The sequence below is a fragment of the Xiphias gladius genome, chromosome 24 (assembly GCF_016859285.1).
Source record: "Xiphias gladius isolate SHS-SW01 ecotype Sanya breed wild chromosome 24, ASM1685928v1, whole genome shotgun sequence".
Lineage (NCBI taxonomy): Eukaryota > Metazoa > Chordata > Actinopteri > Istiophoriformes > Xiphiidae > Xiphias > Xiphias gladius.
In genome coordinates, this window is record NC_053423.1 from 3479102 (window position 1) to 3540049 (window position 60948).

General features: G+C 40.2%; 5 protein-coding genes across 21 annotated transcripts in view; 2 read left to right on the forward strand and 3 right to left on the reverse strand.

Annotated features, from left to right (window-relative positions):
- Nucleotides 1–1730, forward strand: part of thrb (thyroid hormone receptor beta) — a 123048-nt gene extending 121318 nt beyond the window's left edge. For all 9 annotated transcript variants that reach the window (XM_040121271.1, XM_040121270.1, XM_040121276.1 and 6 more), the window contains one exon: nucleotides 1–1730. This exon is cut by the window's left edge and continues 5233 nt beyond it. The gene's annotated coding sequence lies outside the window, so the exon portion shown is untranslated.
- Nucleotides 1731–7263: 5533 nt separating this feature from the next.
- nr1d2b (nuclear receptor subfamily 1, group D, member 2b) lies at nucleotides 7264–18179 on the reverse strand. 2 transcript variants are annotated; one of them, XM_040121268.1, is made up of 8 exons: nucleotides 17688–18179; nucleotides 14971–15201; nucleotides 13625–13713; nucleotides 12910–13054; nucleotides 11296–11999; nucleotides 9951–10136; nucleotides 9626–9836; nucleotides 7264–8323 (listed from the first exon to the last, which is right to left on the reverse strand). In XM_040121268.1, the coding sequence occupies exons 1-8, from the start codon at nucleotides 17704–17706 to the stop codon at nucleotides 8127–8129; spliced, it is 1782 nt and encodes a 593-aa protein (XP_039977202.1). In that variant the 5' UTR covers nucleotides 17707–18179; the 3' UTR covers nucleotides 7264–8126. The 2 variants fall into 2 exon arrangements, with proteins under 2 accessions (XP_039977202.1, XP_039977203.1); XM_040121269.1 differs by lacking the exon at nucleotides 13625–13713.
- A 15275-nt stretch (nucleotides 18180–33454) lies between these two features.
- On the reverse strand, nucleotides 33455–37322 carry rpl15 (ribosomal protein L15). Of its 4 annotated transcripts, none has more exons than XM_040122590.1 (4): nucleotides 37242–37322; nucleotides 36096–36277; nucleotides 35855–35991; nucleotides 33455–33827 (listed from the first exon to the last, which is right to left on the reverse strand). In XM_040122590.1, the coding sequence occupies exons 2-4, from the start codon at nucleotides 36265–36267 to the stop codon at nucleotides 33522–33524; spliced, it is 615 nt and encodes a 204-aa protein (XP_039978524.1). In that variant the 5' UTR covers nucleotides 36268–36277; nucleotides 37242–37322; the 3' UTR covers nucleotides 33455–33521. The 4 variants fall into 4 exon arrangements, with proteins under 4 accessions (XP_039978524.1, XP_039978522.1, XP_039978521.1 ...); XM_040122588.1 differs by having other exon boundaries at nucleotides 37204–37279; XM_040122587.1 differs by lacking the exon at nucleotides 37242–37322 and adding an exon at nucleotides 37097–37202.
- Nucleotides 37323–37829: 507 nt separating this feature from the next.
- On the forward strand, nucleotides 37830–41942 carry nkiras1 (NFKB inhibitor interacting Ras-like 1). Of its 4 annotated transcripts, XM_040122593.1 has the most exons (4): nucleotides 37839–38024; nucleotides 38247–38347; nucleotides 38688–38929; nucleotides 39214–41942. In XM_040122593.1, exons 2-4 carry the CDS (start codon nucleotides 38254–38256, stop codon nucleotides 39454–39456), a joined length of 579 nt encoding a protein of 192 aa, XP_039978527.1. In that variant the 5' UTR covers nucleotides 37839–38024; nucleotides 38247–38253; the 3' UTR covers nucleotides 39457–41942. The 4 variants fall into 4 exon arrangements, with proteins under 4 accessions (XP_039978529.1, XP_039978527.1, XP_039978526.1 ...); XM_040122595.1 differs by having other exon boundaries at nucleotides 37830–38347; nucleotides 38688–38881; XM_040122592.1 differs by having other exon boundaries at nucleotides 37839–38347.
- On the reverse strand, nucleotides 41938–59733 carry ube2e1 (ubiquitin-conjugating enzyme E2E 1). 2 transcript variants are annotated; one of them, XM_040122585.1, is made up of 6 exons: nucleotides 59633–59733; nucleotides 58148–58351; nucleotides 57445–57495; nucleotides 45278–45410; nucleotides 44540–44687; nucleotides 41938–42599 (listed from the first exon to the last, which is right to left on the reverse strand). In XM_040122585.1, the coding sequence occupies exons 1-6, from the start codon at nucleotides 59722–59724 to the stop codon at nucleotides 42502–42504; spliced, it is 726 nt and encodes a 241-aa protein (XP_039978519.1). In that variant the 5' UTR covers nucleotides 59725–59733; the 3' UTR covers nucleotides 41938–42501. The 2 variants fall into 2 exon arrangements, with proteins under 2 accessions (XP_039978519.1, XP_039978520.1); XM_040122586.1 differs by lacking the exon at nucleotides 59633–59733 and adding an exon at nucleotides 59321–59451.
- Nucleotides 59734–60948: the final 1215 nt, after the last annotated feature.

Genomic DNA, 60948 nt, shown 5'->3' on the forward strand with positions numbered 1-60948 from the left:
TCAGTTTTAGTGTGCCGTTCAGTGGTAGAACTCCACAACAACCTGAAAATCATGCGTTTTAACAAATTATGTACTTATAAACTTGACACGGCTACAGGTTAGCAAACTATTTCGACTTATACACCTAACAGATGTGGAGCTACTTCACCACTAATTTATGGAGTTGTGATTCTGGTGACCTGATGAATGTAAGTCTAATATTCAATCTCCCTCAGTCACTGTTTTGATCTTCGACGACCTCTGAGAGAAATATCTGGCTCATTTAGCTGCCACTGTAAGTTACCAGCTTGTCGCTACCTTTTACCTGTCTGCCATGTGGTGCTGAGCGAGTAGTGTACAGATGATTTAGCTGCGCTTTCTTCTGACAACAACTGCCTGTTTGAGTTGATGAGAGCGCTTCGAGAGATCCAAAGCAGTACAGATGTGGGCCACAAAACCAAAACAGTGAGCTGAGAGATGGTAAAATTCTCCACAGAGTTGATGGGAACTGAGTCAGATGATAATCCTTTGTGCGTTCATCACAGTAAATGATACCCTTTACGTTACAGGTAGTCATTTGGCTCATTTTTCATATGAAAATAATAATTAGTGCAGCTATAACTCAAATCAAAATAGAAATTTGAGTAAACATTACAAACCATAACTTTCTGTAGTCTACATGTATGATGCAAATGTTTGTGTTTTTGTACAACGCGTACAAATTGGACTGAATGGCCCGAGGAAAATGTTTGAAATGTACATGTCACACAACCATAATTACTTGAATGATCATATTTAGAGAGCTGTTGGTGCATGTAAACATAGTCAATGCTGACTGCTGGTTCAGAAAGTGTTTACTGTTCCTGAAGAGGTGCCAGTATGCTGTTATCTCTCCCACGAATTGTTACTTAATGTTACTCAGTTATAAACCCATAACAAGAGTTGCACCATAGAAAAGCTATTTTACAGTACAAAGGAAAAAGGATGTATATTTTCAAACTGCAGATTTTTTTTTTTACGGATGTTGTTAGCATAATATGAACATACTGTTTTGCATAGCATAAAAAAAAAATGGTATCTTGCTCTTAAATACATTTCCACGTCTCCACAAAAGAACTATGAGCACGATGTTATGAATCATTAAAAAAAAACACTTTAATTAGTGCAGCATTAATTATACGATTTAAAAAAATAAAAAATAAAAAAAAAATAGATTACTGTAGCTGGACTTCACTGTCAGTACAAAGCAGCACAGCTACATATGAACACAGTTAAGGACAACTTCTTGGTCAACGTGTATCCAGCATCAAAAAAAAGTCATCCACCGTCAACACAGATTTCTCTCCTTGTGTGTTTGAGTGTCTTCTTGTTCAACTCATCTGTTCATCATGTACTGGAAAAACCCGTCACGGAGAGAAAGGGCGTGAGATTAAGTGTGTGGTTAAGGTGTAGGAGTGAATCTGTGGCAGCAAACCAGAAGATGCAGAAAGTTCTTTTCCAAATATGCTGTCTTGCACTCTGCATTTGACTGGATATATTGTCCAGTGATCCACTGTCCAGCTCCGGACAGTGACAGTGCTTGGACATGAGCGTGGAGGAAATTATTTGCTCATGATTAACAAAGATTGCAGCTAATGTGAATTGGCTCTTGAGAATAAAGATGGTTTTGAGAGACTTGGGTTTTGGTGCTTTTGCTTCTGTTGTCATTTAATATGAAGTGAATTTTCTTACACAGCATTTTAATTGTTGCTTGTGAGTGTCATTAAACATTTTTGTATATTTTTTTAACCAGAATTTTTTTTTTTTTTCTTTTTTTCTTTCGGACCCAGTTGTCTTCTCCACCACAATGTTAATCATCAGCATGACTTCGCTTTTGGCTCAGGATGATAATAACCCCCTGTTTCTCCCCCTCACTGTGTCCATTTTGGTCCCAGGTGTGCTGTGTGGTAACTCCATTCAACACAAGTTAGTTTAGGACTATGAAACATGTAAGACTACACAAGCAAGCAAGCAAGCTCAAGCACACCATTCATAAAGCTAGGAGAAGGAACAGTCGCAGAGAGGGGCGAGGATAAATATGCACACAAGGGAGACAAAGAGACAAGAGGCTGAATCTCCTGGAGGATGAAGATCCAGATCCAGAACATGGGGAATCAGGTACCAACAGCCAGGGGAGAAAAGAGGTCCACGGACGGCCGATGGTCGAACACATAGAAGACTGAGACGGAGAAGCCTCAAAACAAAACATTACAGTAATCAAGTCTGGATGAAACAAAAGTGAGACTTTTAGCTATGTTACGTAGGTGAAAAGAGGTGGTTTTGGTGTTGGCTTTAATGTGCTGATCGAAAGGTAGGATCAAATGTAACTGATAAGGCACTTACAACTGTGTTTTATCAGCGTAGCAGTGGAAATAAATCCCATCGCTGTGTATAATTTGGCCAAGAGAAGTGTAGAGTTTTAGCTTTAATTATAGTGGTTTAACAAAAATGTCACATTGACCGTTCAGGAATTACAGCCATTTTTATGCATAGTCCCTCATTTTCAGAGGCCCAAAAGTAATTGGACAAACCCCTCATAATTTTGAATATCAGGCTTTTTTTTAAGTTTGGATGAAGGTCCTTTGTAGTCAATGATTGCCTGGAGTCTGGAACCCATGGACATCACCAAATGCTGAGTTGAGATGCTTTGCCAGACCTTTACTGCAGCTGCCTTCAGTTGCTGCTTGTTTGTCTTTCTGCCCTCAGTTTTGTCTTCAGTAAGGGAAAAAAAATGCTCAGTTAGGTTGAGGCCAGGTGACTGACTTGACCATTGAAGAATATTCCATTTCTTTGCCTTCAGAAGCTCTTGTGTTGCTTTCACAGTATGTTTTGGGTCATTATCCATCTGTACTGCGAAACACTGTCAGTTTTGCAGCATTTGGCTGAATCTGAGCAGATAGTATAGAAATATACACTGCAGAATTCATCCTGCTTCTTCTATCAGCAGTCACAGCACTTGGCGGCAGCGGCAGGGAAAAACTCCCTTTTAACAGGTAGAAACCTGGAACAGAACCTGGCTCATGGTGGGTGGCCGTCTGCCCCGACCGGCTGGGTTGAGAGAGAAAGAGAGAGAGAAAAGAAAAGAGAGGGGGGGGGCATAGCACAGTAAAGGTATAACATAAAGATGTGTAACAATGATGAGAATAATAATAAAACTAATAATTATAGTAATAGGGTGAATAATAATACTAATGAAACTAAATATAATAATAGTTGATAATCCTAATATTTGAAGCAGTAGGTGGGGGCAGTAGGTGGTTTTCAGTCACAGATCCAGACTCTGCAGCTACAGGGGCAGAAATACCTGCAGTAAGCGACAGGAAGAGAGAGGAGAGAGACGCGAGAGCACAAAACTATGGGAGAGAGAAGTCAAATTAGTAATGAGCATTGATGCCATATGAATGCGTGCAGATGGAGAGGCAGAGGAGGAGAGAGGAGCTCGGTGCATCATGAGAAGTCACCTGGCAGACTAGGCCTATAGTAGCATAACTAGGGGATGGTTCAAGACAAGCCTGAGCCAGCCCTGACTGTAAGCTTTATCAAAAAGGAAGGTTTTAAGCCTAGTCTTAAACGTGGAGAGGGTGTCTGCCTCCCGGACCAAAACTGGAAGATGGTTCTACAGTAGAGGAGCCTGATAACTGAAGTCTCTGCCTCTTATACTGCATCTGGAGACTCTAGGAACCACAAGCAAGCCTGCATTCTGGGCGCCCAGCGTTCTACTGGGGTAATAGGGTACTATGACCTCTTTCAGATATGATGGATTCTGACCATTAAGGACTTTGTAAATGAGGAGGAGGATTTTAAATTCTATTCTGAATTTTACAGGGAGAAAAATCCAGAGAATTTAACACAGGAGAAAGGTGATCTCTTTTCCTAGTTCCTGTCAGTACTCGTGCTGCAGCATTCTGGATCAGCTGGAGAGTATTTTCACTTTCTTGCAACCAAATTTGGATTATCTGTAGTATTAATATAGTTCTATCACATCTAGAAGTTATATGGTCCTGCATAAAAAAAGAACGAGTTCTCGGCCAGAGTCTGGCCCATATACTCCCACATCTAGGCCGATTCCGGCTGTTATCCTCCAGTGTTGGTTGACAGAGAGGAAGATTTGCTGTGTGTGTGCCAAAATTGGTCCAGATGGGGAAGTAGCATCTGACAGTCATGCTGTATGTTGGCCGGACTTGGCCTGAGGAACCAGGCATATATTGAACCAGAAGAAACATATATGTGGCCCAGGTATTCACCAGAATAATTTTGCTATCTGGAACAGGTCTCGCTAATCATAGCTTTGGAGCTGAAAACCCAACTTTTTCAGATATTTTGACTGTATGTTTTCCAAGAAAGATTATTTCAATTTCCTTGAAACTTTTTTAAGGGAAAGTGCTAATATTCATTGAAGATATATAAGAAATTCAAAGATGTAATATTACTCCTTCCTCATTTAATATTTTTTTTAAAATAGCTAATTTTTTTCATTCATTTCACTGGCTGCAACATTACATTCAGTGATTTTATTTTATAGATAGATGTGTACATTTGTACTATGTTGACTTCAAGATTTTCTATCTCCGCCTGATACCTATTGAGCCGTTTTTTTTCTTTGGGTCAGGAAACAAAGATTAACTAATGAACTAAGATGAATATTTTGTCCAGAGTGTATGCAACAAACCGAGCCATTACAAGCTGTAACTCGCAAATTTCCTGACCCCATGAAAAAAAAGTTCAATAGGTATCAGAGAGACAGAAAACCTTAAAGTCAACTTGGTACAAATATATCTCCCTATGAAATAAAATCACTGAATGTAATATTATAGCCAGTGAAAATTACGAAAAAATAGCTATTTTCAAAATATATTAAAAGATGGAGTAATTCTACATCTTTGAATTTTTTATATATTTTTTATATATTTTTTTTATATTTATATCTGCAATAATTTTTAAAATGTTCCCATGGAGCAGTTTCAAGGAAACTGAAATAATCATTTTTGGGAAAATATACAGTCAAAACATCTTGAAAAGTGGGGTTTTCAGCTATAATTAGCTAGACCTTTAGCACTCAATTTTGTATGCGGGACCGAATAACTTCTAGATGTGATAGAACAATGTTAATACCACACAGAATGAAACTTTGGTCGCAAGCAAGTGAAAACTAGTGGAGAAATGAATTTTCTTAAAAATTAAAGATTCTTTTTTTGACCGTAAAACATTCAGTAACAACTATTTATATGAATTCAGGTTGCAAATTATGCTTAGAGTTATTTGGATTAGAGCTATGGGATTTTGGAAGTTCACATGAATTTTATAGGAGTTTTCAGATGAATTTTTTTCAATGGGGGGAGAGCGAGAGAGAGAACTATAATTGATTTAATTTGTTCAATATACGATCTTGATATAAGTGTGCTATTGTAGCATTTTCATCTATGTTCAGTACTATAGGGCCAATATTAATCTTGGCTTGAAGGCCATAGCTACACTTGAAAAAAGTAAAATATTAATGTTAGATTGATTGATTAGTATTTATTGCTTACAAAGAACTGAAATTCTGAATCGCTCTCCAGAGCTAATATAAGCAGGCTGCAGATGGTGTTTGAGTCCCGGGCTGCAGGGAGTGGCAGTGAGTGGAGAGACAGAGAGGGAGCCGCATTGTTGCCATCTGCTGATAAACAGTGACGCTACTGCAGTCACACCGCTGACTCCTTTAAAGCTGGAGATGGACCGAATGTTGTGCACGTCAAATTTAGCGCCACCATCAGGCTTGGATGGATTTCTATAGACTGTCTTATGGTGAGTGTATTGATTTGTTTCCTTTTACTCCAAAATGGTTTGTTGATTTGTTATATACTAACATCACAAACTGAATTTTACATAGATTTGTATGTAGATAGTACGTACATATTGTGCATCCATGTAATTAGTGTGTAGTATTGAACTGGGAGACAGGTAAAAGTGTAGGTAAACAGCTATATGGTGGCGCTATTGCTCTCTTGCCCGCACCGAAAACCACTCATTTGTTTCCTTGGCCCATGGCCTACATTTCCGCCAAGTAAAACTGAAATCTGTTGGATGGCACAGACAATTTCCTGGCAGAGGTAAAGACCCAGTTCCCCTGCAGTTTCAGGACTTACACTGATTAACTGCATCTTTATGAAAGACAGATGAAAACAAACCCCAAATGGATAATGAGCACAATGAGGAGTGAAGCTTTAGGGCAGCTGTAAATGTAAAGCTCCGTTATTATGGCAAATGTAATGAAATATTTTTCGATAGTTTAGCAACAACTGAAGTTTTTGTGCCATTTTTTTTCCTCTGTCTTCTTTTTTTAAGCTTCAGTTCACATCTCTGATCTTTGTGGTGCCAACAAACTCAATTCAACAGACAAATAGCTTGATTTAAGAACAGGGTCAACACGGATCACTTTCAAATAAAACTTGATTTACAACTTAAGAATTTTAAGTCAAGTGTGTAACATAAGAGCACCCACATTTTCTACTTAACCTCAATCTCTTGGTTTTTGTATCTTTGAAGACTTTTAAAATTCTAAGTATTTAAAATGAACACTTTTCTTACAAGTATTTAGACCTAAATGAGAGGTAATTCAATTTAACAATATATGATTCATTGATTCTGCTTAATTCAAAGACAACCAGTCATATTAGATAAGCACTGCACAGCACAAACTGCATTTATAAAATTTATTTATATAGATATATTCATCTATACAGTTATGTATGTATGATAGTATGTATATATTTTTTATAGAAATCTATGCATACTGCAGTCCTTTCACAGAGTAAAACAGAACCACATTTTAGCAATGTTAACACAATGACAGAAGCTCTGGATATTGAAGGCTAAACATCCTGAATTCGACATTGGAACAAAAAGATGGCATCGCAAAAATATCTGAACACCAGCAACTCAGCTTATTTCTTTAAACTACAATCACTTCAGTGACATTACAGTCATATTTTATGTGGAATAGTCCTACCTATTCAGTTTAACTACACTCAGCTAAAGTCTGTACAGTTTTGTAAAACAGAAATAGTTGCTGGTGACAGCGAGACAGTTCTCTCTGCCGTCCAGTGTCCGACAGCAACATCAAGTGTCTGACTGGGAAAGTCGACATGACCCAGGACAAGAGGGACAGCAGACACTGGAATCTCAGAAATAATAACTTTAAGGGAAAAAAAAAAAAAATATATATATATATATATATATATATATATATATATATATATATATAAAAAAAAAGAGAAAAGAAAGTCCAGAATTTGATTTCATTTGCTCAGTGTTTCTCCATTTCCACGGATCCATGTGTAGAAATCTTCAAAGCAATAGAGTGACACTGACACATCTGATTTGTCACAATGCCCAAATAATTTAGAAAAATAACCTGCTATTAACAGAAACACAGCATAGTACATAGACAACTGCATGGAAATTTTGTCTGGTGAACAAACTGGAAAGCTGGGACTTTAGGCCGCTTTACGTCCACATTCCTCTCATTGTCGTCTGCTTCTGTTTTTTTTTTTAAGAGGATTCCACCTCGTCAGTCATTCAGTGTCCGGGGTTTTTTTTTTCAGGTTTACAACTTCCCCCTTATCACATGAGCACAGCACCTATTCAAATTCATGTGTGCCACTGAAAACATGTACACAAGTTTTTTGACTCCTCACTATAAAGCTCAAATCAAAAAGCAGTCACATATTGCACTATGAATGCAAAAATACCAGTCTACGCTATACAGAAAAGTGCTTCTAACGTTTGTACAGTTCCAAACGTACAGTATGCTATACACAAACACAGGATACGTGTACACCAATCATTGTGTCTGTATGTATGCATTACCATCACACAGGCAGTTACGCCCTACAGTACAGTACAATAACATTTTATGGTCTTCCTCCCCCTTTAAATGTCAGGTTTGAGCTTTAGTTCGATTTATAGACAGAAACAACAGAACCCAAAGCCTCAAGGGAGAAGTAAGGAGGTGCAGGTGTGCTTGGGTGGGAGGTGTGGTGGAGCTGGTGGTCTCCAGCTAGTGGCCCCAAGGTTTGGTCACAGGCCATTGTAGTTTGTGTCAGGGGGGTCAAGTACTAGAGGAAGCTTCAGGAATGGACCTTGAAGGCCAGCAGCTGCTCAGAGTGCATATTGTTGAGGGAGCGCAGGTCGGGCAGTTTGAGCAGCAGCTTGGTGAAGATGGCCGACTCGTTGGGGTGGTTCTTGGTGATGAGGCTGCGCAAGGCGCGGATCAGTGTTTCCTGCAGGGCCTCCACTGAGTTCACGTTCTCGATGCCAGAACGGTCTAGAGGAAAGGATAGCAAAGGTTAGCGTTGGGATGATGAACGTAATACAGTTTGGAGGATAGGAATGAAAAAGCACAAGAAATATGCCAGAATTGGGAGTTAAACTGATGTACTAGTTAACTAACTCTGCCGTTGCCAACATGAGGGTCAGGACTCTAACGGTCACAACAACACAAGTCTGGGAGTCAACTGGAGTCAAGATAGGAAGGCCAAACACCCTATTCCTACTAGACAAACTCAAGTTTATTTTTTGAGGCTTCTGGCCAAACTTGGTGTTTTTCTTGTGGATTATTTTACCATTTCTTTCCTCTATTCAAATAAAGCAACCTGAGAAAGAATGATCAACCTTTGAACTGAATTGGTAACAATCTGTAGAAGGTGTCACAGGTAGACACAGCTTCATTTTAACCATTTGAACACTTGTCTTGTTTGCATGGTTGTCACACTTTATTTAAATAAAGTCACATATTGATATTTTCAGGATAAGTTAGGCTACTCAGAAATGCTGTAATTTGGCACATCACATCAGTACTATACGTGTTCTAGGAATCCCCCCCCCCCCACACTATTTCTTGCCTTTATGTTCACAGGTTTTCAACACACCCTATACACTTTATCTGTATTTAAATGGTCAATGTTCCAGGAGTGTAAGAACCATGTTGATTGAACATTCTGGGCCTTATTACTGTCAAAAAAATGTCTGGAGGACTAAAAGAAAACAAAATCTTCATGGTTTTTGTAACTGCTTTCATATTCTTTTCTTCATTTGGGATAAACATGTTCCGAGTTTTGGCTCTACGATTACCATCATGCTTTGGCTTTGGGAGATCTAGACAGGTAGCACACAGTAGCATTGCTATGGAATCAGTGAGTTTATATCTTTATAAATCAAACAAAAGTAGTTTGGTTTTATAGAAAACACATATCAACCAGTCAGTATTTTTTATTTCGACAGTTATTTTGTCTCTATTTTTGTCATAAAAAATGTCAAATATCAGATTCACGACTGCCACAGTAATCTCAGTAATCTAATTTTTTTCCACAAATGAACAAGCAGAATCATCACAGTTTTACAGATAGTTCAAGTGTGCTGGTGTTAGCCTTCAAAATTTTGTATTGTAGAATTACTGTAAAATTGTAGTATTTCATTGTATTCTAGAATACACTGAATAATGTACAGTAAACCCATGTTCATAAAAGCTGTGTGTGTTGTAATGTACAAGCTGTGATACCAGTGGAGTACTTTAACCAAATGGAAGAAGAAATGAGCCTGAGAAACTAGAAACTTGATAAAAACCCACCTGCGGAGACCAGAACCACAGCGGTGAAGAGGCTCATCTCCTCCTCACTGAGGCCCAGGTTGATGAGCTTCTCACTGAAGTCAAACATGGAATTGAGGAGGTCGTTGGCCCCCATGGCCCTCAGCGTGTCCACACTGTACTTCTTCCCACCCAGAAAGGTGACGGTGCGATCCTTCACATCAAAGAGTGAAGCAAAACGAACCACCAGCACCTGCAGAACACACACCGCTTTGTCAGTCTGGGTACAACAACTGTTATCGGATTCTGGGCTCTCTTTAAAAACTGAGAATGATCCACAGAACATGGCCTCAAAAATGTAGTCTACCTCAAAGGTGCCAGCCTTCAGCAGGCTGACCTGGTCGTGCTGAGACAGATCTCTGAAGCCTGGGATCTTCTTGGCAAACTCCACCACCTCCCTGACAGCAGGGGTGAAGCTGTGGGAGAACTCCTCCCACACCTCGTGGCCAGATTTCTGAGGGTCCACGTGAGGAGACGTGTTCATCGGACAAACCTGAGGACAGGACAGAGGAATATAATGCTTTCTCTGGCTGGAGCAAGCTTATATCCTACCATCAATGAGGGTGAAACCGACGCAGTATATCTGTTTGTTCTCAGGCTTTTACTTATAATCATACTGTGTTTGGACATTGACACATTTCCACTGAATAATGTAAAAAATGTGAGGAAATTTAAGCTGCACTCTAAATGTTTTTTGTTTTTTTTACATTGACAATGGATCAAATGACTATGTGTAATGTGATGGGGTCGCTGGTAGTGACAAACCCACACAGAACTGTCACCCGCTCATGGACTCCCCCTCAGCTTTAGGGAGCCTTTTATTCTATCATAGCTCATTGTTTTGGTTTTTCTGACCCACAGTTCTCATCAACCCTTTTTTCAGCCATGGAGGGCAGCTTTTTTTAGGCAACAAAGCTCTGATAATTCCACTGTACACTGCCTGCTCAGCACCGAGCAGCAGACAGATAGAGATAGAGACTAGCTGGTAAAAGCTGTGGAGTGTTTAGCGGCTAAAGAGCCAGACATTTTTCTCAGAAGTCGGTAGAGAACACGGTGGCCAGAAACACAACCCCAAATACATCCTAATGTTGCCTCTTATCTGCTGAATGTGTAAATAGGCAACTGTTTGCAGACACTTTTGCCATATCATATCATTTTAGGCTATGTCAGATGTTATGTTTTCAGGCTTGTTTGCTGCCCCCAAGTGGCGAAACAAAAATCAGTAACTGCAGATTGAAGTATTTATGACCCGAGACCTAGAAAAATATTTATCTTCAAGAGGCTGCACTGCTGTAATGATGCTTTAACACGTCTCTCCAAAAAAAACCATGAGACAGCTGCAGCTGATTCACTTCACAGTTTCAAAAGCACAAAAATGTTAGCGTTATGAACTCACCAAACTATGTTGTTTTCATCGAGTCTGGCGCAATTCATTTCTGCACTCAACTTGCACTATAACTTTGGCTTCAAGCGCTATTATCTATTATTCTATTTTGTCTATTAATATTAATTAATCTGACTGCATTTAATTCATTTTATTGTTCCTTCTCGCTGACTTTTATTTCATTACATTTAATCCCTCAGCATGTTGAACTGGCTTTGTGTTTAAAAAGGTGCTAGAGGTAACCTCCCCTCGCTTCTTTTTATCTCACCAGATGCATCCTTTTGCCTTCTCTCCACTGGTGCCCGTTGTACGCTCTGTTGGCGGGGTCCTCTGTAGCTGGAGCTCTGAGACCTGCATGTGTGTAGGCTGGACAGTGGCCGGCAGCGCTCCTGGACAGTCTGAAAGGGCAGTGGTTGGGGGTGTTGTCCTCTGGACCCTGAGGGTTCTGGCTGGAGGAGGCGTCCTGTGCTGCCACGGTGACCATGTTGTTGTTGTGGTGGTGGTTCCAGGCTTCCTGCTGCTCTTCTTTCCAACAGTTAGCAGCGTTTTGATCTTGGCCACTGTTCAGGTGGCCCATGGCAGTTGGGGCATCAGCTGTCAGGCTGCTCTGCTCCTGGTTGTACATAAAGGTCTCCTGGTGGGCCCTGGTCACTGAGCCGATCACCTCCTCCTCGCCGCTGTCAGACGCACTTGGCGAAGCCGAGCTGGCGCTGGTGTCCATTGCCACAGTGGGCTCGGGGTCCGAGCTGGAGTCTGATTGGCTGGAGCACGGTGAGGAGGATGGAGAGCAGGAGGGGGCAGAGCCGGCGTCCTGCGAGGTAGGTTCTGTGGCGCTGGCTGGCAGCGGTTTGGCGATAGGTAGCGTCTGGCTGCTGTGCAGCTGGGCGTTGTTCATCATGTTGTTCATGGCACTCTGCATCTCCAGCAGCATGCGCTGTTTCTCCCGCTTAGGGATTCGGCCAAAACGCACAGCTGAGCGGTGAAGAGAGGATTATTTCAGAAGAATTCACTTGTATTATTTTACAGGTTTATCTATTTTATTTTTTGCATGATAAGTTATACAGTAATGACTAGTGTGACTAATTTAGATGCAGTGGAAAACGTTAGAAATTCCACCTAGTAATTCCCCTACCCTCTCACACTCAGTTGGGTTAACTTCAAGTGATGCATGAGACATGACATGCATCACATACACATTATTGAAGGGACAATTTGACACATCAATACTAGCATACTAGTAGTTATACTAGTCTTGAGGCGAATTCCTCAGCCTGTGAAAACAGTCTTGAGAAAAAGTCTTCTATGTTTGTGGAGGAGCTTTATGTGAAAAAATAACCCTGAGGATATCACAGTGCTATCATCAGGGTTATCTCAGCTTGGTTTTGGAGACTTCACATTTGTGAAAGAAAGACTGCGTTACAAACTGGGGGCAAGGGGTTTGAAAATATGTAGAAATATGTTTAATAATATTGATTTGAGTTTTAAAAATGTATTGGATTATTTCACAATTTTATGTTTAAGTAAAATATTTTGTGTGTATTTATTCATAAAATTATTTATTTCATAATGTCTTATTTATTGATTTAATTTTGAACAGTTTGGGTCCCCATATCCCCCAACATTTGAAACACATCCAGAGTGTGTGTTAATTGTTAAATAATTAACAATTTGCAAAATATCTGTAGCTGTATTCTTTGTAAAAAAGGTATCGATTTGAGGGTAATCCACTGTTGTCTACTTTAACTTACCCAAGCTTCTTACAGAGAAAAACATTACATCAACCAGTATAAATGATCCGTGTTCATTCACAAAACACTCGAGCAAGACTGAATCAGTGAGTGGATCTCTAATGAGCCTGGCAGTAATTACAGGAGATACTCACAGTCTCTGGACATCCCCACCATCAGGCATTTCTTGAAGCGGCACTGCTGGCAGCGGTTCCTGTTGATCCTCATGATGGGGCAGCTCTCGTTCTTAAGGCACTTCTTATACTGGATGTTCTGTTGGATGCTCCTCCTGAAGAAACCCTGTGTGTTCACAAAGACAAACAGCACAGTGTGATGACTAAGGTCACACACACTTCATAGAGAGATGAGGGAGATAACCATGTGTGCGAATATATCAATACAGAATTTGTTTATAGCTGATACTGACATATTGCTCACCTGGTAATTTTTACATATTTATTTCCAATATCACCCACATTATTTGTATTTTTTGCAGTTTTGCGTTTTGGTAAAAAAAAGCATAACATTGGCTCACCAGCCTATCAGTTTAAAACATGTCTCTGTGTGTATGTTCCTCCTCTACGGCGCAGTGTGGTGCGTTTGTCACTGTAAACTGCTCCCCACAGTTAACTAGGCCACACAGCAATGTGAAGTATGAGAGGCAGCTGATATAAATATGGGGAGAGTGTACTAGTTTCACAGAGTCTCTGGTTGTAGCTGTGCAGATGGCTACGCCTGCAGTGACCCACTTCAACTCCAGTCCAAAGCCACACTGCTGTGTCGCAGTGAAAAGGATTCTGATTCAGTGTCCGCAGCGTGTTGCTTAGTGTGAGTGCATGAAGTGGTGGTGTTTCAAAGAGTTGCCCTCACCTTGCAGCCCTCGCAGGCGTGGACGCCATAGTGGAAACCGGAGGCCACATCGCCACAGACCTTACACAGCAGCACCAGGCCATTGATTTCTGATACAAATACACATTCTTACAGTTCAGCTGAAAAAGCAACACACCATTGCTTTTGCATGCTAACACATGCAAAAGCAATGCTACTAAAGACCAACTAACTAAAGACTGTTTACATTTTACATTCCTACAACCAATGCCCAAAGTAAACCAGAAGCTTAATTTATTTAGAGTAACCTCCTACTCTGCAGCCTGAGGTCATGTCCTCTGTATTTTTCCTGGGAATTTGGGGATTTAAGCAATGTGGGGGAAGTTATATTTTACAGTTTTTTCTACAGCTTGATGATATTTTATAGGCTGCTTCCAGTATTTTTTAACTTAATACTATATATTTACCTTCACAAAAAGCTCATGTGATATCACAAGTGCAACACTGTTTAACATGGGATAATTCATAGACAGGCACATGTGGTTTATCATATCTGGCATACTGTTTCACATGTGATACGCCATATGTGCCTGCATCTGAGTGATCTCATAATTTAGATACAATGGACTATGTAATTAATTCAGAAAGGCCTCAGTTGTTTTTGGGACATTTCCAGTTTGATTTACTTTGTGAAAATGTGACGTTTTTTAATATTTGCTATTATTGTAAGGCAAAATCTAACTGAATTTAGGCTGAAACCAATAAGTAAAAATAATTTGAAAATAATTATTTTATTATAAAGAATACAATCCTTGGGAGTGTGGAAGAGAGACAGCTTTGAATCAGTCTTTAAACCTTTGTGTTGAGAGAACTAATTTAGAGCAGCTTCAACTGAAAATTTAACTGGATAAATTAAAAATAAATAAATCACAGAAATGATCATTACAAATAATTAAAGATTTACTGGGTACGTGGCTGCATTGCGAGGACTTGGGCTAATGACACTGTAACATTAACTTGCTGGAACTTGGAAGAGGTTTATTCATTCAGGATTGACTTTCATTGTACACTGAAATCAGCTGAAACCAGGTAACTGGAAGTTATGACATCAGTGGAAACTTGGTGTGCTTAGGAAGTGATTGACAATGTAAATGATATGAAATGTTTTGCTTTTTTGTTAATTTTGAGTTAAAACCACCTTTGCAGCTCAAGCAGCAGCAGTCTCCTGGAAAACCTGCTTCCTAATAGTAGGAGTCTCACATTTACTGACTGGTAATGCCAAAAGTTTGATCAGTAATGGGAAAAACTGTACATTTCCCAGCAAAGAAAACTGACAAGATCACTGCAGTTAGCTTCTGGAAATACATAAAACAGAGTGGTCGTCTTACTTGTGATGCCACATTTTGCAGAGGAGGAGGATCGTCCGGTCTTCTGAGTCCCTGGAAGGTTTTGGCGACCGGCAGCGAGTGCGGGGTCAGCCGGCTGACCCAGCTGGCAGCGGCTAGGAGAGGAGCGGTGGGGCGGGGAGGATGACTGGTAGCTGCCATTGGAGGAGTCACTGTGGCAGGACTCCGGGCTGGAGGCAGAGCTGGATGAGCTGATGTAGGCTATTACACCTCCTGGTGTAAAATGGCAGGAAAAAAAAAATGGGCCATGATGACAGGGACTGCAGCTACAACTCGACACTGCGCAGAGCTTTGTGCTGGAAAAGATTGTGTTTATACAGTGCTGTGTCTAATTTTTCTCCTTAAAAAGACACAGGTGATGATATTCTATATTTTTCTTACTGTCTTACTAACAAGCATTGTGTGTATCTGAAGCCTGATGTATCAAATTCCTCTGTGTCATAGAGCTTCATTATGGTCAAATTCTCACTAGAGAACCAAATGTGGATTAATCCGCACCTGAAAATACTACCCAACAAGTGAACCATTTCCCCGTTTGAGTAACATCTACAAACGCTTCAGTGACCAGCTGTTTTAGAAAAATGCTGAGCCCTTTTAATAATGAAACTATACATTTGAAATTCTTCTTTTGAAAATCTAGAAACCACTGGGTTTGGGGCTGAGGGCCACAAATAGGATACCGAAGTCAGGGAGTACTGAGAAATGGACTAACTAATCGCTGGTTTTGATTTTTTTCATGGAATTTTTTAACACGTAAAACACAAAAAAAACACCAACCTCATCCATTAATTTCACTTTATCTAATCTTATTTTCTACTACAGTGATAAAAAGCTAAAACAAAAATCAATTTCTTTCCCTTTTTAATCTCCATTTTTTTTGGTGCTATTAGCATCAAATTTCCCAGTGATCACCAGTCTTTCAAATAATGTGACATCTTAAAATTTTTTGTCTGTTCAGTCACTACTGTTTCCTCTCCTTCAAATGAAATGTAACTCTAACTATCAACAGCTCCAGACGGTTATGCTGTGGAACCAACAAGCTTAACATAAAGAGGGCAGCTCATACTACGACAACAGCTTCCTCAGCCAGTAGGAGCCGAGCAGACAGGCTGCCGCTGCAGCTGAGCCGATTTTTCCCCCTCAACATAGGCTGACCTGATGTCTTCCCTGCCATTCTCAGTGATTAGGTAACAGCCATTACATAATGTCAGCTTCACAAGGGTGTGTGTAGTAGGCAGTCTGGCCTATCCCTGCAGCCATTCACAGATACAGGCTCGATTAACAAATGGATGTAGTACCAAATCGTATGCTAAGTGGGTCGATTTTATTTAATCTGACAAGACATGTACTGTAACGGCCATTAATACACAGTAGTACTGATATAATACTGGGCTGAGAAAATTTGTCTGACTGTACCAATGCATATTTTTCATAGCAAATGTGACGGTCATCAGTTCTGACCCAGTTAAAAGCCCAGTTCAACCAACTCACTGGCATATCTTCTTGGAAGATATGCAATAAATACCATACACAACATTTCAAGAATAGGTTATCAACATAAACATAAAAAGTCAGTTCAAAAACACCTTTTATTGTTATATTTGCGTGTGTTAAATAACATGGAGCGCTTGAATAACACTCCAGTGTGAAGCAAGATTACACAAAAAAGCATAACCTCCCAACATATTGTTCCACAATTAAACTTTTATCAAATACCGGGAACCATTTCAAAGTGAAATAATATTTCAATGTGTAATCAATTTAACAATCTGTCTCCTCCACATTTAACATTTATTCATCATACTTAGTGTATAACTATATAATACCATGTTTAAAAAGTTAAAGTTAAAAAATTACAAGATTTTATTCTTATGATAGAGTAGCCAACATGTCTTGTCTTGACTTATTCTTTTTCGCTTTCTTGTTGCTCTTTCAGAGGAAATGTAACACTCTTCACCAACTATTTACACGGAATTTTCACTGAATGAACAATGTCGTCATCAAAACCAGAGTTCGCATTAAGTCTTAACGGATGAAAACTGACTTGGACGTAATTGCTCGAAATATTTTTTCAGCCAGAGACCACGAATAAAACTACGTAACATACGCAGAGCATTATGTATCACATGGACCTTGAATGCGTTATAACTTTAGACGTTTTTTTTTTTTTTTTTCTTCAAAACGCCCCCACGTGGAGCAAGCATGTTTTTCCCCGGGAAAACTGGGTCACCGCAAGCCGCTGCGAGATGGCTCACGTGTATCCGCGGTGAGACCCCACACCAGCCTGCTAGCAGGAATTATGCAATGGCCACGTCACTGCGCCGCTCGGCCAATGAGTGGCGACGCACGCGGAGCGTAAACACAGGCGCACATGGCTAGGCTGACGGGTCCATGTGAGTCGAGACAACTGCAGTGCTGCTGAAGCCAACTTCTTGGGTAATCACAACAGCCCACTGGCACTCCTAACCCACTTTAATATTAGCGCACCAGTACACGCTACAACCTTTGACATTTTCAAGTGCTTAGTCAGAATGTAGAAACTTAAAAACATAAAACAGTAACGTGCCCTTATTATGCTACTCGCGCTAGCTTGACTAAGCCTAATTTCACTGAGCTAATGGCAGGATGCGACCCCAATATGAAGCCCGCTGCAACAGCTGCAGCTACTTTCATTTCAATTGGGTTTAAAGCACACTTACCAGCTTTGGTCGACTCCATTATCCTATGAGTTCGGGGGTTTTCCTCCTCCTCTGCTACCTCAGTGCAGAAGCCGTTTTTCTGCTTTAGTATTTCAGCAACTGAAAAGTCGCTGAATGATCCCGGTTGAGAAAGTGGCTGCGAAGCTACAACATTTAAATGAACGCCACTTAAACCCGATAGAGACCGCCAACGGCTTCACAGTGGCTTGTCAGTGTCAGACTAGCGAGGATACAGTTTCACAGGAAAAATCGCACATATCAAACCGAAGCAGCAAGTTGGCAGAGGCTGGCTCAAACGGCAGTTTTTCGTTCTCTGAGTGTGGTGCTCGCCTGTTTTCAGTGTGGTTAAGTTACACCTACAAATGTGCCGAATTCCATTCAAATAAAACGCGTTCGGGGCGCAGCTCCGGTGCTATGGAGGACTGGCTTAGCTGTGACTGTTTCGAGTTGCGATCAGTGTGTAACCATGTGACCCAGTTCATCGGCTCCTCCTTCCCTACAGCCCTGCACTGGTGTCAATTTAACCCACTGACATACTTTCACCAGTCAAAGTGAACAAAGACAGTTGGCCACTCTCTTGCAACATTTTAATTACGTTGCTTATCGTGGTTTGGTATTAATCCAAATTAGTCCTGGTACTCTTTGTTAAAGGGGGGCAAAGGTAACCTTCAAAATGTCTGACGAAATAGTTGGCAGGCATTTCTGAACGCAAGTACAGGTTTCCATCCATACCTTTTTAAATGCCAAGTACATTTTTTCCTACATAAGCAATCCTCTCTGTGTTAAATCATAATTTCATTTTAAAAAAATATTTCAAATTTCCATATTTGATTGATTCCGTCAACCATTAAATTTTATATTCTGTAAATGTGATGCGTTCTAATGTGTTCTAAGGCGTGAAATGCTGTTGAGAAAATTCCCTACACAGTGGGGATAAGGGACTGAATGAAAATTATTAGGTTGGGAGGGGGGAATTTTTATTGTGTCTGAGGGGAGGGTAGTCTAACTTATTTGGGAAAGTCTTCTTTTATTACCGTATATTTATATTGTATATCAGCCTTCCATTCTGTGACTCATCATGTAAAAAAAAAGATCCAATTACAACAGCAAGCTACTTTCATAAAGCCGTGATTTGCCATGCAAAGAGGAAAACAGTCCTGTCTCTGTGGTGCTTTGTTGTCCTCATCAAAAGTAGCTTATCAACAAGTAGCTAATGTCCGACTAAGAATCACAAAACGTGTAGATCTTATTAGTGACTACAGATTGCTAATTATCTGAAGATAATTAATACTTATGATAATACTATGTGTTGATTGTCACATTTATGTGTCAGCATTTTTGTATGAAAAAATGTAGAGATGCATGAAAGTGTTGAACGTGTTTGCAAACAAATTTGTTAAAGATCGAGGTGATAGATATTAACGTTAACATTTGGTCGACTTGATGAATCTGACTACAATATTCCTGTCCCAGCAGTGCTTTAGTCTGCACCAACACCTGAGAAGTATATCTGGCTCTTTAGCTGCTAAATGTTCCACTACGCTCACCAGATAGTCGCTAACTGTGTCTGGTCTATCAAGTTTTTAACTGAAAACAGCTGTCTGCTACTGCTGGAAACAAGTTCGATAAGAACAGCGTTTTGGGCTGGAAAACCAAATCAATGGGCTAAAGAGGCTAAAAGCTTTGTACAGCTGAGGACAGCTGCAGACTCTGGTGATAGGTCTTTGTGGATTTGTCACTACAAACAACACCTTTCATATTACACAATCCTCTGATCCATTTGTAATATAAAAGTATGGATTAGTGCAGCTTTAAAATATTTGATAGTTAAATGTTATGCCTGGAAGGGTTAAAAAGCATTTGAAACATCATGTAGTGCATCATAAGCAGACATTGAAACCCTCCAATTAAGCTTGACTCATCAAAATATTGCTTTAAAATCAAATGGATGACAAGTATTTCCTTTACTTTCACCGAGCAGTGCACAGTAGTGTGTTTCAGTAGTTTGTATTATTATATGGATCATGTGAGAAAACTTTTCAAGCACACCAGTAATTGACAGTGGATACTGTTTAAATGATACACAGCAAACTAGTGGATCCATTTCTAGGACTTAATGTCATGAGGCTTTCAGGTCATTCTCCCCCAACCTAAATTCTTACTAGGTTAACATGACACAAAAATGCTTCCCTCCCCTCTATCTTCAACAACAGGCGGGAGTTGGCCAAAGCTCCACACAAAGTTGCAGCCCCAGACATTTCCCAAAGCACTCTCAATCCCAGCTAATGTTTCCTCACTACAATGAAACCTTTTAGGAGTAAGCAATCCCACGCATTACCATCTTGGTTTCCACTTTCTTTCTTTGGGTTTTTACAGAACAGGTCAGGAGTTACTGCTGCCCCGCAGACTAATGTATGGACAGACAATAGGCAGGGAGTAATGTGAGCGATGACCGTTGCTTTCAACCCACCCCTCCATGTTCTCAGATTACCCTTGCACTATGTAGCGCAGGGTAATACTGTTTTAGCTAGACTGGAATATGTAGTTAGTATATCCCAGTTAATTAATTCAACAGTAGTTAAGGTTACATAAAGTAAGATATTTATAATGACACTAAACAACTAAAAATAGTTACACCAACAACATATACAACTGGAAAGGAAATGTTCAAAACAGAAAAATGTCATTTTGTTTTTGATAACATAGTGTAGATTCTAAATTGCCCATAGGTGTGAATGTGAGCATGAATTGTTGTTTGTCTCTTTATGTCAGCCCTGTGATAGACTGTCGACCCGTCAAGGGTGTACCCTGCCTCTCACCCAATGTGAGCTGGAATCGGCTCCAGCCCCCCAAACCCTCAAAGGATAAGTGGTATAGCTAATGAATGGATGGATAACTTGGTGGCTACTACAGTGGCTTCGCAAAGTATTCAGACCTCTTCACTTTTTGCACATTTTATTGTGTTGTAGATTTAAGTTTATATGGATAAAACGTCCTTTATTGCCCATCAATCTACACTCAAAAACCGATAATGACACAGTGAAAACACATTTTTTGAAATTTTTACACATTTTTTAAAAATCAAAAACTGAAATCTCTCATTTACAGAAGTGGTCAAAGCCTTTGCTATGGCACTGCTAGAACTCAATTGGAGTCCACTTGTGGCAAACTGAATTGACCTGATTAGACAGGTAAAATAGGTCAAATAGATGAAATGGAAGAAGTTTGGAACGACCAGACTCTGACTGTCTACTTTTTGGCACAGTCTTCCTCAGAAGACCAGATGGCTTTTTTGTCAGAAGTTTGGAGCAAAGCCATCACCGAGAAGACAGACAGATTTATATGCAAGGTTATGGGGCCTGTTGGCATTGTTTCAAGACTTAGTATCAGTTTGCAGAGAAGTTACTTTGAGAATCCTCATTTCCCGCTTGTTATAAAAAGGTAAGTTAAGTAAGTAATTAGGTAAGTAAATAGCGGTTAGTTTCTGTTATATCTGAAATATTTTGAAAGAATTTATTCAATATAATCTGGTCTCATATGAGTTGTCATTAACCACACAGTATTTACTGTGTTATCGGAATAAACCTTCATAATAAAAAGCATGGCTAATAAAATATCTCTGGTCATGGTTCTGGCAAGATGGTGTGTTGAGCAGTAACTTGTGTCGGAGGCTGCAGCAAACCAGTCCCAAACTTTGAGGTTGCATATGACTAAAGAACACTCAAACATTACTCAAAATGGAAAAACAAAGCATGATTAAACCTGAAAGATATAAATGATGGAAACAATACCCAAACTCAGGATACAGCAAGCACAAAAGAAGTAAATGATACAGAATGGACTGACGACCATGATTACGCCATGGATGTTAGCATGGCTAATCAAAGAAAAGATTCCACTCCCACAACTCTGAGCAGAATTCCAGTTGGCAAGAAAACTAAAGTTATAAGGAAGGAAGCAGATGTCTCAAACCTGACCATACTGGAAGCCATTCAAAAATTCAGAGAACAGGCCAAACAAAGCGGTTCCATGGTTAGCTTAACAAACCAGAAGAAATCAGCAAGCTGGAAAAACACAACAAACTCCTGTTTAAAGAAAATAATGAACTTGAAGATAAAATTAGGGACCAGGAAAAATATAAGATGCAATGGTGCACGAAAGGTAAAGTTTTGGTGGAAAAGAGTGACGAAAACATCAGAGTAAATGTCATACAACTCTTTTACAAGATTGCCCCTGACATGGAAGCGCGTCAGCTTGAAGAAGCCATTGATTTTGTGCACAGAGCCGGACAAAAGGTGGACAACAAGAACAGACATGTATTGTCTTACTTGTTTGGAGGATATGGTGCCGAACCAAGGATTCCCTGGTCTGCAGGGAGAGAGCTGTTCATTTCTGGAGGACAGGAGAAGGCAAGAGTGATCTGCATGTATGTGAAAGGAGTGTAACATGAAGACCTGGGACTCTTTTTGGTATTTTTAAACAATAAAGATGTAATGTTCTATCTGCACTTTAAGTTCTGTTATTTTACTCAAATTCCAATTTCAAACAGTTATGTTCAACAGCATAATTTCATCTGCTTCATTAAATGTGAGGGGTCTTAAAGACTTGCTCAAAAGAAAGACATTGTTCTTATTTTGCAAAGGGCGAAAATCATAACTGTTTTCTACAACCTGGATATGAACTTTTGGACTAACCATTGAGGTGACTGAATGCTGTTTAATCATGGATCCATTAGATCTGCTGGTGTTGCCACTTTCAACATGTGTCTAAGGGATATAAAACATACAGGGCAGATCAAGAAGGTCACTGACTAATGGTTGGTTTAAAAATGAAAATTCATTATTTGCTATTAGTTAATGTGTATGGTCATAGAACTATTGCCTGACAGACAAATGCTCGAAGATATCACTAACACTTTTAGAGCTTAGAATGCTTTACCCTACAGGTTTTATTTTAATGGGTGGTGACTGGAATATGACACCTGATGGGTGGGAAGATCATTGGCCCCCTGAATTTGACAGTTACCACTACAATGATACAATTGGAGAATTTATTAGTAGAAATTGCCCACTAGATATTTGGTTTATGAAGTGGTTTGGTTTGGTTTTATTTAGTTTAAATTCATTGAAAAAAAAAAAACAACTCCTGGTTTAAATCTAATGGTACCTTCAAATCCAGAACTGATTACTGGTTTGTCGCTGACTCAGTTATGGAATTGTTCTCACACATTTCAATTTCCAAAGCCCCATTAGTGTATCACTGTACTGTATAATAGAAATGAAACAAAGGCTACTGGAAGTAGCAGGAACTGCAACCTGATGAAAAATAATGAGTATTGCACAAAGATAAAAGAAATAACTGAAATTGAAAATAATGAAACCATGAAAAATTTCTGTAGTAAATGGGAATTTGTTAAATATAAAGTTAGAGAATTTTCTATGAAATTTATTAAGGAAATTAAGAAGGGGAAAAGAAAGGGGAAAGTAACTTGTTTGTTAAAATCAGCCAGTGCTGCTGTAAAGCAGAACTGAATACTGAGGATCAAGACAAGCTAATGATATTACAATCTAAACTAGATGATATGTATTTCAGCAGAGCCCAGGGTGCATTTGTGAGATCAAGAGCAAGGTGGCTAGAGGAAGGAGACCACTTTGTATTTTAGCAATCTAGAGAAGGGAAGACAGGCAAACAAGGCAATGGCAAGCTTACTGATAAATGTACTGTATGTTCAAATGCTGTTAGTTCAAATTGCCATCAAATAAATATCCCCTGGCTGTGACGGGCTCATGGACAATTTTTTTAAATTTTGGAAATATGTCAAGAATTTGTCGTTCAATGCACTGCAAGAATGCATATGGAGAAGAGAACTGATGCCAAGCATGAAGTAAGGCTTAATAACACTTATTCCCAAATATGGCAAGGATAAAAGGTAACTAGATCATTTAAGACCAATTTAAGACTGTTTCACACAAACTACAAGTTGCTATCTGGAGTTATTGCAGCAAGAATGAAACAATACCTGTCCAAGATAATAAATGAAACAGAATCAGATCTATCCACAGTAAAATACGACGAGTTCTCAATTTGATTGATTACAGCCATACATTTTTAAAAAGTGGTTTCATTTTATTTCTGGATTTTTAGAAAGCTTTTGATTCAGTGGAACATCCTTTCGTAATAGAAACACTAAATTTATTGAGTTTTTGGAGCATGGTACCTGGTCAAGGTTTGCAGTAGGGGAAAGCAAATTATAGTAAGTCAATTTGAGACAACACATTGTCTCTTAAAGATGAAAAACAAATTCCCACAGTACTGAACTCCATTAATCAATTCTCTAAAGTAGCAGCCTGAAAACTTTAATTTGTAATTAAATTTTGATAAATGGGAATTAATCGCTTCACATGATCATTCAGTACAATCAGTCTGTACCATAAAGGTTAAAACACAAGTCAAATTCTTAGGTAATACTACCACCAGGAATAAAGAAATAAGGGAAAAAGAAAACATTTGTAAAAAATACTGATAAAAATAAAACAATTTTGAATACTTGGGTACAATATATGGTTATATATTCAGAGGGGTATTACTATCCAAAATGGAAAGCCTATCCAGAGTGTTTCTCCTGCCTTTTCCCTATAAATTTCAGTCAAAATTACTCAGTTAATTAATAATGTATAGTTTCGGTTGACCTGGAAGAAGAAATGTCAGTACATTAGGAGAGCCAACATGGTTAAGAGTGGAGGTCAGGGTAAATGCCATAGATATCTCTGTTATGTTAGGTGTTGTTAAATTGAAATGGCATGAATGGCTTCCTTTACTCTGCACAAAGACTCTAATTGGTTAAGCATACTAAATGCAATTTTTCAAAAAATGGGGGGAATAGATTTTCTTTTTGCAACGTAATTACGATTTGTACATACTTCCCATGAAACTGTAAGATTTCCACCAGCAAGTTCTCCTTTATTGGAACTTATAGTCATAACTTAACACTACATAATACACCCATGTGGAGCGACATATACTGTATTACTATACTAATACTATACGAACATTGTTTTTAGGGGTTTGGATGGAAAAGGGGATTTGCTGTAACACACATGAAGGATAAATTTGGAAACTTTTTAAACCACAGAGATTTTTGTGATAAATGTAATCTAAGTGGTCATTTAAAGAATAAAATAAAGTGATAAAGGGCATTTCCCTTAGAACAATGACTTAGGTTGTTTTACTTCCTCTATTTTTGTTTAGTTTTTTTCCCGCCTATGTAATTGCTTCCCTGCCCAAATTAGTTTCACCTGTTCCGTATTACACCTGCCTCCCTTGTGTATTTATGTCTCTTTATTCTCCTCTTGTCAGTGCGTCGGTTTAGTTTCCCGTGCTTGTTCCTGAAGTTTCCTATGTGTTTTGTTTCATGAGTTTGGATTTCCTGACTCTGGCTTGCCCGCTTGCCTGAACTTAAGTTTTTTTTTCCACCTGTCTGTACATAAGACTGTTTTCTTATATTATAATACAAGTTCTTTGCATCAGCCTGCCCAAGTGTCTTCATTTGGGTCCTCTCCTGTTTCCCAGCAAACGCAAGATAAACAACTTTTGGTGCATTCAAATATCGTATCAGTTGAAGGTATCATCTTAAGTAGAAAACAGTTCAATAATAAGTTTGTTGGAAATGTTTTATTACAACATTACTACCCTAATCAGCTAAAAAGAAAGTGTGTTCTGCAAGAGTACAAAGACAAAGAGTTAAGGAAAATAAAATGATATGTGTTATCCAATCTTACTATAAGCCAAAAAGTGATCATTAAAATTCTGAATGACATCTATCACTCTAATCACTTCTTGCATAAAAAGTTTAATTGGGAAAACAATTCATGGATTCTGTGAGAGGGTCAGTTTTTTTTTTAATTTTAATCTATGCAAGAATTCTGGCTTTCATTTCAGCTTTCCAAAATTAGGGTGTTTGGACACTGACTTCGTCAAGGGCGTGTTTGTGGAAGTTGGCAATTTTAACAAGTATTTTACCTAAGATAAAAGCAAGAACCTTAATCCACCACACTCATCAAACACAAAACTGGGAATAAAAAAACATAGGGGAATTATTACGAACTAATCAATGTTTTAGACAATTAATATTAAATATACTATTAATAGCTTGTAAAGCTAAAACGTTAAGACCTCCCTCTGAATATAGTCTAATAAGTGTTTCTTCTTTACTTACTCTGTCTCATATTTCCAAATGGATTTGAGTAAGAGTGAGTCAATAGCTGCACACGTTTTCTGATTAACATATTACATAAAGATAAAGCTGGATACACCAATCTGGATAAACCTTTTGCCTGGGAATGTAAAACACAACCCAAAACAGAAAGGTCTCTTTGTAACCAGTCTGTGTATCTTTTGGTCATTTGATTGTCCTTTCAGAAACGGTTATTAAAAAACAAAAAACAATTGGTTTTTTGATTTTCATTTTAAAATACAAAGTTAAAATTGAAATACGAGTCATTTTTCTTTTTGACGATCAAAAAGGGATATGTGAAATTTAAAAATGGTTTGGCTTCACTTTCTATTTCGTATAACAAAATAAAATCACCACAAAACAGAATCTAAAAAAATGCCATTTTTCACCTTCTGAGACAGGTGTTATGTCGAGCTCTGCCTGCCGAGAAGTGCAGGCCCGTCGCGGGAGCGCGCACAGCTAAACTACCGGACATTGTAATGGTTTCTCAGGTAAAGTAGGGCTTGAAATGTTGGAGCATTCTTTGTGTGGTTTATCACTGATGATGAGTTAACTGAAGTCTATAGTTTATGAAGGTTTAGAGTTATTAGACTGAGAACAGCTTTCTTGATATGCTTCATCTGAACATTTCTGAAGGCACACTCTTTGCGCACCATTAAAAGGGTGTCAAATTCTTTAATTCAAGTCAAAGTTGATAAGTGTGCTGATACTGCTGTTTGATTCCTCCCTCATGAATCCAAGGGGTCCACCTTGGATTCATGAGGGAGGAATCAAACAGCATTTTTGTTAAGGCCCCCGACGCTCTGAGTCGATTTGGCTGATTTGGTGTTGTGCCAGTCTGTCTGCTGTATTTCTGTTCTGTCCAGATCGTTTCTGAAGTCAGTGGTTTCATATCAAGAGGTGATGTGACATCATGATTACTGATTTGTCAATCTCTGTGTGTATCTGTGTCATTTGATAGAACATGACTTCTGTTGTGTAAGGGCCCACTACATGTCCTCGCCCCCTCTGCAATGAGCCATCGGCTCCGCCCCCGCTGTCGAGTAATGTTGTAGCTATTAGGTCAGAATCAGCCTAAAATTTTCAAGACAAAATGGCCAAAATACATATCAAACCATTTCACTCATGTCCCTCCAGAAATAAAGTCTCAACTTGGATGCAGGTGTTTTTCATTACACCCCTTCCTTTTTTCAGACCAAGTGAGTGGTAGATCTGACAATTCACACTGACAAGCTAAAATGGCCAAAAATATGTAGTCATTACTGCATTTGATTCCTGTGGGGATGCATCCTTCAGCAGAGCTGATTTTGTTGCTGCTGAGATTCGCATTCCCTATTCAGATTGCTAAACTCAAACAGCCCAAAATAGAATGCGGGTAACACTATTTGATCCTTATAATGTCTGTAGTTAAATACAAGAAGGGTGTGCATAATGAATTAACTAACATTCAACTTGACTAAAAAAACCATTGGATGCAAATCTCGGCAGCCACAAAATCCCCTCAAAGTCCCCTCCATTCGCCATTCAGTGAGTGGACTCAAAGCTGTCCCTGAGTCTCTTTGGCTTCAGGAGACCATTTCCTGAAGGAGCATGTTATCATGGGCTGCCTTTTTATTTGACCAGATTTGAAAACAGTCACATCTCTCTGTTTAAGAGTTTAGTGTTAATGTTATGCTTTTTGTCAGGTAAAAAACTAGCTAAATATTCTTTCTTGTTGTGTGTTAGAAATACTATGCTAAAGTACCAAAAAATAGAAAAATAAAAAATACATCCTGGTTGACGTTTTTTTGTAATTGAAAAGAAGTAAATACACCCCCTCCAGCAAACACTTGCAGACACCTCTCGTACCAAAAAAAGAGTCTTCCATTTTTGATTTAGGAATTTTTACCCACTCTTCCTTGGAAAACACTCCAAGTTCTGAGATATTTTTATGTTGCCTTGCACACACAGTACGTTTAAGATCTACCAACAGATTTTCAGTGATGTTCAGGTCAGGGGACTGCGAGGGACCTTCAGTTCAGTTCAGTTATTTGCAAAAGAAACTCATGGAGGATTTTGAGGTTTGCTTTGGATCATTGTCTTGATGTAGAGTAATCAATGATGTAATGACTGTTGAATGATGCACACCGATCAGCCACACAATTAAAACCAGTTGCTGGTTTTAATGTTGTGGCTGATCGGTGTAATTATCTTATAGGATGCATCAGAATGCATAAAGTGGTTTTCTGCTTTCTGTTCCTGTTTGGCCCCTGATGAAGGCGTAAGCTGAAATGTTTGAAATTCAATAATATGTTGTTTGAATAAAGAGGAAAAAAAGAGTGGTCCTCTCCCTTCAAATTATCATGAGATCCAAGGCCACCAGCAGCAGCACAAATCTGATGGGGTTTAGGTGCTTCTTCACAAGGTGTTCTTTTCATCAAATAGAGCTCCTTCTCCAAACACTCCTTTAGTGAGTGTGGCCAAAAGGTTCAATTTCTCCTTCATCTGTCCACAGCACTTGTTTACAAAATGACTGACTCTATTCAGATGTTGATTTGTATACTTCAGACGATACATTTTTTGATGAGGTGGCAGAGAGTTTCCTACTAATGACTTCCATGCAGACCCTGTTTGTGCAAGCAACGCTACACAGTGGAACTGTGCATCACCACTTCTGTGTCAGCCAAACCCTCCTGCAGGTCCTTTGCAGTCCTAAGGGGGGTTTGCTTTTCCTTTCTATCCAGCGGACTTGCTTTTTTGTTTGAAATTTTTATTGTTCTTCCAGACCTTGTCTTGACTTCAACAATTCCCCTTAACTTACATTTGGACAGTGGAAATCTCCAGCTGGAAAGGCTTTAACATCTCTTTACAGCCTTCCCTGCTTTTTAGGCATTAATTAGCTTCATTTTTAGATCCTCAATTTGTTGTTCACAGGAGCCTGAGTTTTATCACAAGGTTTGAAGAGTCAGAAAATATATCATCAGCTGATAATTCCTAATGACAACTGCTGACCTGCCTTTACACGTCCTAAGAAGTCAGATTATGAAAGGTGCCCAAACTTTTGTACCTACCACGATTAGTTGAATTTTTATTTTTGTACTGTTTCTATTTTTTAAGTTCAGGAAATAGCAGGGCATTAACTCATTTTTTAAAATTTTTTAATGTCTCATGTCTGATACAGAGTGTATTGACCTCATTTCACTTTAGTAATCTAAAAAAATGTAATTTGCCCAGGAGTGGCCGAACCTTTTGCATACCACTGTCTAAACCCTGTAAAATAGGGTGTATCCTCCGGAATGACACTGACAACACAAACCTCTCTTGTGCTGTTAGCAACAGTGTTTGATTTCAGTGAGTAGTTTGTGCTTGAACTCACACTGCCCTCTAAATGTAGACATACAATATAGAAAAGAAAAAACATATTTTCTGGGGGGTTTTTTTAAAAACGCAACGCAAAGACAAAATCGCCAAATACAACAACTAATCTCTCACAGTATAATGTTGGATCCTACTCTATTTTTTTCCAGACCTTTCTAATAGTAACATGCTAATGTCAATTAAAAATATCTATAAAAGACTGAAGATAAAGTTAAATCTGCCCAGTAACACGCAAAAGTTTCTCTCTTTCTCTGTGTGGCTTTCTTGGATTCTTGGAATCATTTCTGTCAGATTTATACAGAGAAGATACTGAAAAGACGGAAAAAGAGCCCATCTCGAGCAAACCTATCGTCTACTGTGGAAAAAGGTCAATGGGTTTGGTGCTGAGAGCCTCAGACAGGGGAGGGAAGTCAGAAAGATTCAGACTAACACATCGTTGGTTTTTTGGTCTTTTCATGGGCTTTGCTCACAATAAAGAGAAAAGTAGAAAACTACTAGCCTTGCCCTTAAGGTTACAGAGCTCATAGTAGGCCTAGTGACACAAATATGAGTCTTAAAAACCTCACACCTCTAACACCTCTAGGGCTACACCTTTCTCAGACCACACAAGCCCTCGCATCCCCCTCCCAAACAGCTAGGATCTCCTACACTACTATGAGAATCATGCGTGTATGAGTGCAGTATTTCCTAAGAGTAACATCAATGGAAAACACAATGATTCTTTACAACAAAAGTTTAACAATAATAAATAGGCTGTGTCTTTCGAGGTGAGTCTGATAGCAATCCTGCTATCCTCAGGCAACTTGTTCCACAGCACAGAGGTCACCTTTGTTTTCAACGCAGTCCCCTGCTGGAAGCTCTGAGGCAGCGGTTGGGCTCATGACATGTGAAAGGCCTACCACTATAATTGAGATAAGGAAGTCACCATTTTGTGACACTTGGAATTTGAAGAGAAAAGTCTGTGTTGTGCATGTCTTGATGCAATCACACATCAGTATACCCTAGACTCCCTTTGTAACACTTTCAAAATGACTGAGGGTTTAGAAGTAGGTCAGTAGTTAAAAAAGAACAAAAGGGTCCAGATTAGGTTTCTTTAAGTGGTAGTACTACAACATGCTTAAGCCTGCAGGGGAATCAGCCAGTGGATGAGGAATTAGTCACAATCAGCGCGGTTTTAGTGCCAAATGACCCAGGCAATGAGAGGGGGATAATTTCAAGTAAACAGCATGAGGATTTCATTTGAGGAATATTGCTCTGTAAATGTGTAATTGGCTGGAAGTAACTCAGCGTGACAGTTCACAGACAGCAGGGTAGATTTGGAGTTTTACATTTTGAAAACATCACACTTGTGAGGTGAGACTCCAGTGGCTTGGTTGGATTTAAGAGATTTAGACAACTCTGTGCATTGGCATTAATCACAAGCCCCATGATATATAAACATAAGATTTCTTTAAAGTGTGCAGTAAGCATTAAAATGTAGTGTACTTCCACTTAAGTTCATCTGTTTGGCATTGACTCTTGATGAACTGAATGAACTCACCGGGCCAGAGAAGAGTTTGGGGTTTAGTCTTTAAGAGGAGATGCTAATCAAAATCTGATAAGTCATTATTGTTAAGATCCTCTATTAAGCTATTTGTTTAATTATGTAAATGTCAAGTGGAACTAGTGGCAACTATGAAAGAAGTGAATTTAACTTACTGTTTTAGGCACTCTAGGTGCCTAGATTCTTCTCCATCATGCGATACCATCAAGGAAGCGTCTGATTGTCCCAAATTCATTCTGCAGCAGGACAAGCCATCCAGCCAGAGTCATAAAGAGTTTTCCTTGGAAGACAGGAAGAAAAAAGAGTCCTGCAACAGATGGTGTGACACCACCCCCACCCCCAGAGCCCTGATCTCAACATCATGGAGTCAGTCTGGGATTACGTGACGATTCAGAGGACATAACCTATAAGGTGCCGCGTATGACCAAACAATGATTAAATTTTTTTTGTTTTTGTTTCGTTTTTACTTGTTTGTACTTTGTAGGAAGTGAATTGATAAATAAATACTATTACAGGTACTATTTTCAAAAAAAATGTTTGGGTCTCCAGGCTCTGAGTTTCAGCACATTCAAGTTGAAATAAAATAATGGATACTACGTTAAAGTGCCAAGTCTCATCTTTAATTTGAGAAGGTTTACAGACACACATGAAGTCAAACAAAATCATCACATTTAATATTCTGTGGAAAATCCCACAGACATCAGCAGACACCTTGTATCTTCCCTGGTGATGCTGGTGATGGCCTCCCAGAGCTTCACTGCAGCCTCCTTCAGCTCTTGCCTGTTGTGGGGTCTCTCTGCCTCTAGTCTGGTCTTCACCAAGTGGAAAGCTGCTCAGTTGGACTGAGATCGAGCCATCGACTCGGCCATCATCAAGTTTTGATGCACTTGGCTGAATCTGAGCACACAGAAGGCTCCTGTAAACCTCTGCATTCATCCTGTCGTTTCCGTCAGCAGTGAAATCATCAACTAGTTTCTTCTTGTGTTTTTGTGAACTGCAACCTGGACTTTCTGTTTTTCAGGTTTACGAGGGATTTACATCTTGTGGTGACTCCTCTGGGGTTACGGTCGTGAAGTTTTCTCTTGATCGTTGATAAGGAAACATGTCCGCCTACATCTTGGAGCGCATTCCTAACATACTATGCAGTCATAAAAGGGGTTTTTCTTCACAATGCAAATACTTTTTTGCTCATCCACAAGACCTGTGCGCCTCAGTCTACAAAGTCATTTGACATTTTTTAGTTTTCCTGTACAAAGCTGCTTTATTAAAATGTACCCAGTTGTTGATTTTAGCAACCAACTACCCTTGATTTGCTTTTCTGAGCCTCGTTTTTATTCTCTTCACTTCCTTGTAAAGTGACAACTCCACCTTAAACTAAATGGCAACTGTCAGTCAAATCTGAGCCATGTATAAACTCTTATGAATCAACCAACCTTGGAATGACACAAAGCTGTATCATTATAACAATAAAGATAGTAGAGGTGTAATTTGTCCTGTCCTTACAGATGCAACAACCAGCAGAGTGGAAAAAGGGTAAGGCAGGGTAATCAAGTCAGTACCAGCCAGCTTTTTAGTAGCCAAGTGTCCAATTACTTTTTAACCCTTTCAAAATGGGCATTATGTGTTAAAAGGCTACACTCCTACAGTCCATAATTTTATTTTAAGCTGACTCTGCTGAAACTCAGCTCACTGAGCCTGAAGGGCACAGCATGTGGAACAGTCCAAATACTTACAGTCTGGACTGTTTACAGTATAACTGTACTTTGTGGACATGAACTGCACTGATTGTAATACATGGCTAAAACCAGTGGGATTAGTTGACTGAATGAAGCTGAACCGATTACAATTCTGATAGAATTCAGTGTATCACTGAATATTAGTGAGGTAAAAATACACTTGCTGATTACAGCATGCCTACTTGTTTTACATACATTTAAAAAGTCAGGGTTTTAAGTCTCGACAGAATTGTGAGCACAGGATTTTACATACGTAATTACTAGAAAATGGAAGATGAATGCATAATGAATTGTTAGTTGTAAGCTTGCTGTTGTATTTGATGCATTTTATCTTTAACTTTCATCTTGTATTTCAGTTTCTCTCAGTGTGATAGCTGAGGAAACCTGATCTAGCTTTTAAAATTCTTGGCCAGCTGAACTCATTTATGGTGAAAGTAAATATTGGCAAAACATTCTGTGCAACTTATTCATTTACCACTTGATTGGCCTTACACACCCACACTAATCAGCCATATGTAAAAAGACCAATCTCTGGGTGCAGCTTTACAAGAAACTTTGTGAAGTCATTAATGTCAATATACTCATAAAGATAGAAAAGATGTGATTTGTCCTGCCATTACAGATGCAACCAGCAGCAAAGTGGAAAAAGGGTAAGGCAGGGTAATCAAGCAGAATCTGTGCCAGTCCACAGTCCTCAGAGGATCTCTAATCAGTTGTAAGTCAAACTACTTGTAGAGATGTGGAGTTATAGCCTTAAACATCAAGTAGTTTATAATCCATTACCAAAGGTTATGGAAGAATGTTATTCACACAGATGGTATGAGATGTCCCAAAAAGAGCAACTTATGCTTAAAAAACTAATATTCTACCAACTGAACAAAACAGACTCCAGACAGGATTGTCACCATAAAAAGGTTTGTTTATTCGCTTAATCTTGTTTTTAATGTACAGATGTGTGACGTGCTTTAACGATAGCGGTGCAGCTGCAGGGTGTTGCGCCTCTTCCAGGCTGCACGGCGGGAGCCTCCGATGGTCAGGTGGAACTTGTGGCCCTTGCCCAGGCCGCGGCTCTTCTTTCCTGCAGATGTCAAGCCACGCATCTCTCTGTGCTTGTGCACAGCCTTTGTGATCCATTGGGTGTCTGGGTTGCGTCTGATGGCCTTGTGGAAGGGGTCGATCAGAATCACCTCAAAGAACTTGTACGTTGAGTCCTCACCCACCCAGTAGGAGTTCAGCACTCGCAGGGCTCCGCAGTGACGGCCAGCGCGCTCCTAGGAAATAAAAATACACACACACACAAAAAAAAAAAGAAGGTATGAGTGAATGGTTCTCACTTGCCAGATCAATATTAAAAATCAATATTGTGTAGTAATTAAGAAAATAAACACACGCAAGTTAATATGGCACTATCTTAAAGCTGCAAAAACTACTTTGTTCTTTGGCGACTCCCAGTGGCAGCAAGAAATTTGAACTTCAAAAACCAGAAATCCTATAAAAAGATGACAGTAGTAGTTACAACATTGTCATATTTAACAGACCCTGCTGGTCTGCGATCTACTTCACATAAAAAGGAAGACAAGTTTACTACTAGACAGGAGAAACCGTCGACTCCACCTTAAATTTCTATGAAAATACCCAATTTTTTTCATTTGAGCAAGTATGAACTGACAACTTCCTAATCAGTGGTGAGCACACTCTGCTTGTGTGAACCAAGCCGATGTGATACCTTTCCTGGTATTTTTACTTACTTTTACCAGTATTCCATTAAGTCATGTTAGACACTGAATGTGTTGAGTTTCAATATCTTCCTCACTCGTTCCATCCTTGCAGGATGCAGTGGTGTTACTATACATTAGAGATACTGGATACATTCTGGATCAGAACCAGGCTGCTTACTGGGTTAATTCCATGGTTAAAGTCTGCAGCTTCCTTCAAATTAATATGAATTTAGTGTGTTTGTAGAGGCCACTAGCCTGTAGAATACAGCTTCACAAGTAAAAGCCAGTGTACCAACAACAAATGCTGTTGTAGATTTTGGTCTAATGAAACTCCTGACTTCAAGTCTCGTCAAAATACATCCTGGGTGGCCTTTGCATTAAGTTGGGAGATGCATCTTTCTGACAGAGGGCCATTGCAGCCACATGTGACCCCCCCCAATACAGTGTCTAGGCATAAAAAATGCCACAAAAGTATCATGTCCACCATGTAGAGCTTTCAGAAACAATGTGGATAGGAGTGACATTAGACTTGTTTTTGCAGTAGGTATTCTGACTTACAGCAGGCAACAGGTTAACATTAATAAGGGTTTATTTCCAATAAACCGTCTCAGCTACACCTGTCTTGGAAAGCATCGTGTCCGCTTTGAGAAAGTTCTGTGTAGAATACATTGTGCTGGAGATACACCTTTTCACAGAAGACATTTTGACTTGTCATAGTAGGAAACACAGGTGTTTAGGGGTGCAACAATTCTTTTCAATATTGATTAATCTGACAATGACTTTCATTGTCCAAGGTGGCATCTTCATCTTCCCAGTCTTCTCTAACAATAAGTCAGAAACCCAAAGATCTTCAGTTTATCATAAGACATAAAAAAGGCAGAAAATCCTGAGACTAGAGCAGCTGAAACAGAATGTAGCTCTCGTGGGGGGGTGGGATTCATTAGCCCAATTTTCCATTGGTCAACTGAAAGATAATTAGTGAAAGTCCTAATAGTCAAACATGGTCTGGTGTCAGCAGCGCATTAATAAATTAAACTAGAAAGTGCATTTTACAACTTCTGGAATTTACAAATCCAAACATGTCTGCGTCATATAATGGTAAAATAAGTATATGCTGCTACATACAACACCAAGCATGGAATATGACAAGTGTGCACACTATTCAGAGCAGTTTTGATGAACAGAGGAACAGGAGGCAGGTGTTCTTACAGTCTGGAACAGACTGGGTATACAGATGGTCTGTGGAAAAGTGGGCTATGGTCTGAAATGTTCAGCATCTTCGAACCATGGTGAAACAGCTACCATCACTATTTGTTATCAACACCAATTGACTCCTGCTCTCCCCGAAACCAGTCATTATTTCATTAATTATGACAAATAAGCCATCGTGCAGTTTTTAAAGCGATGCTACCCTTTCCACGCCGAGCTTCTCGTCACAATGACATTCGCAATCACAATAGGTAACACGTATAAATCCCTTTCAGGCTTGGTACACTGAACCCCGAGCATTGTCAAACAAGCAAAAACTCATTTTTCTGTTGGCCTGAAAGCCGTAGTGTAATTAATGAAGACGAGCATACCTCAGCAGTGGACTGCAAACTGCGGGCAAACTTGATCTGGTTGACGCCATGGTGCACTGGCTTGCCATAGGTAGCACCCTTGGGCACAGGGCGTTTACGGCCTCCACGGCGCACGCGGACACGGTAGATTACGTAGCCTGTTTGATCAAACAAAACCATTAACAGTGGGCCAGGCAAAGATGACGACAGATCACTCATGGGCAGGCATAAGTCTGGAACAAACTTCGGGCTCAGCGCTCACCTTGCTTGGCCTTGTAACCCAGCCTACGGGCCTTGTCGGGTCTGGTGGGTCTAGGAGCACGGTGGAGGTTGGACAGCTGACGGTACTGCCAGCAGCGGACACGGAGCAGGAAGCGCATCACATCGGACTGCTTCTTGCGCCATAACTCCTGCATATACCTATATGCTCCCATGTTGACTTATCTGTGGAAAGGAAACATTACTCGTATAAGTTAGCAACTCTTTGATATCAATACCCAGCTCTTTATTGGTTAATAACATGATGAAGAAAACCACTATACAGGATAAATACTGGACAACATGCAGCCAGCATCTGCAGTTCAGCCTGAAATTCATTGAGACTGCTAAAGTGGGTAACATTAGCAGAAATTATTCTGGAGCAGGGTTCAGTCAGGTGTCTTCCGCTCCCAAATTCTCTCCAAACAAAACACTGCCTAGCTCGGTTTCAAAAGTGAATCTGCTGCCTTTGCACCTCTCCGGACATCATGAAACATGGTTGAACACCGCTGACACGGTACATGTGGGGGAGTTAAGCCCTGGCGTTTAATTGTTTCCAAACAGCCACGGTCACTCTTTAGTAACCGCTTGACCGGCGTTATTACACGGTACACCGTATGGCGACTACGGTGCATATCACACAAGACGACGGTGAAAACATACAAGTTGTAGCGGTACACTAGTCCATGCGAACTAGAAAGGTAACTACAACTGCATCTAGCGTGCTAGCGTTAGCCGCGTAGCCCATCACTCCTCACTTCACCGGAGTGCTGCTAGAATATACACAGATATAACAAAATGCACGTACCGGTTTCAAATTGATTATAACGCCGAAACTTAAATTTTACTCAAACATCAAGACATCATAACAACAATACATTAGCTTTCTACTGGAGCCAGGAGTGCCAGTGGGTATCGGATCGAGTGCAGTTCAGCACCATTATAACAGGGCTATAGTTAGTGTTTCTAATAATATTAATCAAAAAATAATAAAGGCATATGGACCGTCAATAACCCGCCAAACAACCTCTCGGTTCAAACAGACAGATGAAGTACAACAAAAGATGATTTTAATGGATTGCGTTCTGTTCAAAAGCACTGAAATCGCTTACATGATGGCGTACCAGCCGGAAAGAGAGAGCGTACGTACCCAGCATGCCTTATGAAAACGACAGTGACGCATTTCCCTTGTTGTGCTCATGGGAAATGTATTCTTTAGTTGTTTTTTTTTTTTTTTGTTTTTTTAATGTTCCACACCTTCTACTTAACGTTTGTGGTTACTTGTCGTTTCGAGAATCAAATCAAATCCAAAAAAAAATTCCGTTAAAAAATATTCAATAATATAATAACCCAGTAGAGTCACTCTAGAGACGAAAGAGGTTCAATGGAAAAGACATGTAGAGGTGTCATTGGGCGAATATTGATCCAAACCATCAAATAACTGCAATACTGACAACAGATGTAACTGCAGACATTTATTTGTGCTTTGAATGTGAAGTTGTTCACCTGCTTACACTGTAATATTTGATCGATTGATCCACCCTTTTTCTAATGTGTAAAAACTCACAAATACAGTTATACAACATCAACAATAATAGAAATCATCAACAGAATTAATAATATGTACATGTAAATATTATGTCACAGCTTCTAAGTACTATTATTACAAAATTGGTTAGATAGCACAAGGTTATTCTGAATTCCAACAAAAAAAATGTTGTCTCTAAACGTACCATTGTAGTGAAATCCGCCAGTCACGCATGCGCAGTCGTGTCAAATATCTTGTCAAAGTGCTCGCAGGGCAGAATGGATGCTCTGTTCGTGATGCTAAATACTTGATTTACAGATAATTGTACTCCTAATCCAGACAAGGAGCTCCACCTGAATGTACCAGTATACAACAAGGAGGGTGTTCGTAACTGGACGGCTTCTGGTGGGTTCACACGTCGCAGATGAGTTGCCACGGCTAACCCTGTTAGCTAGCGAGGCTAAACAACAAATTGCTGTCATAGCGAGTCCAGCGCTAAGGATACAATCAGAGGGGCTCGTGGCTGTTTTCGAGAATCCCTCGTCGGTGCTGCTGTTGTTCTAGCAGGCGGAGCATATGCCAGATGAGACCATAAACAGTGTGGCGTTTCGTGTCCCCGCGTTGTAGGCTCGAAATGGGAAAAGGCTGTAAAGTTGTGGTGTGTGGCCAGGCAGCAGTCGGGAAAACTGCCATCTTGGAGCAGTTGCTGTACGGAAATCACACTGTAGGTAAGGAGCGCACCTGGCACAGTCGCATTCGTTCACCCATCCACGGGTCGCATGGGTTCCATGTGGGAGATTTTATCCGGCTCGAGAGTAGATCACCCATTGATCTGGATACTCAACACCTCGGTTAACTGCAAGTATATACTTGAGGATAAACCCAGCCTTTCATTTTCAGAATCTACTTGACATTCTTTCAATCTGACATAAATTATATAAGGTATGTTCATATTTCACGATGCTGCTTCCCGTGATCAGTTTACTACTGTTTCAGATTAGACCTCATTTTTTTCTTGTTACGCTAATGGTTGGCTGAAAGTCGCTGTGCCGTCTGTCTCATTTCCAGGCTCCGAGTCCAGCGAGACGCAGGAGGACGTGTACGTGGCCTCCGTGGAGACCGACCGCGGCGTGAAGGAGCAGCTGAGGCTCTACGACACCAAGGGACTCCACGACGGGCAAGAGCTCCCCAAGCACTACTACTCAGTGGCAGACGGCTTTGTACTCGTCTATAGCGTCGACAGCTTGGAGTCTTTCAAGAAGGTGGATGTTTTGAAGAAGGAAATAGACAAATCCAGAGATAAAAAAGAGGTGCAACTGGTTCAAAGTATTCTTTAGTAACCATTCATAGCATGTGCCGTTATCCTCCTTGCAGACAATGTCTTAATCAGCTCTGTCCCCAAATGTATCGCAGTGTATTATATTGGTAAATGTCCACACCACGTAGAACATCATTTAGGATATATGAAACATTCGGTCTGACTAACCTACTACCTGCTGCGTTCAGTTTCAGTTGGTTGTCCCATTTCCATTTGCGCGGTTTCACCGCCCCCCCCCGCCGTAGCAGTGAATGGTGTCCGGTGTTGTGTTCTCAGGTGACAGTCATAGTGCTGGGGAACAAGACAGACCTGCGGGAGCGCCGCCAGGTGGACCAGGAGGCGGCGCAGCAGTGGGCGCGAGGCGAGAAGGTGAAGCTGTGGGAGGTGAGCGTCGCCGAACGCAACTCACTCATTGAACCCTTCACGCAGCTGACCAGCCGCCTCACGCAGCCTCAGAGCAAATCTTCCTTCCCTCTGCCGGGACGCAAAAGCAAGGGCACGCCGTCTAACGACATGTGAACCTCCGAAGATGCCCTCACTCCATCTCCGCTCCTGTTAATAACAGGCTGCATTCACCTCACGTGGGAACGACCGAGAGGACAACATGGATAGCATTTAGTCTAGCAGCATGACTTTAATGGCTACTGTGCACATTTGACCATTTTACACACATTTATATGCAATAATAACATCATTTTGAAGGAATAGTTAAGCATTTTGGGAAGTACACTTAATGGCTTTCTTTCTGAAGGTATTGTGTGTGTAAGTAAGCACAGAGCTTGAGTCAGAATGTGTTTATCCTTGCACAAAGACAGGAAGCAGAGGGCTAGGTACTGTCAAAAATGGAAAAATATACCTCTAAAGCTCACTAATTAACACGTTATCTCGTTTGTTGAATTTGTTCGCAAAGAAATGTCAAAATTACATTTATTGATTTTTAGACGTAGTTAAGTGCTATAACCTTTTTCTTGATGAGCAACAGGTTATCCATCCGCCCGACGCTGCTGTACAGCATGTCCAGCTGCGGAGCTGGTTGCCAGATAAGGTCACTGAGCACAGGTTTTGGTGTTGATCTCTGTGCAAGCTTGATGGTACCAAACGGGGCAACATCAGTGTGATGGCAAGACTTCAGGGGAAACTGTGATTTTAAAAAAAAGAGATGAATAAATTGTGGTTTTAGGTGGAGTGTTATGTTGGACCTGTTTCTTGGCAAACAGCAAATGCCTGTTGCTTTCTGGAATCTTGTCATGGCAGTGAGGTTGCCAAGTTTGGGCGTTGTGGCTACACATATACCGAAACCTGTGCTCGCCGACCATGTCTGGCAACCCGGGCTGTAGCTGGAGACACAGCACGGAAGTGCTGGACGCAGAGAAACTGTTGTTTGTCACAGTATACACTAGTTTCAGCATACACTCAGTGGACAATCTTTTGCAATTCAGTACAGCAACCCTGCGATAAATTCTACCTTTAAAAAGTATAATATCCCGCTTTTACTGATATTTTCTGAAATGAGTTAACACCATCGCTAAAACATATAATGGAATTAACACCTCTACAACAGAGTCAACAAAATAAATGTTTCGGGCATTGTAAAAGTAGACTTAATGGCGGAACGGTTGGATTGCATTTTTTACATTTCAGTTTATGCCTGGGGTAAACAAATGTGTTTATTAATGAGCTTTAGAGGTGTTCGTAGGCAAATCTTTGAACTTTAGACAAGAGCCAGGCGAGCAGTTTCCCTCCGCTCTTTATGCTAAGCTAGGCTAAACAAGTCCTGACGCCAGCTCCACACTTAACGCACTGACATGAGCGTTAGCAACCTCCATGTGTCACTCAGGGAAAAGAAGTTAAATAAGTCGATTTCCAGAAATGCTGAACTTCTCGATTTAAGGATGCATGTTGTAGTTCGTCTTTTACAGCAAACCAAACAAGTGTCAACCACGAAGCCAAACCCACATCCATCTGTCATATCCCTAACCAGTGAAGGAAAGCTTCTCCACACAGTGTGCTTCACACTTTAGTGCGTAGTCGACCCTTTTTGTGATGGGAATAACATCAAGCACTTTAGTACCAAAGATTTGGGATAACCCAAACACAGATGTTGTAGATTTAAACATTTGAGTTGTGAGAGTGAAATAATGTGCTATGTCCATTGCTCTCTTTGTTTGAAATCTGTATATCATTCAATGCATATCAATACACGGTCCACCTACTCCACTCCTAATGTTTTTATGCATTGAACAGAGGACTGTGGATTTGTGCTAGGAATGGATCTCTCTGTGACCAGTATGGACAGGGTGAATGATTTCAGCAACCTTTGACTCTTTAAAAACATACAGGTGGACATGTGATTGACTTGAGAACTGTCCTATAAGCTCTGGCGCCAAACATTGACTCCTCAAGTGGTTGCTAAATACTGCGACTAACAGTATTTCCAAATAGGAGTTTTGTATCTAAAAATGTTATTTCCCATCTGATGTGAATGCAGCATTAATCTCTGTCCCTCGGCAGGACTCAGCTAGCCTTTGTCCAGTCCATTTCATATATTAATATTATTGGCTTAGCAGCAATAATGTTCATGGTACTACCTTTACTTGTGATGTATGATTTAATAACGTCTGTCTGACGTTAGTTGCACTCCCGTGTGTCGTCAAGCCTATAAAAATCCAATAGGGTTACTAGTTAAGGCTGTGTGTGTGTGTAAGCCTTTTTAACAGTAGAAATCCGTGTTGAGAGGAAATATTTATTTTTTAACTAATTTATTTTTGTCACTTTAATGAGCCACATTCCTTGACTTTTGAAAATGGTGGGAGAATGTAATTGATGATCTGCACTGTTTTCTGTGTCCTTAATGTTTCAGAGTAATAACATTTCATGTGCTGCTAGTACAACAGAGGTAGTGAGATTAAGACTTGCACTCTGTTATCATCGTAACCCTAAACAACTCTGTGCTCTGTAATCTGTTTTAAGATGCGCTGAATAAAATATAGCCTCTTCATATTAAATCTCTCAAAACTTTATTTTGGTGGTGAAGTGAATGTGACGTAAAAAAAATGAAAGTTGTTTCAAATGATCAAACAAAGTTGGAGGCTTCAGTTGGTCATGTTTAGGTATTCAAGGGAGAAACGAAACAGCTTTTCATCGGTACAGAACACAAATCACAACCAATATCCATCCATATCTAAACAAGTCTACATGTATAAAACACCTTTTTCAAAGACCAGGAGTTTAGAGGGGGAAGCAAACACCAGCTGGAACTTTTAATGCATGTGAGTTTTTACACTGACATAACTGACTGGGAATCATGCTGTGACATGTTTCATCTAGCAGTTTAGTATTAATGTCCATCTTCAAGCACAAGCTTAAAAAAAAATAAAATAAAACACAAAATGCATTATTGCCAAATTTGATTATAGTTGGGCCAGAGATAACTTAAAAAATACAGTAAACAACAAAATGTCAGGAGTTAAGACTTTAGTTCTGAGATAAAAATCCCCCTTCCCTCCCGCCCCAAGTTCACGCCCCCACATCCCCAACTCATCCAACCAGCAGCTGCTCTGGCGATTATGTGGCGTAGCGTTTGGTCCACTGTTTGGCTATCCTGTCATGTTCAGGTCTGTTTGTTGTGTACTGTGTGGCGATGCTTCCAACCAGAGGGTCGGCTGTCAACACATAAACAGAACATTAAATCAATATCTCGACATTTGTTTCTTTCACTTAGAAATCTGTTCCAGGGTTTTCATGAGTTACAGATTTCAAAAACAGTCAGTGTCTTTGTGTCTGTTTTGGCAAGGTTAAAAAAAAAAAAACCTTTTAATTCAGACTGTAGGAGTTGGAATGTTTGGGGTAAAATGTGAAGGGAAAATTAACATTCATTTAACATTCACGGTTCATAGCAAATGTCTGACTTGTCAAACACATCACTAAATGCTGCAATGGACCAAAGCTATCGTTATTGTACGTATCATTACACGTCCAAATGTCCTCATTTGACTCATAGGGGAGCAATAAAGAAAGAGAAATGCTCTGATACCAGCAACACAGAGGGTGGCAGAGTACACTTGGAAAAAAATCACAAGTCCGAGACAGATTTTAAATATTTTTAGCTTCCAAAGGGGGACATGACAGAAAATGTTTGGGAACCACTAAGTAAACACAGATTTTGTGTTGGTTTTGCTGTATAATAGTACCACCTGCAGATTGCAGATATTGTATATTCACTTGTGTTTCTTCCATCTTGTAGTTTTATAGTCCTCAAATATTCTAAATATTTGCTTGAGTAATAATTTTTAGCCTTTTCAGCTCACATGAACACCTGGTGAAAAAAATGCAGATAAATAATTTTATTCATTTTGTGTGTTTTCAAATTGAGCTTGTTCCCCCTTTGGTTCTTTGTCTGAGAATATTTGATGAAATTATGAAATTATTACTGGTCAGATATACACACAGTATCCACTACTCATTCACTCTATCAAACAGTAAAAATGTATGTTCTCATGTTTGCGTTTTTTGCCATTAGTATCTATCCTGCTGCGAAAAACCATCCTCTCTATAGTAGGAGTGGACAACGTGGATAAAATCATCTCCATCACTGTATTTGTTTTTATAATTCCCAAATTGAATCTTCTCTCAGGAACTAAAACCATCTTTATTTCAAAAATAAAATAAAAACATGGCAATGTCTGCTTATGGCTGAGCCAGTGAACTGAATACCATACCAAGGTACCTTATCACAATGATTGCCATAAAACAGCCACTGATTTGTAACGGTCTGATATTATCTCACATTGTATGTGTCGTCATTGCCCCCGTCCTACCCCACATTATGATTTCACCTAATTAAATGTCTGAAATAAAAACTAGAAATGTTTAACTGTATCATTTCCCATGAATGTACAGTGTTTATGGCGAAGTTACAAAGTGATAGAATACATGATGAAAGAAGATGAAGATGAACGAAACTATCATCTAAAATTGAAGGATGACTTGTGCTGTTCACGCAGAATTACTGCTACATGTAAAGAAACAACATGCTGCAGTAAGAGAAGAATACAAATATTTACTAAATGCTTTTCCTCAGGCAGTTTCAACACAAATGCTTCATCTTCAATCTGGATTTTGAAACGGTCAGAAGGGCTTAACCTGCTGATACACGGCTATATGGGGCTTTAAGGCTCTGTAGCATGAGCTGGAGTCAGCAGTTTTAATAAATTTGATAAATGTAACTATTTAATCCTTTAAGTGAAGTCCTGTAAATCACGCAAGATTGCCTGAATGAGAGTTTCATGATCTCTCCTCTAACATTCAAGATCAAAGGAAAATTACTTCTGATAAAATGATATTGAGTTGTAAGGAAGATTATTACGTTACAGCAGTTACCAGCCAGATTGAGGAACATCATCAAAAAATTATACACTTTTTGACTAGAGTGAACTTGTCTCAGGGAAAAATACATTTTTAAATAAGAAAGCACATGATTATTTTATAATGACACAAATATCGGCTTTCAGCAGATTTAGAGTGTCTAACCAGGCCTGTGTGTGTGTGTGTGTGTGTGTGTGTGTGTGTGTGTGTGTGTGTGTGTGTGTGTTGTAGCTCTCACCAGGGTTGCAGTCAGTGAGCAGGGAGCAGATGGACAGTAGGACCTTGGAGATGGTGAGGGCAGGACTCCAGTTGTCCTTCAGGATGTCCAGACAGATCACCCCCTGACTGTTAATGTTGCAGTGGTAGATCCTCGTACGGAACGTCACCTAGACACACACAAAGCCGAAATGGATGAGTCTATAATCCAAAGATGCAATACTTTTTGTTCTCTCTCGTTTGCCACACTCAATCCAAAAAATTTACAGTTTTCTAATGCCTCTTATCAGGCCAACTGTGTTGTTCAGCATAACCCCAGACCTCATCTGAAGTGTCAACATTAACTCGAACATGCAAGCCACAAAGTAATACTTGCAACTGGTTTGCACGACCAGCATTATTCCATCACACATGGGACTTCAGAATGTGGACTTGAGTAGAGGGCAATCAACTTTATGTGTGTTGCTCAATGGGTCACATTTATGCTGAAATGAAGAGCAGGGCCTAATAATTTAGAAACGCCCTCATGTCATATTTTATGAGGTGTGAAAAGGAGACATTTACAAGTATCAGGGCTGAGAGATCTCAAATATTTGAGAGGCCTGAAGAATTGAGATTACAAGTACGATGTGTTGATTTCATTTACTTGCGTGCCCTCTAGTGAAAAATATGAATGATACCTCTCTGGAAGATCTATCAGTGCATGATTAACAAACCAGGCTTTGCTGAGTGCTAGCAACTGTTAAAACTCGGGGTTCACCTTGGGTGGTTTGAAGGGGTAGTCTGGTGTGAAGGCAATGTCCAGGAAAAACACTCCTCCCTCGTACACGGAGCCTGGAGGGCCCAGGATAGTCGACCTCCACTCATAGATGTTGTCTCCTTTAGGACCGGCGCTGTGTGCACACAGGAAACATTTATTCTGGATTACCAGTTGGATGCTACAAAACTAGACAGTTCCCTTCCCAACTAAAAACAACTTAGGTAACCCAACGTTACGACAAAATTCAATTATATTGGGGATTTAACTGTGGGACTATGACTCATTTGTAAGTACAGTGTCTTCAGTCTTTGTTCAATAAACACCTCTTCCCTCTGCAGGAACTCCAGTTAGCTCTCTGTTCAAGCTTCATTTATCTCCCATCTGGATTAATGCACTTCCCCTAAAGCCCGAACAGACCGGCCTTTATCCGAACCCAGCTCCTCGATCGAGCTTTAATCGTCCTCTGGCCGCACGTTTGCTGTCGCTCCCTCACAGTCCCTCAAAAGACTGAGACGTATTCAGACATACAGTGGCCACCGCTGTGGCAGTGTGCTTGACAGCACCTGCCATTGCCAGAATACAAACTGACAGAAACTACTCTGGTCTGCCACAGAGGATGCCCTATCCTTAAATAGCTTTTAAATATGGTAAATGCTATGATACAAAGTATTTTTCATCATGTTGTTTTAAAAGGAATTAAAAATCATCAATTGTACAGTTACATGAAAATAAAATTTACAGTATACAAAAGAACAAGACCGTAAGCTTAATTTCAAAACCTCCTAAATATGAAGGTTTTCAGGAGGTCTTAAGTGTCAGTTAAGGGCTCTGAGGTCCCCTGAGATCCCTCCTGTATTTCACACTGGCCCCATCTAAAGATCATGGTTTAACCTTAGACCACAATCCCTGCCTTTGGCCTGACTGAGATTTATCCTGTCAGTCCTGCAACATCTACTAAATGCCTAGAATGTCTATATAATTACCATCTTTCTAATGTTCTGCAGCCAGAAATCCTTCCAAACATCTATTCCGTGTTATGTTCTTGGTAATTCTTTGAACATTAGAGTGCAATGGCCATGTGAGTCATTATGCCAACAGAGTGGGAAATGATAAAAAGAAAAAGATCAACACAATGTCATTTGCCTGTGAAGATAAAACTGAAGAGTAACAGGGCTGACAACTACAGCTGCTTCACAAGAGCCCTGATTCAACAGCAGCTTCTGTTGGCGTTATAATGGGGGAGATATTTTCACACAATTGACTGCCCGATGAAGCGCTCCAAAATACCCTTTACAGTTTGCCATTCCATTTTTAAATGATAAGCAGAGCTCCTAAAGCATGTTTACGGAATAAAAACAAAAGACTGGTTTCACTGGAAAAGAGTATATGCAAAATACAGTGTACGGTAATATATTTAGACAGAAATTATTTGAATATTTAAACAAGCATACAAAATAATCCATTATTCAGAAGCTGCAATTCCACAAATAATTCAGTGCACAAATCTGCTGTCGAGCACGTAAGCACTTCCTCTCCACACTGCTCGTGCAATGCTGCAAGTAGCCTCAGTGTGCTATCTGTTCCGAGTCACGATGCGAGAGGTACATACCAGGCAACAATCTTGTTTCCTGAAGCAGATGCTCCGCTCTGCCCACGCTTTAACACGACAGAGTACGCAGTAGCGCTCCACGTCAAGAAAAACCTACCGCTCTTTGTAAGAACCGGTCCCTATATTCAGACTGCTGACTGCCAGACTGTCGTGGCCATTACAATTTTCAAGACTGCTTGACAAGCAAGAGTCACCAGCAGGACAGACACCTACATCATTTCCTTGTCTCCAATAGGGGTGCAAGATTTACAACATTTATCGTTACTGCCATATGAAGTCCAGTAGTAAACTCTGGCAAAGCGATCACAACAGTCCAGAGTCATAAAGCCAGCAGCTCGTACTCTCCGTCATGGTACCCCCATGTACTGTTTCAAACTGACTAAAAGAAAAGCCAGAAAGTGTATTATCTATAGAATTAGACAAATTTGGCTGAGCTATGAATTTTATGTAGGGTTACCTCCAAAGGTCACAGCAAAAGCCCTCCAGCCGTCGGCAGGACCAGACTAACCCACTAGGGGGCTGTGAGGTGAAAATACGGCGTGGGCCCGTGCAGATCTCCTCTTTTGCCCACTCTGTGAATCATACACTCTATGCTAATCTGAAACAATTACTCCATGAATCAATTGGATGTCGGACAGAAAATGATTGGGCAAATCATCTAATTGATGATTTAAGTTCATCATTTAAGTCATTTTGCTAGAGACTGGTGACAGTGCTCTGTATTTAGTTTTGGCAGGTCTATGTTGCCCTCTACTGGACAACACTGAAATGCAATACAGCTCTCTTCCCTCATACATCAATTCAATAGAATAGAATAAAATAGAATATATTAAATTTGTTTTGTATTTTATGACCTAAAAATCCATACATTTTCTACATAAATTATACTTCTATATTTCAGGTGATCACAAGTGATCTCTCTCACACACACACACACACACACACACGTGTGATCCCTTATGAATATAGAAATATAATTCATGTAGAAAATCTACAGATTTTTAGGTCATATAATACAAAACATTATAAAGTCAGTATACTTAGTTACTATCACTACTACACTTGACATATTACAGTGTGTACACATGTGCTGGCATGAAGCCAAGAGCGCCCTAAACATTGACAACAGAACAGATCTGTCCGAACAGCAACAGTGTGTCACCCAGAGGGGAAAAAAACAGAAGGGGGGGGGCACCCTATAAAAATATCACTTGTCCTTTTGAGGAATGCACCTCATTAACACTGTGATTCCAAGCATTCCCGCAGCGGAACCCTGACCTGGGATGGGACTGCTAATATTCATGTTACTGGTCCCATTGCTGTGTCAAGACCAGATATTGTATCGTTTGCCACTAAATCAACCAGACTGAGGTTTCTTTCGCCTGACAACAGAGGCGTCTAACATTCAAAGACAAGCCAGAGAGAGAGCCTGGGCTTCCTCCCCGCCTGTCCCTCGCACACACACAAAGCCCACCCAGTGCTTTGTGTGAGCCAGTAATATGCAATGCTATCACTGTGGTCATTCACATCAATATCAGGGGGGCTTCTTCCGCGACCTTTGTGTACACACGCACTGCAAGAAGAGTGCTGACATTTCAGCTGTTTCATTTTTTCTAAGCCTTTAACCTTTCGAAAAGGCACACAACGGTTTACTCAAAACTGACTCCTGCTGCACAGCCGAGGAGAGCGGTAGCGGAACATGTTCAGAAAGCTGACAGCATTCATCTACAGCAGACAAAATGAGCTCCAGTGTGTAGATTTTAAGGCCTCGATACGCAGTTTTGCCTTCTATAATACAAACGGAGCACTAGATGAAAAAAAAAAAAAAAAAAAAAAAAAAAGATTGTTTGTATTCATACAGAATGGCAACTAATTTAACAAAAGAGAGTTGGACAGGAGACTATTGAGGAGCACCCTGGAAGCTGAATGCTTACGGTGCATGTCACTGCAATGTCCCTGGATCAATTCCATCCAGGGATTTTTGTTGCATTTCATACCCTCCTATCCTGCAGTTTACGGTCTGCCTCTTCAGTGTACATTGTCTAATGAAAGTTTTAAAAAAAGCTTTCTGAAATTTTAAATTCTATTCCTTTTTGTGTGTGAGCAAATACACGGAAACACTGAAAGCCTACAGACTGAGTAATAATTTCCCATGGCAGTGGTTGAAGGACAACATCAGACGCGCAAACTCATTGGGGGTGAAAAAGGTGACCGATATGCGGCGGGGGGGGGGGGTTGTTTGCTCTTTACAGCTGTTGCAACAGCTGTTTGGACATTTAAAAGAGAGGGCTTAGATATGACATTTATAGATTGCTTTCACAGCTAATCCACTTCCAGTTCAGCTTGTGTCGTTTCCAGTCTTCACTCTTCTCAGGTATGTTGCACGCGCCAAGCAGCCAGGAGCTTTTTTTTTTTTGACAAGTCTGAGGGCGAGGGTCTCATTTCATTCCCCATGACTCTGTCCTGGCAGACCCAGAACAATTTAAATGTATCTGGTCTGTATCTGTCTGGTTTTCACTTGTTCACAAACCACTACAAATATGTAAGACAACAAAAGAAGCTAATTTATGATATTTATCTGGTTTGACTGAAAGGCTAGCAGTGCGTGACCACATTGGAATAATGCATGAGTGCACCTAAATCAGAATAATGGAAGGATTTCCTGTTCTTCCGATATTGCGTGAGTGCAGCATTGAGCTGTTGGAAATGAAGTGATGTAAGGTTCATTTTTTTAAATATCTGCCCACAAAGATACTGCACCAATCAAATTAAAGTGCTGACACCGCATTTACACCCCGTGAAGAACACCAATATGAGCTCTATTATCAATGCAGAGAAAGAAAGAAAATAATTATTTGTTTCTTTTTAGTAATTACAATGTTCAGCTAATACATCAAGAATAAAAACACCAAGGAGATATAACTGTATATTCATTTCTTGGCGAAAATGTATTTGAATTTCACTTTGATTTTCAGTGTAAAAGGTTCACAACGGACCCTGAGAGCTAAAAATACATCTGTTCACTCACTTACTATTCTTCTCTCCGCAAAATCGTGTTGTCATTCCTCATCTTTAAATGAATCTATTTTTTTACATCTCAGCACTTTGTATTGTTTCACAGTGCGTTTTACTCACAAACCACTGCTGTGCCAGTCTCATCTCCTCGTTGTAGACTTTAATACACACACTGCTGTCAGCACACACTGGGCTTCATTTTCAATCACCACTATCTGCTTGCAACGGTATTGTGATGACAAGGAGAAACAGTGTAATAAGCTGCCTGACTGAGACAATAAGATGACTCCACTTCACTTGAGTGCCGAGGAGATTCTGTGCATCAGCACCACACACCCAACCCCTCCCGCCCCACCAATTTCATACAATGGTAATCAGCCTGTAAATGTTCTTTTAGTACTTCATGAAGACAGTGCAGGATGAATATCACAGGGTAGCATTCATTTGCCTCCCCTGAGACAAAGAGTTAGATTCCACACTGCTAGGTGTGTCATATCATTGGAGCTGGGCAAAACAGTTGACAACCAATACTATGGTGCTAATAAGAAATATTCCAATATCAGAACATACATTTTTGCATAAGCAAAATCCAAAATAAAAAAATTTATGTTCAGCAGAGTTAAATGCATTCAACTGTCATGAAGTACAGTCAGACAAAAATGACCACAGAACTTTTCAACTGAAAGTCTTTAAATGATAGCACTGAGTTACTGGCTAGCTAAATCAGTGACTGAGCACTGCACGGTCCGATCAACCTGTAAGGGAGATTGAATATTTGAAGCCCCACAAATGGCCTCTAAAGGCTGCAGGATTCATTACACCCCACACAAGAGCAGATGCAACAAAAAAAAAAAAAAAAAACATACTGAGTTTGATTTTTTCACAGGTTTTAACAGCTATTTTTAAAAATTCCATTACACTTCCTCCTGCAAATTGTGCCTGTTCACTTCAACTGAAGACCAAGGACTGATTAATTCAAGCATGTAGCGGTTCCTGTTTTGGTGAAATCTCAAGCCATTTGAGTTAACCTTTTTTCAGCTTTGCAGATGTGCATAATTGACTAACAGAGACACTGATGCACTGTGTTTAGAAATGCAGGAAGTCTACCACGTGTCAACAACTTATTAAGTACACTACCAGACAACAAAGTGCAGCACTGTTTTTAATCCCTCTGCTCAATATTTCTTCATTACTCTCACTGGAACCATGGCATCACATTTCCTTCCCTGCGGGCAGGGAAATTCTGTTGAATCCGGGCTAATGTGAAGGCACCTGTAGAGCATTTCCACTAGTAAGACTGAGGGTGCAGTTTGCCCAGAGGGTGGTGCTAGAGGAAAAGTCAAGGGGTCATCTAAATCAAAATGATTTATCGCCTTACACGGTCATCTCCCAATTAGAGTGTGACACTTGCGTACAACTGGAACTTCTGGCCTGAGTAAGGCCTAATAAGAGTGACTATGGCTGGATATCATCTGAAATTTTTGCAGAGTAGTGCAGAGTTTCTGTCCTGTTATAACAATTATATTTTTTTGATACCTTAAATTTGAGAAACAAATGTTTTATTTTGCTGAAAATTCTCGGAATGGTTTATTTTACGGGTCAGTTATTTTCCAATAATTTCCAAGTCATTTCTGAAGTTTCCTGGAAAGAGCTATGTCATTTGGTACGAAATATAGAGAAACCAGAGACAAAGTTCTGTGACTTTTAGTTTAGTTAGGTGTTTTGAGTTTAAAAGAAGTAAGAAACACCCTTGAAAGAACAGCTACAGTTAAAAATCTAATCCAAGACAATAATAACAATATTCAAAAAAGTTTACAACCTTGTTAAAAATTCTTAAAATTATATCTACTCTTTCTCCCTCATTGGGAAATCCAGAGTTGATGAATGTCAATATTGTTCAGGTTTAAGTTTAACTACTAGCAGATGTCGTTTCTCACTTCAAGCTTCAACATCACATTTGTGGAAGTTGCATATTGGACCATGATTGGCAGGCAACTATGTCATCTTGTATGTGCAGGTGTTAAACTGAGATTTAAGGTGAGCAGATGAAGGTGAAAACAAAAAGGGAAAGGGGAATTTTAAACGCAAGTAAATATTAATATTAATTTATATTCATTTTTGCAAACTTCACTCTTCATATTTGTTGAACTGTTTGCTCGTCTCTCAGAAGGGAAACTTCTTCAAACTTCCATCTGTGCAGCCACAGCAGCAGTTCAGAGCTCAGTGCAGTTTTCAGGGCTTTCCGAAGTAACAGCAGTGTACAGGCCAGCCACTTCCTCTCCAGGGAGAGGGCTTTTTATAGATATGAAGACGCTGTTGAAAAAAAAAAACAACAAAAAAAAAAAAAAAACCCAGTAGTCTCAAACACGCAAGCCGGTAACGCACTGCAGAGGTATATGCGTGAAGAGACCGCTGCTCATGTAAGCAGCTCAACAGAGGGGTTGCATGCAGCTCGGATGGTTCGCACCAGGTCTGGCAGACTCTCACACAACACACAGGCACACACCATCAGCTGGCCAGTTCTTTAGCTGTATAATCAGGAGAAACTCAAAAAGGAGCAAAGGATTAAGTGATTTCCAAATGGTTCAAGCTAAAAGATATTAACAACGGTCTCTCAATAACCATATCCGTCCAACCCGATTTAGCACCAATTACCCTACGGTACACAGCCTCTAACCTTCCTTTGCTGTCATGACCCCTGATCCTGGAATGTCAGGAATCTGTCTGACACCCGAGGACATTCGTCTTAAGAGGAGATCTGGCGAACATAAAGACGACATAAGGCAGAGTGAAAGATAATGAGAATAAAGTGAGAGTGTCAGGAAGTGAGCAATAAGTTAAATAGCTGGATGTGAGGAAAAAGGAATAAAACATAATGAAAGGAACACAGGGTGGGGGAGTGTGGGGGTGAGGTAGGCCTGGGATGTCTGCAGTTCACACTTCAGTGGTAACGAGGCTGTAGGAAAATAAAAGGGGACTTGCATGGCATTCCCTGTGTGGGGGTATAGTTTGATTTCGATAAATGACAAATGAAAGACTCGGCCTCAGAGTTCATAAGACAAAGTTTGCTACGAGAGAGGCACTGATGATAATGGAACCTAGTCAGGTTAGGTCTTCAGTGTCCATTTTAAGAGTTAGGAGGCCAGAAACAACCTTGAAAGAAATGAGACAACAACCAACTGGCTCATCGATGTGTAATCCATTAAACAGCATCTGCAAGGCGTAGCTGGCCAGCTCCATTCATACCCTAATCAGCAGATTCTGTGCTAAATGAAGCAGATAGAACAAAAATCCGTCAAAAAATAAATAAATAAATAAATAATAATTTAAAAAAAAAATCTCCTTACTGCACGTGGTGTTGAACAGAGGATTTTCTACAGAGTGGTACTAAACAACATGAAAAGATGAGGCCTGTCTTCACACTGCTGGTGCGATAGAAACGTAGATCACTGTGGATACGGTCACACCGACGTTTGGAGCACTTTATCTCAACTACGAAGCGTTTCCTTCATCTGGCCAGGTGAGGCAAATGTCTCGTGAACTCAGGCGTCACCAAATACACAAAGGGGGACACCGGAAAATGTAGACTTCCATGATCTTCTGGGAGAACTTAAGCACAGCTAAGTCAGAACGACTATGTCACTGTTGCAATTCAGACGATAATCCAAAAATGCATGGTGCCAATGTTGACCTCTACCAGCCAATGTTGAAATCTGGGCATTCACCTTCAGAGGCATCAAATGAAGACAACTCCAGTTTCTAAGATTATTATCTTTATTTAGGTCTGTTCGACCCTTTACTCCCACATCTACTGTGAGATTATTAAACTTTAACTCTACTAAAGGACATCATTCTCACCAGGGCTGTAGACTTGAGATTCAGACGTACATCACAAAAAAGGAAGATGACTGCATTGAGACATTGAATTTCTCTAACAACCAACAGATCAAATGAATGACAAAATCCAACAATGTGTTACTCTGTCTTTCAATACTTTCTGACTCCGCTATCCTGTCTGTGGCCAAGTCATTGCTAATACATCTTTAAAATGGCTCACAAAACATACAGTTTCATTTTACAAAGGCTCAGTAATTTCCTAAACCAGCTGTTCACTGAGGTTTTATAGCAAACGTGACTCAAACAGGAGGAAATAGTGCATTTTTTGGGAACTATTTGCAGTGGTGGATTAATACACATTTGATTCTCTAGTGCATATTCAAAAGAGCAGTATGTGGAACTGAGTGAAAATAAACTACAGTGTGATTCACTGATGTGTTTTTAATAGTTTTTGGACAACAATGGAGCTCACAGGGGAACAAGATATATCAGGCTTTGGATACACACCCAATTAGTCTGTTAAGATACATTTATTGCTGGTTTTAGTCTTTTTGTGGAATTGGCTGATAATAAGACAAATATAGAATAAGGTCCCTTTAAAGGCCCTTGCAAAATGTATAAAAACTGATCCTACTTGTTCATTGAGTCTAAAAAAATCTTGATGGCAATCTGCTACAGACTGTAGGGAATCAATTTTGAAGCATGTCAGTTGGTGCAAATTGTGATGGAAACAAAAAAATGTAAGCACAGACATGTCATAAACTTGCATCATCCATATGCACTGATAAAAGCAAACGTGTTCAAAATGTCCAATGTGACAGTAAGTGGACCTTAAGTTGAGATTGGTTTGTCAAGATATGTTCAAGTTGCACATTTTGAATATTTAAATATTAGACCTGTGCATTAGAGAGGACTTGGTCTCAGTCGTGTAACAAAAACATTGACTCGAAACTCGACTCCCTTCCACTTATCATCAGAAATTAAATCATCTAATTCCATCAGAAAATACAGCTGAACGTATTTCAACCAAATCTGTGCTGATTGTGACGGACTCAGTTTTATCTCATCAAATGGCAAGCATCTTTGTCTGCGGTGCAGTCAAACAGTTTCCTATGTAGAAATCAGAGTTTCAAAACAAAATCTCATGTCAACAATCCATCAAAGCTTCCAGCGGGCCTCAGCTACAGCAGCTACAGTGCGCATTTCCTTAAAATTGAGCTTTATGACTCTCACACACACACACACACACACACACACACACACACACACACACACACACACACACACACACACAGAAAGGCTGAGTAGTGTTGAATGAAACAGCTCCTGGTGAAACCTAAAGCTCCTCTGTGGCCAGTGTTCATCATCTGAATGCTTGTTTTGGGTCTTGGCTGTCTAACGTGTGGTTTTTAACTCCCTGCCATGCTATCAGCTTGCCTTTAAGGTCTAGACATTATGACCTGCAGTTCAGACACACACACACACCTCATCCACTTTACTGCCAACACTCAACAACCTCTCAGCCCTTCATGAACCCCAGAATGCTAGAAAAGGCTTTAAAAGGACATTAAGTCTTCCCGAACCTTATTTCCTTCCTCTGAACACGTTACACCTCTCTCCAACCCGTGGCTCTGTACTGTAGCAAAGGTGTGACAATACAAGACTCAAACAGATTCGCTTCGATGACACTGCAATTTATCTCACCCTGATATGCATAGCAAACAGATTTATGAATGCTCACCACAATTACATCTGTGTCACAGATGTATTGTGCAAACAACTCTCTTTACCTACAGCATGTTAGGTAATAGCAGGAGACTTGTAGCCCCAACATGTTTAATACATGGTGATAATCCATTTTCATGACACATGTCTAACCCTGCCAGGCTTGTTAGAAAGACAGCTCAAACAGACAAAATTTGGCAACTGCTTCTGGCTGTTTCATTGGTAGATGATCCGTTTCCTTTTTCAGGCTGGGCCTCACTTTATGGACCTCAACTTAGCACTTGGCGTTAGCACTGATAGGTACTAACTACGCTGGAGGGATTAGAAAAATATCAAATAGTGATTTTATTAATCAATTTTACGATAGGCCTTACCACAGGAGACGTTTTGACCTGTTAAAGCAAGAAAGTCCGGGTGTCACCAATAACAGTAACAATGGCTCTGTTCTATTCAAGTGTCCCAGTAATCCACGACATTCATTCATTTGATCATTTACACCTGTGCTTTTCCACTGTATCATGTCAAAATGTCTACTGTGAAAAAGGCCCATTAGTCCAGGCCTGTATTTATGGTCGACAAAGTTTTTAAACACTTTGTCCCGAGCATAATCACAAATTACTCTTACATGAACAGAACCAGATTAAATAATGCAGCTAGTTTTTGTTGAGGACCTTCCGGATTCTTTTTTCCAAACAAGTCAGTCAGACAAAGGCAACTCTTAAGTAAACTTGGATAGCTTTCTATAGATAAAATGACTTAAATTAATTAACAATGCTCAATAATATAAAATATAATTATCTTTTATTGATAACCAGTTTTACCAGTTATAGTTCTAATGACAAACTTTGATATCTGATCAACAGCCCTTAATGAGACAGGTGACAGCTCTGCAGTTTAGCTGTCACACACAGACAGGACAGACATTCACATCTCTGAATGCTGGTGGTCCAAACTCAAGAGCTTCTCAGCTGACAATTTTTAAAATCAGATGTGCTTAAAAGTGAGGAGACTGACAATTGTGTTGATGAGATGTCTGTCATTTACACTCAACATCTACAAATCTACCCGCTAGCTCCCTGTCAGAAAATAGACGCAAGGCGATCACTGAAATTGTCAATCTAGAGCAAGACACCACACTCTGTTTATGTTTTTGGACAGCTGAAAGACACAGCGCGCTGTCTTCTTTTGTCAAAAAAATATCAACGTTTCAGATTGGTGTGTCTTCTATGAAAAAAAAAACGTCTGTTACAGACACGATTTTTTTTGGGGGGGGGGTGTTTGGAAAACTCAAAGAACCCACGCTAATTAGCGACAGCAAATTTTTAATACTTTCTTATTTAAATCAACTGTGCAAGAACTTTGCCTAAAGAAAATAGTCTAAAACAGGCAAAATATTGATGAACTCAGGAACTTCCTATTGAAAGAATAAGAAAACCAGACTACTATACTCACTGCGAGGAACTAATTACAATCATTATTCAGGTTGAATACTCCACCCTAATAACAATATTCCACTGAAATGTGAAAAGAGCAATATTTAACAAGAAGACAACTTTAATTCAGGTTTCTATAAGTAAGTGATGAATGGTAAACCTTGTACTCAATTTCTCATGTACTGAAAAGTCTATAGACCAGCGAACAGAGGGCGCACTTAGCTGTAGCTTTATGAAGCAGACAATTCAGAGTATTACTGCCTTGATATATTTGTGTTTTGACTGACGGGACACGGAAGGCAGCGAAGCAAAAAGATCTTATTCCATTCTGGCATACTGACGAAGAAGGGCTTTTAGAAGTTCACAGCAAAGGTGCTCACATGAAAGACTTCTTGCATTAATTCCTCTTAACAGACCAAATGGCCTCATTTTAAAAAAAAAAGAAAAACACACTGCCACTGAAATAGACACACATCAATGATCCAGATGTTTCTAATGAAAACATAAAAAATTCTCTATGAAGTGATGCTTCACATTCATTGGCTTACCTGCAGTTTGGTGGTGGATCCAATGTAATGTCAGCCAGTTCCTTCTGAATTCTGCAAAGGCAAATAAAAGGCGTGCGTCAGAGGTGGAGCTCTGATCAGACACTCTGCACTGTAAAATCCAAACTCAAAGCCCAGGTCGAGGCCTGATGGAAATGAGGTGAAAGCGATCTGCAACTGATTGTCAAGATAAAACCTCTTAGATGTGTGAAAAGCATGTTTTGACAGAAATGTCACAAAATCCTAAAGAAACACACCTCTCAATTGAGGAAAACTCAAATGTTTAACGGGACCATCAACAACTCTCTTTTAGTGTTAAAAACTAAAAAAAATTAAAAAAAAAGCTGGTCTGATTTTGGAATGATGCTCCTGAAGACTTGTGGTGTCCATCTTTTCTAAATCATGCACTGTGTACCTAGAATTCAGACAGCAACTCCTGACTTTGTTTTCAGCTGCTGGGGAAGGTGATAAATACTCCCCAAAGACACTGAACAAGAGGCCTCGGAATAGCATGATGCATTTGAAAGCTAAAACGGAGCTGTGGGCCTTTAAACCAAACACTGTATCCAGTGTTAAATAAAAATATAGAGTAGTAGAATATATAAACTTTGTTTTTTGTTGACAGGTTGGCCGATCTTTATCCTGCTGTCAGAGAGTGGGGCTCCTCCTGCACCAAACTCCTCACTCCAGCCCTCAGTGTGTTCACCTTTTAGCGCTAGTAGAGAGGAGTTTGGAGGTCTTGCTCATGCTGGCTTTGCTTTCTCGTTTCTTTGGGGGGTTTGCCTCCTGCTGCTGCTGCTGCTGCTGCTGCTGTTGTTGCTGCTGTTGTTGCTGTTGTTGCTGCTGAGTTGAGGATGAAGAGGAAGTAGAGCTTGTGCTGGCACGGGAATCTTCATCCGACATACCGAGCCTGGGTAATAAACAGGAACACAACATTTAGAAGGGTTCACAACCCCCCCCCCCCCCTTGCTCTAATACATCTTTACTTCAAACCTACAACTGTAAAGCCTTGCTTAAGGGCAGATTATTTAAGCTGCTAAAAGACGTATATCTTAAAATAAACAAATAAAAACTTCAGGCTTCAATCCTAAATTCTGCATGCATTCATTACACCAATGCCTCAGGAAGACTGCAGTTAGTCACGCGGTCTCTTTCCACCTAAAGAGGCCCGTGGGCGACAGTGAGTTGCGTGAACCGATTCACGAGGAACAAGTTTTTCTTTTCATGTCCAGCTGTGTGTGCTGAAACCTGTGCCCCGAAACATAACCCACACAATTCCCCTACAATGCCACGTCACGTTTTATTAAAAGTGGAAAACGGCCGCCGATAAGCGCCTAAACTTGAGGATTCTTCAATGCAATCTGGCGTTCCGACGAATATATAGGTAAACGCTGGATGTCGGGGCTATAGACTGCAGCCGCGGGATTCACGGTTGCAGTCAGAGTCCATAAACACTTCCGTCGTTTTAACTACCAGGCCTGTACTAGATGTTGACCCGTGTTAACTGTTTTTTTTTTTAAATCAGTTTTAAGTCGCCACTTTGTGTTGGTTACGCGGGACCTTGTGGTGCTTATCGGCGAAACATTTCCCTCTTTCATAACGCCGAATTCTGACCTCGGCTAATGTTCGCAGCCGGGCGTTATTTTTAGCCCTGTCGGGCTGCGACAAAGGGAAATTATCTAGTGGAACAGTTCGGCTAAAGGCCTAGTTCTGCCTGACACCACGGAGCGATACTGGACCACACGCCAGACCTCTGCTCTCGACCGAGGCGAATGGGTCGACACGGAAAAAAGCAGAAACACATCGACGGGGCGATGTCGCAGTTGCAGGGAACCCCGACACTACACCTCTACAGTCTCCATGCCAATGAAACTTTCACCATAAAAGAAGTCGGCGAGGTGCCACAGCGCTGTCAAGCTGTTTCGCAAGCGTTCGACCCGAATTACACCATTCAAAACAAATACAACATGCCGTCCATTTAAAGGCTTTCCTCGCGTTTTTAAAGCAATATCCGTCGACATGCAGCTGATCTCAGAGCAGCCAGTCACAGGATGGACCGACTCCGAAATTCTAAATTCTGCTTTGACGCTAACACGGATACATTTATGGTCCCGATAGCCTCTAAAAGATCTAAATTACATTAACTGTTAAGACACAATGCGCTGTAGTACAAACATGTTATATTTGATACCTTTCTTTGTGTGTGTGTGTGCCTCCGCCGCCTGGACGCGCACTAGTGTGAAAGTACCGGCAATGGAGAGAAACAAGTCTTCCGGTCAACATCTTTAAAATAAAAGCACAGGCAAATGGGGGTGCGGGGGGTGGGGGGTGGGGGGTGGGGGGGGGGGGTATATTGTTAAGACTAAACTTTATTGACCATATGAATGGACACTGAAGTGTCACAGTAGCAAAATAAAGTACAAGAACAACGTATATAAGCAACCATAAAAAACTATAACGCACACATTGTGAACATTTGCCAGGTAAAAAAAAAAAAAAAAAAACACATTAAAAAAACCACTTTTTATTGATTGATTGATTTTAAAAACAGGCAACAATAAAGGCACAAAACTCAAGAAAATGTCTTACGGATGGTGGGAGAGATGTGTATAGAATCTTTAAGTCTTTAAGTCAATGTCCTAAAGTTAATCATTATTGTTATTATTATAATTATTATTAGCTATTACCTGCTATGGATCACAGTGTACTACCGCATGAGACTCGAATTTCTCAGATTAATACATTCCTTCGGCCTCAAATTACTGCCACGGACTTGAATAAGCCCCGTGTCAAGAGCGCCGTCAACGGTGGGGACCGGGGTGAAATGTTGGTGTAGGACAGGTGTCTACGGCTGGAGGCGTGAGCTGAGGTCTGGCGGCTTTTATTTTGTAGGCTCCCATCGTAAACAAATGAGCAGGGCTTCGCAGTCGCCGCTGTACGCGTGCCCTCTCTCGCCGGAAGTGTTGGTCCGGCGGCAGATGGGCGTCCTGACATTATCGTCTAGGGACATCAGCTCTACTCTCAACGCAGCTCCAGTGTCAAAGAGTGATGCTAAATAGAGATACTAGTGTCATTATATGTTAAACAAATGAGCCACATTGTCCACCCAACGGAAACAGACGCCAGACGCCCTTTTTTCAAGACCATTACTTAAAAAGAAAGTTGTTAACTCAATCAGACCTTTTAAAAGTAGGGCTCCTACTTAGTTTACTTCCCTCTACCTCTACCCAGCTCTACACGCTGCCTATTCCAGCCCCACGGCAGGCGTCAGCCACGGCTCTCGCCACTGTTGAAAGCTGACGGTTAGCTCGTGTGTCCTCATTCGGCTAGGGCTCCTAAACAGAGGCAGCGTTTAAAACGCCTTTCATCATTTATGCCCAGACCACATAAGGGGCGTTTACGACACCATTTATCGGCGGTCAGCCGGTCACGTTTGGAAAACTGCGTATCGCACACATAGGGATGGCAAATAGCCTCCGTCGGCTAGGAAGCAGAACCTTGTGTGAA

Bases quoted from the DNA above. Each gene is read 5' to 3' on its own strand.
- nr1d2b (XM_040121268.1), bottom strand. The intron at 13,055-13,624 runs GTGAGGGCAACT...GTGAACACACAG, and splicing joins ACGCCTGCGAGGGCTGCAAG to GGTTTCTTCAGGAGGAGCAT. The intron at 10,137-11,295 runs GTGAGATAAAAA...TCCTGTCCTCAG, and splicing joins AAGGCAAAAGGATGCATCTG to GTTTGTCCGATGAACACGTC.
- rpl15 (XM_040122590.1), bottom strand. From the start codon at position 36,267: ATGGGAGCATATAGGTATATGCAGGAGTTATGGCGCAAGAAGCAGTCC. The intron at 35,992-36,095 runs GTGAGCGCTGAG...TTGATCAAACAG, and splicing joins GGGTTACAAGGCCAAGCAAG to GCTACGTAATCTACCGTGTC. The intron at 33,828-35,854 runs GTATGCTCGTCT...TTTATTTCCTAG, and splicing joins GTTTGCAGTCCACTGCTGAG to GAGCGCGCTGGCCGTCACTG.
- nkiras1 (XM_040122592.1), top strand. From the start codon at position 38,254: ATGGGAAAAGGCTGTAAAGTTGTGGTGTGTGGCCAGGCAGCAGTCGGG. The intron at 38,348-38,687 runs GTAAGGAGCGCA...TCTCATTTCCAG, and splicing joins GTACGGAAATCACACTGTAG to GCTCCGAGTCCAGCGAGACG. The intron at 38,930-39,213 runs GTGCAACTGGTT...TTGTGTTCTCAG, and splicing joins AATCCAGAGATAAAAAAGAG to GTGACAGTCATAGTGCTGGG.
- ube2e1 (XM_040122585.1), bottom strand. From the start codon at position 59,724: ATGTTGACCGGAAGACTTGTTTCTCTCCATTGCCGGTACTTTCACACT. The intron at 58,352-59,632 runs GTATCAAATATA...TTTATTACCCAG, and splicing joins ACACACACACACAAAGAAAG to GCTCGGTATGTCGGATGAAG. The intron at 44,688-45,277 runs GTGAACCCCGAG...GTGTGTGTCTAG, and splicing joins ACCCCTTCAAACCACCCAAG to GTGACGTTCCGTACGAGGAT.